This window comes from Mytilus trossulus, chromosome 5 (genome assembly GCF_036588685.1).
Source record: "Mytilus trossulus isolate FHL-02 chromosome 5, PNRI_Mtr1.1.1.hap1, whole genome shotgun sequence".
Classification (NCBI taxonomy): Eukaryota; Metazoa; Mollusca; class Bivalvia; order Mytilida; family Mytilidae; genus Mytilus; species Mytilus trossulus.
The window spans coordinates 63,735,250-63,807,338 of NC_086377.1; the positions used below are offsets into that span (position 1 = coordinate 63,735,250).

General features: G+C 33.1%; 2 protein-coding genes across 3 annotated transcripts; both read right to left on the bottom strand.

Moving 5' to 3' along the window:
• Window positions 1-34,087: 34,087 nt before the first annotated feature.
• On the bottom strand, window positions 34,088-47,287 carry LOC134719796 (uncharacterized). Its single transcript, XM_063582755.1, has 5 exons — window positions 47,118-47,287; window positions 46,313-46,579; window positions 38,568-38,633; window positions 35,342-35,584; window positions 34,088-34,390 (listed from the first exon to the last, which is right to left on the bottom strand). The coding sequence occupies exons 1-5, from the start codon at window positions 47,227-47,229 to the stop codon at window positions 34,149-34,151; spliced, it is 930 nt and encodes a 309-aa protein (XP_063438825.1). The 5' UTR covers window positions 47,230-47,287; the 3' UTR covers window positions 34,088-34,148.
• Window positions 47,288-50,906: 3,619 nt separating this feature from the next.
• On the bottom strand, window positions 50,907-55,378 carry LOC134719039 (short-chain collagen C4-like). 2 transcript variants are annotated; one of them, XM_063581969.1, is made up of 4 exons: window positions 55,275-55,378; window positions 53,986-54,051; window positions 53,131-53,373; window positions 50,907-52,420 (listed from the first exon to the last, which is right to left on the bottom strand). In XM_063581969.1, exons 1-4 carry the CDS (start codon window positions 55,354-55,356, stop codon window positions 52,179-52,181), a joined length of 633 nt encoding a protein of 210 aa, XP_063438039.1. In that variant the 5' UTR covers window positions 55,357-55,378; the 3' UTR covers window positions 50,907-52,178. The 2 variants fall into 2 exon arrangements, with proteins under 2 accessions (XP_063438039.1, XP_063438040.1); XM_063581970.1 differs by lacking the exon at window positions 55,275-55,378 and adding an exon at window positions 54,866-54,919.
• Between the last annotated feature and the right edge of the window lie 16,711 nt (window positions 55,379-72,089).

A 72,089-nucleotide genomic window follows, 5' to 3' on the forward strand; every position in this document is an offset into this window, starting at 1 on the left:
TCATAGGTTTGAACGTAGTTTTCAATTTAGACTCGTTTATATATATACATATAATATATATATACATGCAGTAATATATATATATATAATGTTCTGCAAACACTATCCCTAAGTCTTGTACATCCTGTACCATAACAATTGTACTCGAATATTCGAGGGTTAAGTGTGTATTCATATTTTACACACATTTATTCAGATTTTACATTCTAATAGTTCGATAACATAAAACGAGATATCAACACCAAATATATCTTTTGAATACTTTTTGCTACAAAATTGCAAAATTGACGTGTAAGTATTTAAACTTTACATTCACTTCGTATTACCAGCATCACGAATGTCATGATATAACCATGATAACCTTTTTAACAAGTGATTTGAATTAAATTAAAGTTTTGAGCTATCATTGGGCGTTGGAGGACATACACGACGCAGTGACATTGTCAATTTAAGTGAAAGTTAAACGAAATCAGGGATTTATCTTCGTTTCAGAATATAAAAAATCATGTCTACTTCATGGTTTTTACATCAACATTGTTTAATTTCAATTGTTTTGGACGTTTTCAGCCAATAACAACGTTTTGTGTTCATTCTTGAAAATTTCACAAAGAGTGCATTATATTCTAAATTCACATTAAAAGAGAGACGAAAGATACCAGAGGGACAGTCACACTCATACATCGAAAATAAACTGACAACGCCATGGCTAAAAATGAAAAAGACAAACAGACAAAAAATAGTACACATGGCACAACATAGAAAACTAAAGAATAAGCAACATAAACCCCACCAACAATTTTGGGCGGTCTCATGTGCTCGGGAAGGGTAGGCAGATTCTGCTTCACATGTAGCACCCGTCGTGTGGTTTATGAAATTATGCCTTCGATCATAATGTGAATTCAGAATCTAAGCATACATTCCGTTATTTATGTATACACAAAAGACAGTGTATCCTTTAAAATTAAAGTCTTATACAATTAAGTGACGTAATATATATCTTAAAAAGTCACAATCTATATGTGTCTATAACTATTCATTAATTAATATTTTTTGAATGAAAACTGAATTAGTTTGTCTATATATATTTTTTGTTAATACATAAATCACGGAATGTGTATTTAAAGAAGGCTTAGTGAGTGCTAAACGATAGGTACATTGTAGATTTACAATGTATATTTATTTTCGTTTGTATTACGTTTATGGTGCATCACAATACACCGATTACTCCCACATCGATATCTTCAACCTAACTTCCTTGTTTGAACTTCAAATACTCAGAACTTAATGAGATTCTTGTTCCTTGAAACCCCAAGGGTGACTGGGGAATAGAAATATGGTCACTTAGTCTTCTCACGACCGGCAGTAAAACGCTTGCCGAAGTGGGGCGTTCGTTTGGTTGTGCGGGATGTATCAAGATAACAATCACGTCCGGTCAGAAGGGGGACGTTAAATCCGATGCCTCGTGTAAAGAGAGTGCCACGCTCTTTACACGTTAAGAACCCTTGTAACAACTCTTTGAGGGGTCCGTAGGTGGCTTGTTGCAAGGAAAAATTTCTGTCCCTATCCAATATACCCTCATTTTCCAGTGGCAGTCCAAATTTCTCCGACCATCATCCCAAATGGCATCTATTGTATCAACCTACCTATTGTATTTATTGTGAACTTGTTCTTGTCCTGAATATGCATGAAATACTTGCCTCTGGACGTTAAGCAACCAACAATCAATCAATCATTGTTACTTGAATATCAAACCAATATCATTTTTTTTAAATTATGGAAAAGATGTCGGGAAAACAAAACATATCTCAGTTTTTACACCAATGTATGATCGTTTTAATCAATTAATTCATCATAGCTGCATAGTATGTATTTCTACTAATATGCAAATAACATCCCAAAGTCGTGTAGATCCTGTCATATAACAAATGTAAATTATGACAAAATTCAGTAAATCTAAAACATAAAACCCATTTCAAAAAAGAAGCATGTCAAGGAGGATACATTTAGGCGCAGCCTGATTCATGTATTCAACAAGTACATATACAAAGTCATGAACACTGGGGTTAAATGAAAGAAAAAAATCAATACAGTTGGAAACCTAAATTAACTTCTTTGGCTCCCGTTGGATCCTCGTGTCAGGAACTTTTGAAATGCGGAGGCAAAACATCCAGCTGTGTTGGTAACTGTACATGCTTACTTTCTGGCCTTCCTTGTACGGGTTTTTGTATTGGAATTATCAGATGATTATAATAATAGGAACCTGTCTTTTTTACCAAACTAGGCATTTGATAATATATGAAAATAAACCAAGAGAGTGATAGAGGTGTTACAAAAAAATTGGATATGACGCCATTTGCAAAATGAGCGGTGACCATCTTGCAAAAATGATTATTTTATGGCCAGCAGATGATTTTTTTAATTATTATATAGTCAACCTTTATATCAAATTTCATGCTTGAATCACGATTTACACATTTATTTCCATAATATCTCCCACTACAATGAGATTCACTTTTATTGTTTTAAATAACTGTCAAATTGATTAGAAATTGTCCTCATAGGTGTATATTAAATTTAATTTACAAAAAAAAACGTTCACTATAAAAACTAGAGGCACTAAAAACCCTATGTCGCTAGTCTTAATATATGGGCATATAAAGCAAAGGACACGGATGGATTCATGACAAAATTGTGTTTTAGAGACCATGATGTGTTTGTAGATCTAACATTACTTAACATTTTTGCTGCTTACAATTATCTCTATCTATAACAAACTTGGCCTAGTAGGTTACAGAGGAAAACATTTTGTTAAAAACTACAAAATTTACAAAATGTATGAAATTTTTTAAGGACAATTACTCCTTAATGGGTCAATTGACCATTTAACTTATGTGAAGGTCTTACTCAGTAATAATAATCTTCCATCATTACCGAACTGAACTAAGAAATAAACAAAGGGTGTCGTATACGGTGCAGGAAATGCTTACCCTTCCCGAGCACCTGATTTCAGTCCCGGTTTTTAGTGGAGTTCGTGTTGTTTCTTATCTATTATTCTATTATTATAACTACTGATGTAAATGTCCCTTGGTTTAGTGAGTCTTCGTTTACCCTTTTTTGATTGTTATTGTCTTTGCTGTACCCCCCCCCCCCCCTAAGGGTTACTAGGGAATAGAAATATGATCACTTGGTCTTCTACCGAACGGCAGTAAAACGCTTACCGAAGTGGAGCGTCCGTTTGGCTGTGCGGGATGTATTACGTTCGCAGTCACGTCAGGTCAGAATGGGGACGTTAAATCCGATGTTTCGTGTAAAGAGAGTTCCACGCTTTTTGCACGTTAAGAACCCTTGCAACAACTCTTTAAGGGCCCGTAGGTGGCCTGTTGCAAGGCAACATTTTTGTCCCTATCCAATATACCCCAAATTTTCCCGACTATCATCCTAAATGGCCTCTATTATGACAAAACCTAACTATTGTAGTTATTGTGAACTTGTTCTCGTCCTGAATATGCATGAAATATTTGCCACTGGGCATTAAGCAACCAACAATCAATCAGTCTTTGCTGTACATTTATGCTCTTTATAGTTTATCTCTATCTATAATAATATTAAAGATAATAACCAAAAGCTGCAATTTTTTTCTGAAAATTACTAATTCAGGGGTAACAATCCTACAACGGACTGCGTGATTGGTCTGAAAATTTCACGGCAGATACATCTTTCCTTTGTGAACAATTTAATTTCGTTTCAAATTTGCTCTAAATGCTTTGGTTTCAAAGATATGAGCCAAAACTGCATTTTACCCTATGTAAAATTTTAGTCATGTCAGTCATCTTGATTCACAGGCGGGGTCATCGGACACACTTTTAAACTAGATACCCTTATGAAGAGTGTGGACATGGTTTGGTTAAATTTGTCTAGGTAGTTTCAGAGGAGAAGATTTTTGTAAGATTACAAAAATTTACAGAAATATAAAAAAAATACTATAAAGGGCAATAACTCCTTAAGGGGTTAATTGGTCATTTTGAACATGAGACTTATTAGTAAATCTTACTTTGCTGTACATTATTACTGTCTACAGTTTATCTCTATCTATAATAATATTCCAGATAATAACCAAAAACGACAAAGTTTATGAGTTTTGAACAGCGGTATACCCCTGTTGCCTTTATGTCCTTAAGTTACCAATTATGTGGCAGCAACCTAACAAAGGGTTGTCCGATTCTTTTAAAAAAAATCAGGGCAGATAGATATTGACCTGAATTACAATTCTACCTCATGTCAGATTTGCTGTAAATGCTCTGGTTTTGGAGTTATAAGCCAAAATCTACAAGTTTACCCTATGTTCTATTTTTAGCCATGACTGCCATCTTGGTTGGTTGGCCGGATCGCTGGACACATTCTTTAAACTAGAAACCCTAATAATGATTGTGGCCAAGTTTGATCAAATTTTGCTTAGTAATTTTAGTGGAGAAGATTTTTGTAAAAGTTTACGGACGCTGGACGACGGACACTAATTGATGAGAAAAGTTCACTTGGTCCTGTTGGCCAGGTGAGCTAAAAATAGCAAATAGCTGCAAAGATGTTAGACCAGATTGTCACCATAATCATCGGTTGACAATTTCTCGGGTTGATAATCTGCGACTTCACTTGTTATATTTTGTGCATAAACAACCCTTCTGTATCCTCGTCTGAACTATGTGTTATATGTGAAATGACCACATGTTCATGTGATTTTGTGCAAGTCCTAGGTAAAACACACCCCTACTGAATATACATTTATATCTAAATTTAACAATTTGGTGTTGATTGCATTTCTTTGATAGACGTTTTTTAACTGGTAAAGGGCTAAATTACTAGTATGTACACACAGTTCATTCATAAATACCATGTAATGGATTCCAAATGACATTTTGATGTTTATCTGGATGATGTATGTCTCATTTATACATACCCACACCTGATCTTAATAAATAATTAAATAAGAGTCTTATTTATTTAGTACTATAAAGGAAACTACATGTTTCTGCTTAAAATAATTTTTGCATTGAAACATCCAATGTTTTACTGCACTGAAATAAAGGATTAATTTCATGCAAATTCAAGGAAATATTTTTTCCACCCTTTTTCATATGCTACCGGATGTATTGTACATTGATTTGGTGACATTATACCTGAACAGCACGTTCCTGACTTATGCATAAGATATTTGCTACTGGCAGTTAGGCAACCAACAATTGATCAATCATTCATGTGTAGGAAATAATTAAATGGGTTTATATTTAATCATAAACATGTAGTTCGATGCATAATTACAAATCATTTAAAGATCGAAAAAAATATTAAGGTATTTTAAAATAAAACACTTGTTATACATGTACATTTGTTTGATAGAATCTCAATATGCTTTAAATGATAAGAAAATCTTTAACAGTGTCAATATATAAAAGTTAGTACCTTCTTTTGAGATCTTTTCAAAGTGAATTCTTTTATCTACTGTGTCATATTTGTTATCGCAATATTAATGTTTTGATTTGCTTACACTTTGACCAAAATCATTGAACCAATACAATATTTTGCCATTGCTATTTTGAGCAAACAACACACAAAACTTCTGTGTCCGCTGCATATGGCGGACATTTTAGTGACCCGCACTGTGTTCTCACAGGATAAAATAATTTTCCATTTTCGTTCTGAGATCCACCTGCTATTGTTTCAGCATCTCTGTCTACACAAGCGAATTCTGATGCAGCAGCATGACTGTGGTATCCTGACATTAAAATTCCTTCGTATTCTTTTGTCCATCCATTGTAACAAGTTTTCCTTCCTGAAATATTATTTTCAACAAAGTGAATATATTTGGCCATTTGGTTGAAGTTTAAACATATAATATAAAATATGCGGATGTGCAACGATTGCCAATGACACGCTATCCATTAAAGGATTCCACTTATTACAGGTCGTCGTATGGTCGTCAACAATGATCAAAATCAATAGCGTATAGTCAGCTATAAAATGCTATGACATGAAAAAATGTGTAACACTTATTTTTTTTACACATACCTATCAGTTACACATTTCATAATACCATGTAATGGATTCCAAATGACATTTTGATCTTTATCTGGATGATGTATGCCTCATTTATACATACCCACACCTGATCTTAATAAATAATTAAATAAGAGTCTTATTTATTTAGTACTATAAAGGAAACTACATGTTTCTGCTTAAAAATAATTTTTGCATTGAAACATCCAATGTTTTACTGCACTGAAATAAAGGATTAATTTCATGCAAATTCAAGGAATTATTTTTTTCCACCCTTTTTCATATGCAACCGGATGTATTGTACATTGATTTGGTGACATTATACCTGAACAGCACGTTCCTGACTTATGCATAAGATATTTGCTACTGGCAGTTAGGCAACCAACAATTGATCAATCATTCATGTGTAGGAAATATTTAAATGGATTTATATTTAATGATAAACATGTAGTTTGATGCATAATTTAAAGATCGAAAAAAATAGTAAGGTATTTTAAAATAAAACACTTGTTATACATGTACAATTGTTTGATAGAATATCTATATGCATTTTAAAATGATAAGACAGTCTTTAACAGTGTCAATATATAAAACTTAGTGAATTCTTATGAGATCTTTTCAAAGTGAATTATTTGATCTACTGTGTCATAGTTGTTATCGCAATATTAATGTTTTGATTTGCTTACACTTTGACCAAAATCATTGAACCAATACAATATTTTGCCATTGCTATTTTGAGCAAACAACACACAAAACTTCTGTGTCCGCTGCATATGGCGGACATTTTAGTGACCCGCACTGTGTTCTCACAGGATAAAATAATTTTCCATTTTCGTTCTGAGATCCACCTGCTATTGTTTCAGCATCTCTGTCTACACAAGCGAATTCTGATGCAGCAGCATGACCATGGTATCCTGACATTAAAATTCCATCGTATTCTTTTGTCCATCCATTGTAACAAGTTTTCCTTCCTGAAATATTATTTTCAACAAAGTGAATATATTTGGCCATTTGGTTGAAGTTTAAACATATAATATAAAATATGCGGATGTGCAACGATTGCCAATGACACGCTATCCATTAAAGGATTCCACTTATTATAGGTCGTCGTATGGTCGTCAACAATGAGCAAAATCAATACCGTATAGTCAGCTATAAAATGCTATGACATGAAAAAATGTGTAACACTTATTTTTTTTACACATACCTATCAGTTACACATTTCATAAAAAAACTGTTTTTTATATATATATATATACAAACTAATAAAGTGCCTAGAAAATCCACCTAACGATATTAGAGTAGATTTGATTCGTAACTTCCTCCCCGGCGCCAGGGCTGGAACCTGTACTTTTTTTCTAACTTCTATGACAACACCGCCTAGCATTGCGCAGAGACCTTATCCCCCTTACTCTAGCTTATAAAAAATAAGATTTCGTTTCGGGAGGTGTTACCTGCTTGTAGTAATTAAACAAGGATCTCTGATACAATACACGAAGTATTTATTTTTAGTGTACAGAAATGTTGATCTACTCATCTCTTCAGTATAAGTGTAGGATGCTATTCTATATTTAGAAGCATACAATCACCGTAAATAAATATTTGTATATGTCTGCCTGTGTGTAGTGACAACTGCATAATACATCTTTTTTTTAATTTGACCTGTTGATACAATTTGTAATGCTGTTTTTGTATTTAACGTTTACTGAGTTAGTGTTATATCTCGTTTCTCTATTTTTATATATACCAGCTTTAAGTATTTGTATGACTATTAATTTTTTATTTTTTAAAAATATTTTTGTCTCCATTTATACCGAGCTGGCATGTCAGTTAACTGCTAGTAGTCTGTTGTTATCTATGTAGTATTGTCATTTTGTTTATTTTCTTTGATTACATCTTCTGACATCAGACTCGGACTTCTCTTGAACTGAATTTTAATGTGCGTATTGCTATGCGTTTACTTTTCTACGTTGGTAAGAGGTATAGGGGGAGGGTTGAGATCTCACAAACATTAAAGTTTGACACCGCCGCATTTTTGTCTGGCCTTTGTTAGTCTTGTATTATTTTAATTCTGGTTTCTTGTGTACATTTTGGAAATTAGTATGGGATCATTATCACTGAACTAGTATATAATTGTTTAGGGGCCAGATGAAGGACGCCTCCGGGTGCAGGAATTTCTCGCTACATTGAAGACCTGTTGGTGACCTGCTGCTGTTGTTTTTTTCTTTGGTCGGGTTGTTGTCTCTTTGACACATTCCCCATTTCCATTCTCAACTTTAAATTCATATTTACATTTATATAATGGGGAACATAATTATAAATATAAATGTATACAATGAAATAAAAGATTAATTGATTAGACAATGTTTTTTTCATTAACCTTAATCTTGTGTTTGTACAGAAATAAAACAAAATCAAAAATTGTCAATCAATGTCATTTTACATTCTAATGCGTCTGTAAAGCCAGCAAGCCGAAATCCAAGAATAACACAATTATTGTCATTTGATAAGACATCAAAGGCGTGTAAGAGACAGTTAGCATGTGTCGATTAATTGCACTAATCCGGATATCGACAGTTACTTTTATAACAGATACACCTTTTTCCAGCTGAGTAGACACTTGATCTGCATGATAATATACTTTCATTTTCCGTTAACGGTACGGTCACAGGGTTGAAGTTTTTCTGTTGTACTAGGGGGAACAAACACTGTACACATACGAGTTTTATGTTGCAGTGCAAGAAAGTCCTTGTCTTGATGTGCCTTGCTTCTCCCGGAACATTTATTTTCTTTACAAAAGTATAGTATCACTACGGATTTCGCGTATTCTTTCATCGTAACACTTGTTGAATAATGATTTTCATAATGCGTTACATTCCAGTCTTTAGGAAAAGGATGACATTTATCAGTTGTACCCTTGTAAATTATTTGAAACGGAAGAAATGCACCTGTCAGAGAAATTCCTACCACACCCGTCATTTCTCTTTTATCATCCAACGCAACGATACTACAATCTTTTAATCCCTTTTCTTTTAATGGCCATTCATTTGTAGGAATCATTTTAAGACCTGTCTGGTCAAAGTTTATAATCAGTGCATGTGGAATATCATACTCGTCAACACATTTTGTAATTTTTTTCAAATATTCCTACTTTTAGTTTCCAAATTTTACTTGCAACTTTCTTGTCGTTTTTGTCAATTTCCTTTCAACTAAATTCATTCTTTTCATAAGTAATCTTGCATAATTTCGACTTAAATCTAAATGTCTGCCGTTTTCGACAAGTAAAACACGGTTTTCAGCTCTAACTATGCCACGGGCGGCAGCAACAACTATAGTCGTTTTGACAAACCCACCAGCAGCACGTAAATTTTTCACAAACATTTTTACGCTGTCATCAAGTCTAACTCCCAACATCAGTGGCCTACCTCGAATTTGAGTAGGCAATTCCTTAATTTCAGATGCAATTCTCTGTTCAAGGTTTATCTTGATCTTCTTACGGTAATCGTCTCTCATACTCCTTATTGTTGTTTCCGACACGCGTTTTCCGAGATCACTTGATATTTTTCATGACGCTTTTGCAACACCAAAGTCATTTGAGATTTTTGAAAATTTAGTACGTTCTTCAGGGGTATATGATCCATATTCTCCTCGTTTCCTTTTACCCGGTCTAGAAGGTGAACCTTTTGGAGAATCACTTAAACTTTCGAACGCTTCATTTGCTGCCGTATTTGCTAATGCATTCTCCTCGGAGTTTGCACGGCTCGGGGAAGGTAATCCTGGGGAGGCTGGTTCACGTATTTTAGAAATTTTAATCAATTTTAAGATAGACTTGTTACAATTTATGAATGATAAAATTTAAGTTCACAAAACTTAATTACAGCTCACTATCACTATTAAATGCACTATTGATTTTTCCCAACGGCAAAAGTTAAGATTAGTTTTATCGAGTATTGTCAATCATAAAGTGACATTAACATATTTTTTCTCAAAACTTAAAAAAACACTTTTGGATACAAAATCACGAAATTTTAACATCACGAAAATACGTGCTTATACAGTATATATCAAATTTATTCGCTCAATATATGTTATTTTGTGTTAATATGACTTTTAATTGAGTTAAGACATTGCAATGAATATTTTATAGTGTGTCTTTCTATGTTTCTATGATATGCTATTGTGTCAGATAAGGCTAGTACCTATAAAAGCGTTTAAAGCCGCTACATTTGTATGGACCTGTTATAAGTCAGGAATATGATGTTCCGTAGTTGTCGTTTGTTGGTGTGGTTCAAAAGTGTTTCTCGTTTCTCGTTTTTTTTTATACAGATTAGATCGTTGTTTACTCCGTTTGACTGGAATTATACCAGTCATTTTGGGGGCCCTTTATAGCTTGCTGTTCGGTGTGAATCAAGGCTCTGTGTTGAAGACCGTACTTTGACCTATAATGGTTTACTTTTACAAATTGTGACTTGGATGGAAAGACGTCTCATTGGCAGTCATACCACATCTTCTTATATCTATATACTTTATAGTTACATAGTCAGCCCTGTCACAGTTTCAGATGATTACTCGCAACTATAATATAATATTTATGTTATATGAATGTAAGACACAATTAATATATAAGTAGTTTCGACTTTAATATGCAGAACGAATAACATCAAGAATTGGAACATATATGTCGTCTTCTGTAAAACATTCATTTCATGCCAACTTCACCGCTTGGAAATCTTAGTTTAATAGTGCCTTGTATGCAGCAACTCTCTATCAATGATATCATAATAGCAAATGTACCCCTGAAATATAGGACTAAGAAGTATATACTTATCCGTTAGACATACAATGCAATATAAAAATATGGACATGTGGTATGATTGCCAATGAGACAACTATTCACACCAAAGTTCAAATGAAAACATTCGACAATGAGAAAAACCCATACTGTATAGTCGGCTATAAAAGGCCCCGACATAACAAAAACAAATATTTTTGACATATTAGCTTACCTGGTATCATGATTGATGATATTTTTTCTTTTGCTAGGCATGCTACACAAGCGACATCATGTTGACCAATACCAGATCTTATTCCATCGGGTTTGTTATAGTCATACACTTCGTATTCAGCTCCATAAGATAAGCGTAATTATCATGTAATATGAGAGGTTGAGCCACGTCCGGGTTATTAGGTAAACATATGTAGTTCACACTTGCTCCTGAGTGCGTAAAGTGACCGCCACCTACCTGGCCTGTTGATAAAAACAGTTGTTTAATTAATGTATTGTTGGTTTTTTTTCATTTTTACTTGTTTAGACTAAATAGATCAATTTAGACTTCCTTCTTTTATGAATTATTTACCCCGATTGGCTCGAGATTACTCGTCATAAAGGCCATCATAGAACACAGTATTATATTTGTGACATACATTGCAATACCAGAAGTATCGTGAAATATTAAATGTACCTGAGAATGCATAAATGTGAAAATCGTCTGTACGAAAAATGACTTTGCACATTTTATTTAAGATCAGCAGCTTTAAGAAAAAAAAAGAGAAACTAAAATTTGAGGTATAAACAGCATACATATCTATAATATTATGTTGATTATTTGTCATGCCGTTGTTATACGTATTCGTTATTATTATTATGTATTTAGCCACCACTTTGGTGTTAATATATATATTTGGGCAATACTTATATGGTCATGACCATATGCGCATACTCATATGGTCCGACCATACGCTTACGGTCCGACGCGTATGGTCGAACCAAACGAGTATAATACATGTTTTGGTTATTTACGGTCCGGACCATATGAGTATTTGGATCATATATGTATATTATTTTTGAATTACATTATAACAGTTTCAATAATACAAAACCTTTATCTAAATTCAAAGCGCTGTAATCACTATAGGCAGTTAACCAAAAACCAAGGCAAACATAATTATGATAACTGTGGCAATGTTGCTTCAACTTTTTTTTTAAATTTAAAAGAACAAACATTAAACATTCATATATAATTGTGCAGTTATGTTCATTTAATGAATTAAACATTAAGGCAAATAATTCATATTTTATCAAGGTTTTCAATAGCAACGCACATGACCACGAATGGTCATGAGTCTTTCATGAGTCAGCAGTGGTAAACATTTGCAATGATTGCAGTTCTTCTAGTTGAGCGTAAGTGTTCGTATTAGTTGACTGTTAGTAGTTTAAGTTGACTTTAGTACGAGCTTGTAAAAGTATGAATGGACTTGCTTCCAAGGAAAGAAAACTGAGTTTGTGCTTTACAGTACAAAAGTTATGTGACACAAATCAGACAAATGTTTACAGCTACAGGGATCAATGGTGAGGTCTGACGGTCAGTAGTAAATGTCAATAGTAAATGTAAAATGACTCCCACCTTCACCCCAAGTCCATGATGTCTAAGTTTGGAATACAATGACAGGTGTTAGGGTCTAGCAAAGTGATATGCATATATGTCGCCTATGAGATTGACCTTGTATGTCATTCAATCTTTTTGAAATGAAAAACAGGAATGAATATGGTTTAGGCGTTGTTATCTAAATATTTTACAAGTTCTCAAAACACACACAAGAGGGTGTGGGTGACCCTAGGGACTATCCCCATTTTTCATTTGATTTTTTATATTGTCCCATACATGAATATATCGGTGCATTACGTTTGCGCGCATTACCATTTCATTTGCGCGCAAAAATCATTACGTTTGCGGGCAGCTTTGGATTACAATTGCGCGCATTTATTTAACAGGTAAACTCAGGTTAGCACAGGTGATACTACTTATTTATTTATAAATGTATTTATAAATACCTGAGAATGCATAAATGTGAAAATCGTCTGTACGAAAAATGACTTTGCACATTTTATTTAAGATCACCAGCTTTAAGAAAAAAAAAGAGAAACTAAAATTTGATGTATAAACAGCATACATATCTATAATATTATGTTGATTATTTGTCATGCCGTTGTTATACGTATTCGTTATTATTATTATGTATTTAGCCACCACTTTGGTGTTAATATATATATTTGGGCCATACTTATATGGTCATGACCATATGCGCATACTCATATGGTCCGACCATACGCTTACGGTCCGACGCGTATGGTCGAACCAAACGAGTATAATACATGTTTTGGTTATTTACGGTCCGGACCATATGAGTATTTGGATCATATATGTATATTATTTTTGAATTACATTATAACAGTTTCAATAATACAAAACCTTTATCTAAATTCAAAGCGCTATAATCACTATAGGCAGTTAACCAAAAACCAAGGCAAACATAATTATGATAACTGTGGCAATGTTGCTTCAACTTTTTTTTTTAAATTTAAAAGAACAAACATTAAACATTCATATATAATTGTGCAGTTATGTTCATTTAATGAATTAAACATTAAGGCAAATAATTCATATTTTATCAAGGTTTTCAATAGCAACGCACATGACCACGAATGGTCATGAGTCTTTCATGAGTCAGCAGTGGTAAAAATTTGCAATGATTGCAGTTCTTCTAGTTGAGCGTAATTGTTCGTATTAGTTGACTGTTAGTAGTTCAAGTTGACTTTAGTACGAGCTTGTAAAAGTATGAATGGACTTGCTTCCAAGGAAAGAAAACTGAGTTTGTGCTTTACAGTACAAAAGTTATGTGACACAAATCAGACAAATGTTTACAGCTACAGGGATCAATGGTGAGGTCTGACGGTCAGTAGTAAATGTCAATAGTAAATGTAAAATGACTCCCACCTTCACCCCAAGTCCATGATGTCTAAGTTTGGAATACAATGACAGGTGTTAGGGTCTAGCAAAGTGATATGCATATATGTCGCCTATGAGATTGACCTTGTATATGTCATTCAATCTTTTTGAAATGAAAAACAGGAATGAATATGTTTAGGCGTTGTTATCTAAATATTTTACAAGTTCTCAAAACACACACAAGAGGGTGTGGGTGACCCTAGGGACTATCCCCATTTTTCATTTGATTTTTTATATTGTCCCATACATGAATTTATCGGTGCATTACGTTTGCGCGCATTACCATTTCATTTGCGCGCAAAAATCATTACGTTTGCGGGCAGCTTTGGATTACAATTGCGCGCATTTATTTAACAGGTAAACTCAGGTTAGCACAGGTGATACTACTTATTTATTTATAAATGTATTCAATCATTATTCAGTTAAAGTATCCTTTCCGTTAGTCTAAGTCACCTACTCACCAACGAGTGGTATTCAAGGAGGATGAGTCGGTTATTCTATCAATACGAAAAGTTTAATATTCATCATATACTAATGATTTACCCCCGATTTGCTATAAAACAAACTTTGTTGTGCCTTGACAAAACTTACAAACTAACTTGAATTATTTACGAATTTAAAAGACATCGCTATTCGGGGTACTTGTTCACCTTACAAATTCGCAATGAAGTTACATATATGCTCTTAGTTATAACAGAATTTAATATCATGAACACTTTATATTTTGTCTTAGAACTCAATATATATAAACAATATATAATTAAAATATATTTTAAAGTTAATGCTTTTTAACCTCATATCTGATATGAAAACTATAGTCATTTAGATTTTGATGTTATTTACATTTAATTATAGTCCCTTTTTACCTGGGTTTACCTGTAAGATAAATGCGCGCAAACGTAAAACATTTTAATCCCCAAATGCGCGCAAACATAATGCGCCTGAATATATATGGTTTATGGGTAAGGATCTCGATCGTTATCAAGTTTTCAAACAGGAGGGGTGGGGGACCCCAGTGACTTCCCCTATATTTCATTTGATTTGTTATATTGTCCAATACATGAATATATATGGTTGATGGGTTGGGATCTCATCTGTTTCTAAGTATCAAACAAGAGTGGGTAGGGTGACCCTAAGGACTCTCCCTATATTTCATTTGATTAGTTCTCATACATGAATATATATGGTTTAATTTAAAGGTGGGGATCTCAACTGTTTCCAATTTCTCAATCAGATGATTACAGGGATTCCCCCTATATTTCATTTAATTTAGAGTTGGGGATCCCAACTGTTTCAAAGTTCTTAAACATGAGGGAGTAGGGTGACCACAGGGACTTTCCCTATATTTCATTCGATTTGTTATATAGTCTTATACATTTGTATATATGGTTAAGGAGTGATGATCTGGCATTGTTCATTTAATTTAGAGTTTGGGATCCCAACCGTTTCAAAGTTCTCAAACATGAAGGTCTACAGTGACCATAGGGACCCCCTTATAATTTATTTGATTTGTGATATCATCCCATACATAAATATATATTATTTAAGATTGTGGATCTCGACCGGTATAAATTCTCAAACATAAAGGGGTATAGTGGCCCAACGATCTCCATCTATATTTCATATGATTTGTTATATTGTCCCATACAGGAATAAGAAACTTCCAGCTATTTTAACTGACCTATCAAAATTGAGAAGAAAAAAATGCCCCTTGAAATTGCAGTAATATGTTTAACTTGAAAAGCATTTAACATGCATTACCAACATTTATCACTGATAAAAAAAATTCATACTGTTACCAGGAACATATATATTGTTAAATAAACTGTTCCTAGCTGTCACTTGTATTAGATTTTGACATTTAAATTTGTGTACAAAATATTTTCTACTTTTTCTTTTTTTTTTAACAATTTTAGTTTTCAATTCTAGTGTTTATATTTATTTAACATGCATAGCTGTATTTTGTCACCTGTCTGGATTTTTATAGTTGATAGCCTCAAAACCCGGGATTACCCTTATCCGCTTCCGGAATCGGATCCGATATTGTAATCTCGCGGCAGCCATTTTGTTTACAATGTTGTTTTTGACAGAAAGTGAGATACGATTTTATTCGGATTTACACATTATTTAAAGGCGATTTTCTGTTTAAAGCTGGCGGTTGAACAAATTGAACATCGCTGTCATGAATAGTAAATGATGAAAATTAGTTTGAGATCGTTTTTTAAGAAAAAATGGTAAAAATGTTTGCAAAGTAATTTTTTTATTTTCTTGCAAGGTTCGTCGGGCGTTTCTTTGTGTGATGCATTTTCATGTCGTGTTTTGTTGTGTTGTTGTTCTGTTATATTTGATGTGTTTCCCTCAGTTTTAGTTTGTAACCCGGATTTTTTTTAATCGATTTATGAATTTCGAACAGCGGTATATAACGGTTGCCTTCATTCATTGCCAAAAGACGCTCTTTGCACCATTTAGCTGTTAAGGTTGTTCAGAAGAGAAGTTGATAATATTTATTTTCTTTTTTCTTTTATTTATTTTCAAGTCAGTTTTGGTTTACGTATTCAACCTGAAGCTGGAAACAATACTCAGCGTCTCATGTAGAACATACACACATTGACATTTAAAACGGCTACAATGAAATTCATTTATGTAGAAAAACAAACAAAACTTCTCAATAAAATAAAAGACTATAACATTAAAAGGTGAGAAGACGACTGAATGCCACTTGATAAAAAGAAAACAAAATTATTTAACAGTACCACTTCCTCTATATTTATTATAATATTCTTAAATAATTTGATTTTGATTTCAGATTATTAATATGCTCTTTCAAACATTTTGAATGTTTACAAATATAAGGCCGTGTTCACATTGACCTAAATTCGGTATTGTGTTAGTGTAACTCACACGTAAACTAAACACAATTACGTTCCCATTGATAAAACTCAATGTTTACATGTAGTTTAAATCATGTTTTACCTACACACAGTCGATAGTCAATGTAAGCCTTGTGCAGGTTAAGTGTACACAAAACGAGGGATTTAGGACATTAGTTTTATCGTGTATATATTTAAGGAGGAAACTATTTTTGAGTAAAATTGATATTTTTGATAATTATTAGTTGTCTAAATTTTACAGATTTTTTTTTGTTAAAAAAAATTAACGTACTTTATTTACCCCTAATCAAGACTCAAAGCAGCATCATTTCCGAACCCATAAGGCAGCAACCAATTGATTCTCGGGGGGGGGGACTATTGTATTTGAGTATAAAACATAAAGGCATTGGGGTGGGGTTGGTGAGCTATGGATTTTGTTTTGGAAACAAAAAATGTTTCCAGTTTTTGGCCCTGAAAAAATTTTGTTTGTTTCACCCTCAGCTGCCACTATATATAATGCTAAAATTGATTTCTAACGCGTTATCGAGACATCTCTAGTATATTCAAACTACTGAAAATTATAAAAATGTTTTTCATAAAGTAGCAACCACTTAACTTAAAAAAAGGGGGAAGGTTTTTTTTTTTTTATCTGAGTCAGGTTTTTTTTCGCGTACGTTTTTTTTTTTATTTTTCGATGCTGTTGATCAAATACTTTATTTTTCAATATTTAACACTATAATGTATGGGGAAACTCTTGATTCGGAATAAAAAAAAATATCATCTGTATGACCATTTTTTATTTTTTTTTTATCAAATTTGGGATTGGAATATTTCCATTCCCATCCCCCACCCCCCTTTTGAAGTCAAATGGTTGTTCCCTTAACGCTAGAAAAATTTTCCAAAAATTTTGAAGTCAGTTCTACGTAATGAACATTTAAATGGCATATAGTTTACAAGTGGGAACAAATATTATGTACAGGTAGCTAAACAAGGTGTATAGATGTGAACAAATGTAATGTGAAACCAGTGTACACTACACTAAACTAATTGTAAACATGTTTACTCTACACGGCGTTTGGTGTGAACACGGCCTAAGTTATATAATCACAAAAAGGTAGAGTGATTTGTCGCTTTACACATTAGATAGACACTTGTTTATAATTGTTATATATCGCTTTACGTACATACAGCAAACAATAATTAATCAATCTTTCATAGAATCATCGCTTTGTGAATATTCTGAACTAAATAATGTACACGTTCGGTTTTAAACCTTGATAATCGTAGTTCCTATAGTGTTCAAAATAATGAGTTCATATGTACATGTGAGTGAAACCTATCGAAACACAATTAATATGTGACGCATGAAACTGTATTTCTAAATGCATTTTCATTGTTATAAAATAGAAGGAAAACCTTAAAAAGATACCGAGTTGACATTTGAGTGGACCACCTTATTCGTTTGCATAAGTGCCGTATAGATATGCAGTATGAAGAATGCGGTTTTTTTTTCTTTTTTTCCGCAGTAATTACGTAAAGAAAACAGTGTAGTCGATCCTCCTAAATTTCGAAAATGACGTATGGTTTAATGCGTGCGTCACATTTTTAACGTGAATTCCAATGTCTGTGTTTACACATTTCAAATAATAATTATTGCATATAAAGCAAAACAATATTTAAAACAATATTGTTTGAGCATTTGAACAACATATTTGTCGGGAAAAGAGGACAAAAGCATCATGGCTGCATCTACACTTTTGGACTTTTTTAAAGTGACAGAACCACGTGTTTTTATTATACGTCGTAGATTATTTATAATTTAGATAAACAAAATAATAATGAGTAAGAGAAAAAATCAAGGTTTTTGACCGCTGGACAACCAATAAACATTTATTAAATAAAGTAAAAGCAATTTGTTGAAAGCCTCATTTTTTTTATAATCATTGCTTAACGTACATTTGAAACTAACTTGTTTACACTTCAGTTCGTTCCTACACATGTATTAAGTTACCTGAATATATTGTTTCAGTGTTGGGTCCATCACATTGTGTCTTACCCCATCTGATGTATGTCACTCCTAAAAAAGTAAGAAATATGCAGCATGTGTATTTTACTCTTACGGTTGATGCCTGTTAACTATTTCTTGCATGAAGAGATATAGCTCGTATCACACTACAAGGAGTGTCGTACATAACAAGAGACTCTAAAGAGCCTGAATCGCTCACCTGTATGTTTTGTTTAAATCTTTCATCAATGATTATTTTGGTTTTGCAATATATATTAATAAATGACTTAAAACTCCTATTGAAATGTTCTTTGTAGCTGTCATATTTTCTTTAAAATCAAAGAAATGCATGTTACCCCTATGTTCCATTTTAGCCATGGTGGCTATGTTTCTTGACATACAAACAAATAAAATATAAATATTATACTTGATACTCTGACAATCATTCAGCTCAAAGTTGGCTAAAATTGATTTAGCACTTTCAGATCAAAAGATTTTTTTAGAATAAGCAAACTTAATAAACAAATTTAAGAAAAAAATATTTTAAAGTGCAATAACTCCTGAGGGGGACAATTTTTGTCATATCAACTTATTTGCAGTTCTTACTTTGCTGAACATTTTTGCTGTTTACAGTTTAACATAATCATTAATAATATTCAAGATAATAACCAAAATCTGCGAAATTTCCTTACAATGACCAATTAAGTGGCAGCAATCCACCAATGGGTTGTTCGATTCATCTAAAAATTTCAGTGCTGGCAGTGTTTGGCCTATTTAACATTTTTACCTCTCATTTGATTAGCTCTAAATGCAATGTTTTTTTGTAATCTAAGCCAAAACTTACATTTTACCCCTACGTTCTATTTTTACCATGGCGGCATGTTTTTTTTACGAAACAGAAAATAAAACACATACTATATTCTAGATACCATAAGAATCATTCGGCTTAAGTTTGGTTTGAATTGGTTCAGTAGTTTCAAAGAAATGATCGTGAAAGAATATCTAACGGTGGTCAAGTATACGAGACGGTCGTGAAAGCTCTGGTACCGGATCGTGAATGTAATTAAATGTTAATTCTTCTTCAGAATCTGTGAAAAAAATCGCTGAACTATCAAAATGCGTAACAAATCCGAACAAAAAACATGTCTGTCAAAATGATTTAACTTCCTCAACACAACTGTGCAATACGATAAAAAAAAATATGCAGTACTTTTTTGAAAAACACACAAGGCGCAATGCATGTCTATGAAATCAATTTAAAAAACGATTTTTTGTACCTGTAATGATCATATTTCAATATATCAATATTTATTTGAAATTTAGTATTTGGTGTGTCCGATATTACAGTAAAATAAAAGTATGCTCTTCCCTTAAAGCCGTTCATTTGTTTATGAATATCTTGAATTTTGTTGATTATTTTCATTAAACTTGATCGTGAAAAGTCAGGCAGCGCATTATTTGGATTATGAAAGATAATGCGTGACCAAACTTCAGAAATCAATATTTCTTTAAGCACTTCATATACCTGCCACGAAAGCTTACTTTTTTTTTAATTCAACACTTAACCTCGAAAGTTAAATAATTAACTAAAAACGTGTTAAATCAGTGTCAAAAATTCATCTATGGGCATTGGTATAGTACAATTAGGAAGACCACCACTGTTTAGTCAATAGTATGGGTATGCAAAGTTTAAACCAACAAGTTTACCACCAACCAAAAACTTATAGCAAAAACAGCATCTTTCATGAACAATTTGAGATGGAACGACAACCAAAATTTTGTGCAACAGTTCTTTCTTAAATTCTATGTATCTTTATATACAACGTAGCAGATGTGGATGGATTTCCAATGAGATTACTATATATTACAGACTAAAGAATACCAGAGCGCAAATGCTGAAATGTCTTGTCTGCTTTACTTATGATAGTATATAAGTTGAACGTCTGTAATATGAAGGGTTTCACTAGAAGCGTCACATACGCTTAAGATTGTCAATGAGTCATAAAAACAGGTCAAAGTCAGATGAACCATGCCATACAGATCTCTACAAACATTACGTTCACCAATATAGGTGTTCCAATGCTTACAGTACCTTAGAAACTGACAAGTTATGTTAATTAATTCGGAACATAAGGTCGGAAGTATATGAACCCTGACCAACAGCCAGACATAGACATCATAGTTTACTTTCATTCAATGTATCAAATACAATTTACGTCATATATGAAACATGCAGACAGACAATATAACATGCAACAAATACCGTGGCCCTATAGCATATGTCTTTTCTTATTGCCGTAGTTATTATTTCTTTTTCTATTTCCTTTTTCTGAAAATATTAATACTTTGAAATGCTTTGATATATTGAAGAACTTTACGTTATAAATATAATGGGTATAAAAAGGAGAATTCAAAGTTATAAATACAAAATAAAACAATATCAAATTTTTATAAGGAAACAAAACTTATGAAGGACGGATAAATAGACTTAATATATGGATATAATTTACCAAGTCTGTGTAGCATTGCACGATTATAGCCGTATTCACCAACACAGGAGACCCATGTGAGGCATGCTGATCTAGTTTTTTTTTCAAAACCAATAACAAATATTAATTATCATATATTTGAATAAAATTGAGAATGGAAATGGGGAATGTGTCAAAGAGACAACAACCCGACCAAAATAAAAAAACACAACAGCAGAAGGTCACCAACAGGTCTTCAATGTAGCGAGAAATTCCCGCACCCGGAGGCGTCCTTCAGCTGGCCCCTAAACAAATATATACTAGTTCAGTGATAATGAACGCCATACTAATTTCCAAATTGTACACAAGAAACTAGAATTTAAAAAATACAAGACTAACAAAGGCTAGAGGCTCCTGACTTGGGACAGGCGCAAAAATGCGGCGGGGTTAAACATGTTTGTGAGATCTCAACCCTCCCCCTATACCTCTAACCAGTGTAGAAAAGTAAAAGCATAACAATACGCACATTAAAATTCAGTTCAAGAGAAGTCCGAGTCTGATGTCAGAAGATGTAACCAAAGAAAATAAACAAAATGACAATAATACATAAATAACAACAGACTACTAGCAGTTAACTGACATGCCAGCTCCAGACTTCAATTAAACTGACTGAAAGATTATGATTTCATCATATGAACATCAGGCACAATCCTTCCCGTAAGGGGTTTAGTATCATACCATCATAACATATATGAGAAGAACATAACCCGTGTCATGCCAACAACTGTTTTTAGAATAAATGTGTTTAGTTCCGACGCAAAGACCTTATCAGTGACTCAATATTAACTCCAAAATATGCAATCTTTAATGACTTGACAACAGTATCGTAATTATATCCCTTCTTAATAAGTCTATTCAAAGGTTTTGTAAGTTTATGAGGTGAATACTGACACCTTTGTGCTTTATAAAGAATATTTCCATAAAAAATTGGATGTGAAATACCTGAACGTATAAAAAGTCTGCATGTTGAGCTATATTTACGAATGATGTCTTTATACCGATGATAAAATTTAGTAAATGTTTTGACTAGTTTGTGATATCGAAAACCCTGGTGTAATAATTTTTCAGTAATACATAAATTTCTCTCGTTAAAATCTAAAACATTGTTACATACACGAGCGAATCGTACAAGTTGAGATATATAAACACCGTAAGATGGTGACAAGGGAACGTCACCATCTAAAAACGGATAATTAACGATAGGAAATGAAAAATCATCCCTTTTATCATAAATTTTAGTATTCAGCTTTCCGTTAGTGATATAGATATCAAGATCGAAGAAAGGGCAGTGGTCATTGCTAGTATTAGCTTTATTTAAAGTAAGTTCACCAGGATAAATTTCATTAATATACATACTGAAGTCGTCATTATTGAGAGCCAAAATATCATCCAAATATCTAAAAGTATTATTAAATTTGTTTATCAGATGCTGTTTTGATGGGTCTTTGCTTATTTTTGTCATAAATTGTAACTCGTAACAATACAAAAAGAGGTCCGCAATAAGTGGTGCACAGTTAGTCCCCATTGGAATTCCGATAATCTGACGATATACGGAATCCCCAAAGCGAACAAAAATGTTATCTAGTAAAAATTCAAGGGCATATATAGTATCAAAGCATGTACAATTAACATAGTTTTTTTGTTTATTGCTACTAAAAAATGACCTAAAAGAGTTTGAACATATATATTCACATTCTGATTTTTTGAATGCCCATTTAATTAGATGTGTGAATTTTTTCTTAATGAGAATGTGAGGCAATGTGGTATACAGGGTAGAAAAATCAAAACTTTGAACAGATTCAAAATCACCAATATAAGCATGCAATTTATCAAGTACTTCCAACGAGTTCTTGACACTCCAAAAGTAATTTATTCCACTATTTTCGAAGGCCTTATTTGAACAATTTATTATAAGGTTTTTAATTGTACCAAGTGTGCTGGTAAGAATAATAGACAATTTAGTAGTTGAACAATGGCTTGAAGACGAAATAAATCTATATTTGTAAGGGGTTTTGTGTAGCTTCGGAAGCCAATACATAGTTGGGACTTTCATTGTATTTGGCTCTGCTTGTAAAGCGGTGGCTAAAAGTTTATGTTTGTTACAGATTTCGTTTTCTGAAAATGGAGTCAGTTGGAATGTTGGTGAATTGGTGATTTCCTTTTTCAGAACCTCGATGTAAAATTTACGTCAAACAATAATAATATTATTAGCAGCTTTATCGGCCGGGACAAAAACAAATTCCTTGGCTAGTTCTTTTAGTTTATGTTTGATACGAGAAATAGGTTTATTGTGGTTATTGTTAATAGTAAAATGTTCTTTAAAATGTTGAATACGTATATCAACTATCTTCATTACTGAATTAAAAAAAGAGTCCAAAGATTTTTTGTCAGCTTTTTCCCGTTTTATCCATTTCATACAGTAAGTATGGAGTGAGTCGTGGATGATATTACGACACTCATTCCAATTAATAATTGACGGGGGACGATATTTAGGTCCTTTACTGAGAAATGATTTTAACTCTCGGTCTTGAACGATGTTAAGATCTCCTGTTATAACATGGGAAATGGGTCCATAAATATATTCGGAATTACTGCAATTACATGAAGTAGGTGTATTTTCACTGATATTAACATCTTTACACAATTGACTATAATTAAACACAAATTTCAGGGTACTTTTTTTGTAAATATAACAAATATAAGGTAGCTCAGTATTGTCAAAATATCCAGGAATTTGTTCTTTAACAGAATGGTTTGAACGTCTTCGTAGTATCAGATCTTTCACGATCTTAAAAAAGCGGTGCTTGATATTTCACGATCCGAAATATCAATTTTGTGTAAATACTTCTTTTTTTATACCAAGTTTCAGATTATGTTATACAAAATAACTATGAGAACCATTTGATTCATTCAAGTATAATAACCGTTTTTGGAGAAATGTTGTTTATTCTAATTCGAATTTTTGAAAAGAATCATGATTGTTTACATTTTTGATGTCTTTGAAATGTCGAGGAGGAATCTGATCTGCCTTTTGTTGTTTTGTAAAATATATGCACTTTTAAAACTGGATTTTCTTACATACTGATCATAAAGTTAAACCATTTTGACAGACATTTCTATTTTGTTGTAAATTTGTCCTTGTAATTAGTTAAACTAAATTATTTATTGACCTTTCATATGTCTTCTCGGTTAAATTTATTTTAGATACCCTAAGAATCACTCAGTTTAAGTTTGGTTGAAATAGGTTCAGTAGTTTCAGAGGGGAAGATGTTTGAAATAGTTAACACCAGACGGAAGACGACAGACGACGGCGGACGCCAATTTATGGATAAAGTTCACCGTTCCGAAGATAGTGAGCCAAAAAATGAAACGAAAATTGAGTTCATTTGATTGGCTTATCTTTCATCTTTAGACGACATTGCTGTTAGCAATTCTGTAGATCATCGAATATACTGAGGTAAAGCGATGTATAGTGTATGCATCGGACATATGCGATTTATTCAACAATATACAAAACAATCGCACTCATCTGAAAATCTTATTTTTGACATAAAAATAAATAAAATATTTGAAGTTTAAGTGTGACGCCACAACAAGGACTATGACGTTATACTGGTTTGTAGTTTTTTTAGGAAAAGGTTACCATCGTTATCTAAGGACAATCACCCTTATTATGAGTAATTTGTATATCTTATCTTCAAGAAATATTTTGCTGCAGACATATATATCTTTCTCACCTATCAGTTTTCAAAATTAAATGAGAAACACAACATATCATATAAGAGCAATAACTCCTATAAGTGATAAATTCGATTTCATAGATTTGTTTGTAGAGCTTGATTTTCTGATCAGCTCGGTTGTCTTTTCAAGAAACATTCAATTGATCGACATTTAAGTAAATCAATTCATCTAATATTGTTTGTGAATATAAAAAGTTACTATCCTGACATTCTGATCATTTTTGCCTGTTTGAATTATTAATTATTTGACCTTATTAAGTTTGATTAGTGATTAGCAAAATACACATTTAAAATTATGTTAAACCAGTTTTATAGAGATTTGAAAATAATTGACATGAATTATCATATTTCCTAGATGTTGAGTAATTTTAGTCTGATATACTAGTTTATCTTACCTCCTTTACATCACTAGGAATATGATTGGTTACAAGCAATAGCTTGGAAACCGTGTATATTCCATATTAGGTTAGTCGGGTTCCATATAAGTTCAGTAGGTGGGGCTTATTTTAAATATACTGTTATGAGTGGTGTTACGTCTCTTTATAACATCAACAAGGTTTTGAGGAAAAACCAAAAAAAGGTTTCAACAGACGAACCCATTGATGATGAACGATTGAAATAAATTTATTTAACCCGTTAAAGCTAACAAGTTGTTATTGTTGGCATTTGTTTTTGTAAAGACTAATGGAAATATAGTTTATTAACACTAACGGTATTGAAGTCTTGATTACTTTTATATGCAACTAGTCTAATTACCACATGTTAAGATAGTCGGTAAGATAAATTCGTTACAAAGTGTGCTAGTGACCTCTTACCCCATATGGAATTTACTCACCCCATATGTATCGTATTAGGTCACTAACACACTATGTACTAGTAACTAATAATATAGTAAATAAATCGATCAAACAAATAAAAGTCAAGGTTAATACTAAAGAACATTGATTCCTTACATAGCATAGTCTATATATCTGATGTTCAGGTTAGAAGATTAATTTAATTTTAAATGCAGTCTAACCGTAAAATTGGTAAAATCATAAGTTTAAAGTGAAAAGTTCAGACTTGTTCGTGATAGACTTTTCGTAAGTCCCGCTTTGGTTACGAAACCATTTCAGGCAAGTCTAATATAAAAATGTAATTAGTGATATGTATATATATATCGCATCAAACCTTTGTCGTTGTTCTTGAGTTGTTGTTTTTCAATTTCAGCTAATTTTCTTGTCCCTGCGATTTGCTGATCTTCTATTTCAACCAGTTTTCTCATATCTGCTTTTTGATGATTTTGTACTTTATTAAGTTCCTCTTTTCCTGCTCTTGTTGACATTAATTTCTTCATGTCTTCAATTTGGTCATATATCATGTGTATCTTTTTTCTTTCTTTACTTTCAGCAAAAAGATCTATGTCAAGCTCTTTTTCTATTGTAAATTAAAAAAAAGGAATACCTTATAAATATATATTACAATGTATATTTTTAATCGTCTTTTGACCTAATTGCCTTCATGATCGTACGGTAGTTTACAAGTGTTCATCATTTTGAGTGGTCTCTCGCACAAATTTTTGTAGAAATAAATCGAAGTTTTGAGAACTGAATACATTTTTAAATATCTCTAAATAATAACATGATGTTCTGTAAAAGTGCGGCGTAAAAAAATGATATTGTTAGCAATTGTCGTACTCTATGCTTGATTCAATTTTACCGATATTCTTTTCGAAAAATATTCTTGGTAGAGAATTGTCCGCAAATATAAATGCACACCAAATTTTGTTAATTACCTGACTAGCGGGGCGAAGGAGAACGATCGACATCAACATTTGGAGGTACTAAGTGTAGCATTATTTTATCTAGTCTATTACAAAAAATCTTGTTTTTGCTTAAGTTTTTTTATACACAAAATACGCATTATGTATAAGCGTTAACCTTATCACAACGATATAAATGGTTTAAATAATAGAAATTGCTATATAGATATAGGAAGATGTGGTATGAGTGCCATTGAGACAACTCTCCGTCCAAAAAATAATTTTTAAAAGTAAATAATTATAGGTAAATGTACGGCCTTCAAAACGGAGCCTTGGCTCACACTGAACAACAAGCTATAATGGGCCAAAAATTACTAGACGTGTAAATAAACTCATCATAGATATCAGGACTTAATTTAGTATATAAGCCAGACGCGCGTTTCGTCTACAAAAGACGCATCAGTGACGCTCGAATCCAAAACAGTTAAAAAGGCCAAATAAAGTACGAAATTGAAGAGCATTGAGGACCAAAATTCTTAAAAGTTTTGCCAAATTCTGCTAAGGTAATATATGCCTGAGGTAGAAAATCCTAAGAATTTAAAAAAAATCAAAAATGTGTAAACAGTAAACCATTCAAACGGGAGTACCAACGGTCTTATATATATAAAAAAAACCGAGAAACGAGAAACACGTATAAATTACATAAACAAACGACAACTACATCAGATTCATGACTTAGGACAGGTGCAAACATTTGCAGCGGGATTAAACTTTTTAATGGTACCAAACCTCCATTTTTCTGAAACAATAGTATACCATCACAACATAGAAAAACACACGATAAATTATCTTTATTTTGAACCTCTTCTTTATCTCAGCTCCGTTGATACCCATTCCCAAGAGGCGATTATACACAGTCATAATGTATAATAATTAATATCCATGCATTTTCATTAAATGCAGCAAGATAGGCAGCGAAAGATTATAATTAAACAAAACATTTGAGGGAAAGATCATTGCCGTTAAATAACTATGGGGTCTAATATACGACTTTTAATTTCATATATTTGTTTTACTGTCAAGTGTATAAGTAGGGTGCCCAGTATCGAAAACACGTCTAGTTAACTAGTTTAAGTTAACGGATAACACACAGCTATATTTATATGCAAACTATTGTATTTTCCAATCATGAATGTCGTCGTAAGCTCCCGTGATCACGTTTTTTCAAAATTTTGTGGTTTCTGATGGTACCCAAAGATACCTCATCATACAGGCCATCTTCAACAAGAAAATTAAAATTATTGGTTTGTGTGTTAATTGTAACATTTTCTGATCTTATGCGTTCATTACTTCCCCTCCATGCAGCATACGCATGATCTATGGTTTTAAACAGGCACTATAACTTGCACACAATATTTGCGCCGCTATATAACTGTCCACGAAATATGTAAAATTCTGTAACATTCTACCAGCCGCACATGTTTTAACATGATACGATACAACGTAATCGGCCCTGTTTCTGTTCGGTAAGTGCACTGTTTTTTTAGTCTTGAAGGACAACCCAGATGATTTCACAGATTTTCAAACCTTTGTAATTGTGACATCGATGAATCTAAAGATGCAACTCGAGATCTTTTTGTTATTTGAATGATATCAAGTCAAAACTGAAAAGAGATCATTGTTACCTAAATAAACTGAGCGTATAATTGGCTACAATTTAAAATTTCTCCCTTGTCAAACTTCCTCCATGTGAATCTACTTTTAAACAATAGGTAATAAGAACTTCTCTCCAGACGTTAATTTGATGTCTACCCATATAGCAAAACTACCCTAACATTCTCCTTTTCAGTTCGAATGTGAAAAAAAGAATGACTTGTTCCTGTGTATCTCGAAGGTCGGATGTCATCCGAATTTCTGTAAGATTTAGTTTGTACTTGTAAGGGGAAATCTGTGTTTTCAAAGGGTTGCATTTGCTTCGCAAAAAATCTATCATGTACAGATTTATGCCCATGTCAGGCAAATGACATTTGTCAAAATGTATATACTCGTTTGGTTGTAGTTAGAAACATTGATGACAACGAAGATGAAGATGTATACGATTTTATTTTTCTGTGTGTACCTTATAAATCATAGTTAGCTATGGAATGAAAATTAGGCAGTCCATAATATTTTCGAATCAATAAATACAATATCTACTCAATTTTGAAATCGTCGGAAATATAGTAATAATCTATCTAGTAGGGATTCCGAAAGATATGAAAAAAGAATTAAAAAAAAAACCCTGCCATATGTTCTCTGACTTTGGTGTGGTTAGTTGCCTTCGAGAAGACCATAGAAGGTAATAGGTAATACTAGCCTCGATCATAATTTTGTTTTGCTTTTGTTATGTTTTTCCGTATTTTTGCAATACTGTTGTCTGCTTGTCTTCATTTTATAAGTTTTTAATGTTCCTTTGGTTTCTCATGCCTTTTTTTTTGCAATTGTTTGTAAAATACATCGGTGCTGTACATAACCCTCTCCCTTATTATATTTTTGGAATACATGTAAACATTAGGGCCAAGTGTTGCTCATTTAGTCATCTGTATATGTAGGATGGGGTGTTTTACCTGTTTCTAATAGACGTTTTGTTTTCATAACTTTTATCCCCCCCCCCCCTTTTCTCTGTTTGCAGTTAATTTTACTTCTGTAAAGCAAAGCTATAGACAGAACTTTGTATTCAACCAAGTTCGACGTTAATTTCGAAACAAATCGATTATATAAACTCTTTCACATCCAATAACAGAAATTTGATTTTTACAAAGAAATTGACGAACACCTTACTATCAAAAGACGTTTTCGACAAATAATTAAAGTTAAGATCTTGTAACAAATTGAATACAAAAAATTCAAATTTAGAAATTGAATTAGGGCAAGGTCACTGTTATTTAACAGCTGTTTGAAAATTTCAAATTTGCACCCTAAATGCAAAAAGGCAATCTAAAGTCATTTTTGAATGATAAAAATATAAAATAAGTTCTAAATGTAGATACAAAAGATTTTTTTCTATAAATAAGTTGTTTTTATTTTGCTCCAAACGCATATATGTAGGAAAAACAAGCATTATAAATGTGACTGTGCATTTTTCTTGAATTTTTACTTTGACCTTTGACCCTGATTTTAAAAACAACGTGACCACGACCGACAACGACGACAACGTTATTTCGATGAGGCTTGTCCTCCTCTTTCCAATGATATAAAATATAGCCATGAGTTATTCCGTTTAGGCAAATCGATCAAATTTGTTGATTGGGCACCCTACTATATAGTTGGTAAGTCAATACATTCACATTTTATTAATTTCGTCCGTCTGAGGCGCTTTGTTGATTCTAGAAAAAATTGGAACGCTTTAACTCATATACTTGCATTTTTATGAAAGCTGAACTTTTATCATATGTTGAACTTCAGATGTGTGTCTAAAGCACGTAGCAAAGACAGTATCTTTATGACCAAAAGTGCATAAAAGGTCAATGTTTATGTTGATAATTTCTGAGTAGACTATTATTGTTCCATGTATATGCAACAGTTCAATATGACACCCATCATACTACATGTAGCATATAACAGTTTATTTCGTAGTGGTGCAATAGGGAACTTATCCCGATATATGTTTTCCTTACCTATAGACAAGTCGTAGAACATAGTGTAGTACTGTTTCATTTGTCTTGTATTATTTGTCCTCTTATTGTTTTACTTTTCATACCTATTCGGTAAAGTCTGGCTGACAAATCCCCATTTCTTCTTTGATTTTCATACACGTAAATAGCCATCAACGCTACAACAATAGCATTAGTAAACATTTGTAAGTAGCCCATGTCCTTACCGTAATTTCTTCAATTAATTGCACACGTTGCATTAACTATGCGACTGTGTTTTGAAGTAACAATTATGAACAACAAAGGGGAATAATGCATGATCTTTCAAAAATCAGTCAGATAAGACGACAAATCAATCTACATTTAAACCTATTGTAAAATTGAGAATGGAAATGGGGAATGTGTCAAAGAGACAACAACCCGACCAAAATAAAAAAAAAAAAAACAACAACACAACAGCAGAAGGTCACCAACAGGTCTAGTGTGTATACACACACGCTTAAAGGTATCACGTTAATGATTGACAAAAATGATCGACACATCAAAAGGTTCAAATAATAGTGTGTATGCTATAAATTATAAACCAGTTTTATTACCACAAAGCCAAAGTTAAAAAATAGAATATGTCCACTCATCTAGCGACATTTACTCCACCTTTAAAAGATAAACACACATAAAAAATGCTCAAAACTATTTTGAAAGCTTTTTTTCTATTTTCTATTTATCGACAAAAACTATTATTAATTCAATGTTCATCAGTTATGATTTTCAGAAAAAACTAACCGTGCATGGTACAATGTATTACTAAGTCTATAATTCCAAGAGTCGTTTATTTGTTTATGCTCCGGACCATAGGAGTATCTAGCCCATACGCATATGACCATGACCGTATGAGTCTTACTTATATGGTCCGACCTACGCATATGATCATGAGACCGTATGAGTATATACTCATATGGTCCGACCATACGCGTATGGTCGGGATACTTAACAAGTAATAATGTGTTTTAAATTAATGATAATCAATGTTATACATTTTGCACAAGCTCCACTTTACTTCTATAGACTGCGTGAAAATTAACACCGACAGATTAATGTCTTATTTAAGGTCTGCTAATATCGTTTTGGATATATTTTTTTTAAGAAAGGTCAGCTTGCGCATCAGATTAACGAGACATGCTACTTGAGGACTGTTAATTTGTAAAGATAAGCGATTATATCTTCAACAGAACAGAGTTCCGTTCAATATCGTAGCGGCTACGAAGTTCTAAGTATATTTTTGTCAACTGAACGAGTAGCTACCCTAGCTGCTATCAATATCTAGGTAGTAGCTAGGCTAGACACACTTTCAATAGTCATAAATCTACATAGCCTTATTTAGCCGCTACGATATTTAATGCAACCCTTGTCTTTTTTCAATGATATTGTTTAAACCAATTAACAGTCATCGACGTTGTCCTCGTCGTTTTCACAAAAACAACCATCGATGATAGAAACCATGTGCTGTTCGGTGTTAGCCAATGCTATGTGTTGAAGACCGTACTTTGACCTATAATGTTTTACGTTTACTCATTGTTCCTTGGATGAAGAGTTGTCTCGTTGACACTCATACCACATCGTATATCTATGTGAACACATGCAGCTATTATACTGTGCATTCGAGTAAATAATAAAATAAAACTTTGGAATTGGAACTGGTGTAAACAAAACCAGGGTATCAGTACGAGGGGTAATCATATTGTTCGTACCACATAATTGATTAAATTTCAATTGTTTTAGACGTTTTCAAACAATTACATCGTTTTTATGTATATTCTTGAAAATTTTACCCAGAATCAATAGTTTCTGAACGGCGAATTTGCATTGTGCCTTTGATCCTTTGTTATGACAAACTTATTTAAATGTCATAGAAAATATTCATTAATGAATAGTTCCAGATACATACATTGCAGTACAAGAAAATATTCCTGAATTCCAATGTTAAAATCAGAATGTCAATAGTCTATATTGCAAATAGTTATAAATTTTTACATGTCAAGATAGATAGTAAATCCCCTATATCAATAAGGATTCGTTTTAAACAGGTTAACCCGTCTATAATTGTGTATAATTAGAATTTTATTATGACGTCCATTATTACTGTACAGGTATACATATTTGTTTAGGTGGTATGGGTGTCTTCCTCCATCTTGGTTGTAAAATAAACAGTGAACCGAAGGTCGAGATTTTCTATTTAAAAGAACCAATTTATAAGATTATAACTTATAAATATTAATAATTTTGCAAATTTGGATTATTTTTGTTTGTTGTTTTATTTTTTTTAAATTGTCATTTTAAGGGGAGGTAACTGTAGTATATTGCATTTTCTGAAGGATTCTACATGGAATTTTCCTATTTTGTATTTTAGCCGGAAAATACTCACGGTGATCCTACCTTTTCTTTTGAAATTCTCAAAGCATTGTCTGAAAGCTATCATTTCCTTAAGTATTTAACAATTCGATCATTTCGTTTAGTTTCTAACAACAAAGTGGTGTTTTTTTCCTGTATAATCCTTACAATATGAGTCATTTTGTCGCGTCCTGTATCTTGAGAAAATGCGCGGTGACCTTTCATTTTTCTAATATATTTCAACATCAATCAATAGAAACTACGTTTGAGCAAAGTTTAAACACATTCTATCATTTTTATTTTAGACTCCCATACCACCTTAAGGGGCCAGATGAAGGACACCTCCGGATGCGAGCGTTTCTCGATGCATTAAAAGCCTTCGGCTGCTGTCTGCACTACGTTCGGGTTAGTCGCTTTGACACATTTACCATTTCCTTTCTCAATTTTATCTTTAATAAATCACGAAATTCATGTCTGGGGTAGATTTCGAGCAAAACTATAGGTACATGATATAATTATAATGTATATCCATTCCTCGTTTGTGTTGGTGTTATGGTGCAATTTAATAGAACGATTATTCACACATCGGTATCTTTTATCCGACTTCCTTGTTTGAACTTCAATTACTTAGAATGTAATACGATTGCTATCTTGTGAATATCCAAACCATTTTTTTTCAATTATGAAAAAGATGCCGAGAGACATATCTTATTCCAAAATCAGTTCATTATTATGATTAAAGTATTCAGAGTGAACGTGGCATGTATATATATCTACTGTTCTGCAAACACTATTCCGATGTCTGGTACCATAACTATTGTCATGATTATGACAAAGTTAAATATTTATTTAATGAACAAAATACAAATACGTTAACTCCCGTGTTGCTATCCTCATGATCACATGAAGAAAAGAAAACGAGAAAAAGTAATGAAAATATTGCCGTTTTATACTTGTATGGTTTAATTTTGGATGTACCGTGTCTTTTGATTGGCTGAGGTTGTTTTCTGAATAAGCTTTGTCATGTAATAATTTGGTCATGTGACCGTGACGTCATCAAGGTTTTTTCATGGTTTACTTTGGTTTAAAATGAAATTCATAATAAAATCATAAGGAATGATTGTAATATTTTTTTCTGTCTATTCGAAATAACAGTGAAAAAAAATACTAGTAATTCAAAAGGTTTTGTATCAGATACACTAATATAAAATTGATCGGTAAAAGCTCTGTACCTTTAAATGAAAAACTTTTCAGTGTCTATATGTAAAAATAAATGCCTTATTTTGAGACAGTTTCCAAGTGAATTGTTTGATCATATTTGCCTAAGGTGGACCATTAATATGTAATGTTTATCTGATTTGCTACATCTTTGACATTCAAAATTGAACCAATACAATATCTTTCCATCGCTATTTTGAGCAAATAACACACAATACTTCTGTGTCATGTTTATATGGCGGACATTTTAGTGACCCGCACTGTGTTTTTACAGGATAAAATAATATTCCATCTTCGTTCTGAGATCCACCTGCTATTGCTTCAGCATCTCTGTCTACACAAGCGAATTCTGATGCAGCAGCATGACTGTGGTATCCTGCCATTAAAATTCCTTCGTATTCTTTTGTCCATCCATTGTAACAAGTTTTCCTTCCTGAAATATTTTGATCAATAAAGTGGATAATTTGACCATTTGGTTTTACTTTTAACATATTATATAACTAGTAGATGGTACGACATGAATGACCCAGTGATAGTTTAAATTGTATTAAATTGCGACTCACGTGGAACCCATTAATAACATATCAGATAATGCAAGTTTGATTTTAAAAATTAGTTGCTAGGCAACCAAATGTCACGGGAACAAATAAAAGTTGGTATTTTTTTAGTACCTGTACAAGGGCTATTGATTGTATAAATATGAACAGGTTCCGAGAGGGGACCAAAAGTACCCTTATCATACATCGTCCAAATTTAAGTGTCCCATCTGTCCATATCTGAGACTATAAACATTTTTTTCATTTAAAGAAGCTCTAAAAAAAGAGGGAGGGCGACACATATATTATTTAGTTCCTTCTAGTTAACAATTGAATTTGTAATTTGAAACATTCAAGGACTTCAACAACCATTTAAAATATCCTTGCTTCTTCCTGAAATCAATTTCCTTCCTTTCTTGGAAACCAGGAAATGCATGCTTTCTGTATTTGATGTGAATTCGTTTTGCTTTAAATTGTAGGAAAATGAACCAGGGTCTCAACATTCGTTTAACCAAAAGTATTGTAAATTGTATTTGAATATGAAAAATACCCTGTTTTATTCAATCAAGCAATCATTGACGATAATTTTGAAAAATGAAAAAAAAGGTTAAGATATTTCTGGAATATTGATGTGAGACATGGTGGAAAACAAACAAAAACAACCTTAAAATAAGTACTCTCTGTTTAATGACGTCCTTGTCAGCATATGTTTGATATGGAAATAATGATAAAAGCATGCAAGTAGTTATCAAAGGTACCAGTATTATAAAGCTATCAACTAGGTAAACATATAAAAAACAAAACATTAAGACATATTAAAAACAATAAGCTATGTCAAAGGAGCTAACCTGGAATCATGATTGATGCTATTTTTTCTTTAGCTAGGCATGCTGCACAAGCAACATCATGTTGACCAATCCCAGACCTGATTCCTTGTGGTGTGTTATAGTCAAATACTTCATATTCTGCTCCATACAGATTAGCGTAAGCATCATGTGATTTCAGAGGCTGTGCCACGTCTGGGTTATTAGGTAAACATATATAGTTCACACTTGCCCCTGAGTGCGTATAGTGTCCACCGCCAACTTGACCTTGATCAATTTATTATTTTTATTCAATTAGTGTATTACTTTTGTTTCCTTGTTCAGATAAATAGACCTCCTTTTTATTAATGAGGAACACCGATTGACCCAATATATTAATCGGCATAAAGGCCATCATTGAACACAGTATTATAGTTGTGACATACATTGCGATAACATTGCATTGTGGCATACTAAATACACGGGATAATGCATGAATATGAAACCTATCTGTACGAGCAATGATGTTGCAGAAGATCAGCATCTTAGGGAAAAAAAGAGAGAAACTAACACATTTGGTATGAACGGCATACCTATCTATAATATTGTGTTGGTTATTTGTCATGCCGGGAAAGGAACTTAAAATACAATTGTATTTCGTATCGTTAATTTCCTATTGCCGCTCCTTACAGCGTTCAACTGTTAATTATGTCCAGATGAAAATGGTGATAGTATTTTCTATTTTCTTTTATTAAGTGCAAGTAAGTTTACGTATTCATTTTGAAGCTCAAAACCATACTCCGCGTCACACTTAGAAAGTACAAAATCTGACATAAAACGGCTGCAATGCAATTCATTTATGTACAAACACAAACAAAACTTATCATAATGATTAAATATAGAATGACTGCATTCGTGGTGTCGTAATAACGTGATTGTCTCAAGTGTGTTCGTTTCGTTTGTTCAATCGAAAACCAGGTTAAGTCAAAGGAGATAAGATTAAAAGGTAAAATGAAAGGACGAATTAAGGTGGTACCTAACACTACAGGGAGATAACTCTGTAAAATCAGCTAAACGTTTTAATCACGTTCTATTGTTAGGGAGATATCAAGCTTCTCAATGATAAAAAATAGTGTTTGTCAAACTGCTATATGGGTCAAAATCTTTAATTTGTTTTACATAGGCGGTAATGGAAACGTTTTTTACTGTAGCTAAGTCCATATCGTAAACTTGGATATGTATAATAGCTCGTTTCGAAGCTGTGACATTTTCACATATGTGGTTAAATTTTCGGGGTACGAAGTGAGATAACTTTTTCCGTAAATTAGCAAACCCCGAACATCCTTTTGTGATGCGGCTCCGTGTGGTAAAATATCCCCTTTTTAACACAATAAGTTCTTTGAAAATTTAATACTTTGAACACATTCAATAGCTCCATAGTTTTTACACATTTATTCTATGTTCCTCAACTGTCATAATCACCATAACTCATTAAGTTTAGTCATTTGTTAAAAATAGAAACATATCCAATATCACTACACAGAGATTTTTTCTTTTCACGTGACTTTTGAGTTCCTCATTTCGAGGCGAATTAGTAATGTTGTCCTATATAACCAACGAAATCTTCTGTTAAAGTTGTTGGTTCAAATTTCTATTTCATTATTATTTTGTCAAAGGGTCATAGTAAACATTTTGTCAAAGTTTTATGAAAATTAAACGAGCCGAATTAGGGATGTTGTCCTATATAACCAACGAAATCTTCTGTTAAAGTTGTTGGTTCAAATTTCTATTTCATTATTATTTTGTCAAAGGGTCATAGTAAACATTTTGTCAAAGTTTTATGAAAATTAAACGAGCCAAATTCATTATTCTTAAAAACATAGTTATTGATTTTAGATATTTAACACGTTCAATGTTCACAAATAAGAGTTATTCTATCGCAATTAGTTAAAGTGGTTTGTCGCTAGACACATTTGATAGGCACTTGTAAATAAGGGACTGTGCAATATGTATCTGAGTGTGGGGCCGTCGTACAGCAGCAAATATTAAAAGAAAACTTAACGCCCCGCCAATATTTATTATAAAAAAATTCTTGCTCGCTTCAATTAATGAAAACAAGTCTTTGCCCAGCTGGAAAAAATAAACAAATATATGGAAACATGATATTTTTTTAACTAAAATGCACAACATTCAACGATACATGTATATCGAATTTAATATTCAACTCTAATGTATATTATTCAATATTATAAAGATTTTTATTTTTGTGAAGGTAGTCAACTCAGAAATAACAACTTAGGAGCGCTGTGATTGAATGTAAGTGTACAATATATTTTTGTGTATTTATCTACGAATAACTGCAGTGGGTATATTTGCAATATAGATTTTGAAACCTATTGAGATATTTTCTGGAGAATTATTTGAAAAGACATTTTTGTTTTTAACTGAGATATTTGCCTTCTTTGCTGTGAAATTCCCTAAATGTATCACATGGATATTTCTCTAGCTATAATCACTTAAAATGGAAAATGTTCTGGTTAAGCTTGTACTGTTTATGGAATAAGGCAATATTTTGTCATACTAGAAGCATTTTCAGTGTTTAATTGTCCATCTAAGAAAAAAAGAAGACCACTTGAGGCAAAATTTAGTTGGAATTTATATTCCCCTATCTAAACAATTGTTCACATTCTTTGCAATTCATGCCAAAAATATCCTCGAATCATCGCTTTGTGAATATTCTGAACCAAATAATGTACACTTTCGGTCTTAAACGTTCGTGCAGAATTCAACATAATGCGTACATGTAAAATAAAGGTTATATGAGACACATTTAACTTTTTTTCAGAATGCATTTTCATTGTTAAAAACTGATAGAAAAAAAATTAAAAAAAAATATTATTTGGGTGAACAATCTATAATCCGTTACTGACGTAAAGATATCCAGTATGAAAGCTGTTCGTTTTTCTCTTTTGGTAGTCCAAATGAATACAGTATCGGATTTGAACAAGTACATATTTGTCGGGAAAAGAGGACAAACGCATCACATCACCATCCACTTTCTTTGACTGCTCGAAAGTGAAAAGAAACCACGTATTTTCATTAACCTGTCGTAGATTATTGGTAAGTTAGTTAATCGAGACAACCAATAAACATTAATGAAAAAAATGGAAGCTATTTGTTGAAAACCTCAAGTCTTTCTTAGAATCATTGCTCAACGTATATTTGAAACTAACTAGTTTACACTTCTGTTCCTTCAAATACATAAATTTACCTGAATAAATTGTTTCAGTGCTGGGTCCAGCGCATTTTGTCTTACCCCATCTGATGTATGTCACCCCTGAAAAAAACCAATAAACTTGGAGCCAATGTATTTATAGTAACTTTGAATGTTATATGTGTTTTCAGCCTGTATCACCTTCACTGGTTATGGAGTATATTGTAGAGTTGTCACTAGTTTAGATGATTATTCCTGTGACTGTATCTTACGATAGATATTTAGCTAATGTGCCAGAAATTCTTCGTCAAGTGTTATATATCATGTACTGTGTTTCAACTTTATATTCTTCCGACGAGGAAAAGTATCACTAGGCTTCCCAACGTTGAATTATAGTTCAGTCTAGGTGGTCGATTGGTCTTAAGCGCTGGCACAGTGCAGGCAGTGGTGTCTCGATATCCAAATAGCATGAGTTTAAATTCGGCTACGGACGAACAATAAGTGCATATATAAATAAGTACACAAACAGGAAAAATTGTATAGATGTATACGATTAAACTGAAAGAAGATAGTTAAATTCAAATGATATAATCTAATGACACTAAAGACATATAGATGTCAAAATAGAGTTACCTGAATATCGTAACGTATAACACAAAAATATCTTCAAGACTTGAAAATCTGTAATTCAGTTGTTGTCGTTTGTTAATGTGTTACATATTTGTTTTTCGTTCATTTTTTTACTTTAATAAGGCCGTAAGTTTTCTCGTTTGAGTTGATTTACATTGTATTATCGGGGCCTTTTAAAGCTGACTATACGGTATGGGTTTTGCTCTATTGAAGGCCGTACGGTTACCTAAAGTTTTTAATGTTTGTGTCAGTTTGGTCTTTTGTGGATAGTTGTCTCATTGGCAATCATACCACATCTTCTTTTTTATATTGAGTCAATTGGTTCAACTTGTATGGCTTTATTCCGCTAGATAAGAGATAACCATCGATTTTAAATTTAGAGTATCAATTTTCTGCGTTCCGCCATTTTGTCATCTTCTCCGATTAAAAAAATCACGATATGTCTATAAACCAGAAAGGACCAAAACTACAGTAACCGATGTAGTCGTAATTGCGTGTCGATATCTTGTCAATCGTACAGTTGTTTATCCGACTAGTTAACTAACTTGATACGGAAAGTGTTCTTATTTTTTAAATAATCATAGTCTGTTATTTTTAAACTTTTAATATTGAAATTAGTTAAAAAGTCAAACTTAAATCATAAAAAAGTGTTCCGTGAAAATTGTTTTCGAAAATCTAATTCGTTTGTAATTCTTTAAAGTGATAAAAATTATTCAAATAAATTCGAATCTTCCTTCATCTGCTTACCAGCATGGCTAAAGGTATTACTCCAAAATGTATTATGAGGGGTGCGAAGTGACATGTTCAGGTATTCAAGCGATTTCCTGTCGTGCTTTCAAGTTTATGCATCGTTTCACTTCTGTAGGTATTGATCAGTGTACACGGCCGATAACCTATAACTCTCCATTTTGAACTATCAGGTGTATAATATACATCTCTGTCTTGCGTGTCCGAAAGTGATATAATATAATAGTCATTTCTAAACTCATACGCTTGTTTATAAATAAAATTACTGGTGTAACGAATATTATTTATAAAAATAGAAATAATACAAAAAAATTAAATTTGATGAAATAAAAATCTATTTACATTTTTTTCCAAGGTTTAATTTGAGAAAAAATTGTATATACTCGTTGTCAATAGTAAATGACAGATTGGAACATACCAGAAATATTGATTTAAAAAAATGTACGCACTTGTCGACGATTCGTTTCTACGCCTGGATAGAAAGTTACGGAGCTATAAAGCAATTTACAAAATATACATGTATCCATTGAACATAAGAAAGAAACATACATTTTGTGTAAATTGGGGTAACAGTTTTGTAAATAGACTAGTCCACGTATGCCAACAGTATGTAATCATCAAATTCGATAGACTATTGTACAGTATACCAAAAGAAGAAGAAGAAGAGGACCAATTTGATTTAAATACAGGTCGTTATATACCTTGCTTTGGTTCATCGAAATTATGAACATAGTAAAATCACAAATTTATATATCAATTAAATAATTCTCGAATAAAGGAAGAAATGCGACATAATCACAATTGTTCCGACATCTAGGAAAACTATTGAGAATTAAAGTTTCAAATTAATTTCGGGATTTATTTTCTTTCTTGATATTCAATGACAGCAGTTTAAAGAATAAACTGCTTGTCTGCTTTAGGGGTATTTTTGCCAGTTAAACAGACTTATAATTACATTCAAAAATAGGGAAATTAAGATGACATTAAATACCTTGTCTTTTTTTCAAAACATCGTTGGTCAAAAAGCTAAAGTATAGTATGTTGTGAGAAGAAGAATATTTTAATAAGAACGCTCTCGAGTATGAATAAATTAGGTTGACGTTGACGTTTTTCACACTTGAAAATAATACCTATTCGTAATTTTTCGATTCCATTCCAAGAGGATCCTTAACTTTCCCTCTCAATTTTAAAAAAACATTTTTTTTCAAATAGCTGAAGTATTCATGCGTTGTGAGATTTTAAAAAAATTGATTAGAACATTAATTCCTAAAGAGGTAAATAAAGATCGACTAAATTATATCGGTTTGAAATATTAAAGGTTGCCGATTCTGATTTAGAAGAGTACTATAATTTTTAATTCATACACTCGTGTTCAGAAGGCCATTTTTAATTATAAATTTATTCAATTAGAATAATTCAGTATTTTATCGTTACAAAAGTAATCAGAAGTCATAATTCATTTAAAAGTCAGCTTATGCAACTTATATAAAAATATACAACAGCTATCCAGTAATTGTGAGACCTTGTTTCTCCCGTAAATTAATTTTAATTCTTTTTCTGACATTTCTGTGTCTAAAACTATAACTGACTCCCGTATATCATTGATACCTGAAATGGTGAACCGTGACGCCTAGATGTCACTGAATGAAGATCAAACGATTAGAATTACATAATGCTAATCTTTTAATTACCTTGAGTTTAACTACGCATTCAACATTCACTAATAGTTATCAAAGGTACCAGGATTATAATTTAGTACGCCAGGCGCGCGTTTCGTCTATATAATACTCATCAGGGACGGTCATATCAAAATACTTATAAACCAAACAAATACAAAGTTGAAGAGCATTGAAGATCCAAAAATTCCAAAAAGTTGTGCCAAATACGGCTAAGGAATCTATGCCTAGGATAAGAAAATCCTTAGTTTTTTTCTAAAAAAAATCAAAGTTTTGTAGAAGGAAATTTATAAAAATGACCCCATAATTGGTATTCATGTCAACACCGAAGTGCTGACTACTGGGCTGGTGATACCCTCGGGGACGAAACGTCCAACAGCAGAGGCATCGACCCAGAGGTGTAAATAGCTATCAAAGGTACCAGGATTATAATTTAGTACGTCAGATGCGCGTTTCGTCTACATAGGACTCATCAGTGACGCTCATATCAAAATAGTTATAAACCAAACAAATACAAAGTTAAAGAACATTGAGGATCCAAAATTCCAAAAAGTTCTGCCAAATACGGCTAAGGAATCTATGCCTGAGATAAGAAAATCCTTAGTTTTTCTAAACAAAAACAAAATTTGTAAACAGGAAATTTCTCAAAATGACCATATAATTAATATTCATGTCAACACCGAAGTGCTGACTACTGGGCTGGTGATACCATCGGAGACGAAACGTCCACCAGCAGAGGCATCGATCCAGAGGTGCAAATAGTCATAAAAGGTACCAAGATTAGTGAACAGTGGTATACTACTGTTGCCTTTATTTATAATTTAGTGTCACAAATTAATACACATTTTATTTCCACAGTACAAGCAAGTGAAAATGTTTTCTTGAATGACGCAAAAGTTCAGAATACAACATGTATTTTTTAATACACTATCAATCGTGTCAGTTTCAAATGATTGTTTAAAGTGTTTAAAGAAAGAAATCATAAAAATGTTCTATTGTATTATTTACTTTAATTATAGAATTCGCATAAAAAATCCACACAGAAATCCTACAATCTAATTTAAAAGTTGCATGGGTATCACTTACTTTTTAGTTTGTTAATAGCTACACCAAATGTCGTCGATGCGCTTTAAATAGCGTTATTATATGGTTAACGAACAAGACTTACATGAGATTAATTTCACTCCCAGCATGCTCAAAGACTTAAACTACGTCACAAAAGTCAGGAAGTTTGAAAAAATAAAATCAATTATTCCCAATTTTCTTCTTTATTTCTTTTCACATCGAAATAAAACTTGGTCAATATGTTTTTATGGTATTATGAACATAATAAAATGAAAAGTGAAAAATCGCGAATTATCCCTTTAATTTCTTATGCCTATACCAAACCTATTGCAACTAAAATTTTCAATAACAAACGCGTTTTGCAGGATCTCGATATTGACGACTTCAAGTCTAAACCTCCTGATTTGCACTTGTGCTAGTTCCCAATTCACATATAATCCTACTGGCCACGTTATTACCGGTGACCTTAACATGTATAATAACACCTCTCTACGAAATGTGTTATCGAAAAGTCCGAAATATCGTGAGCCTAAATCCATCAATTGGAAATACAACTTTCAAATTTTGATGGATTCAGTCGAGGATTATGCCAGGCAATAGGATAAGCGCGAGAGGGAAGACGTAGAAACTCTATCCGAATGGATTAAGGCATTGAGGTTGTTAATACAAATCAGAATTAAGAAACTGAATGGGTCCATCAATGCCCATTCTACGTCAATCTTTAAAGACCCTAATGTTGCTAAACACCTATCCGACCTCCATGATAAATATGTTGTTGTCCCCGCAGACAAAGCCTCAAATAACCTCGTTTTTGTCTGTAAAAGTCTTTACATCAATTGCTTGATAAACGAATTAGGTATAGACAATTCCCTCGGAAACTCATCATATACCCTCACGACACTTACCAAAGAGGAAATCCTGGATAATCATAGGTCTGTTCTATGTTCCTTTGGTATTTCAACTGAAGAACTGGATCTTCCATCACTGTATTGAATACCTAAACTACATAAATGTCCTTACAAACAACGGTATATTTGTTGTTTTTATAGTGATATTAAGATGATAACACAATATTGACTGCTGTACCCCTATTTTTGACATTTTTACTCTTTGAGTATGTTTGTTTTGTTCATACATCGTTGAAAATGTAATGGAATTTGATGCGAATGTCATACAAGTGAGAGGTTAAGCTAGCTATAAAACCAGGTTCAATCCACCAATTTCTACATTAGAAAATGCCTGTACCAAGTCAGGAATATGACAGTTGTTATCCATTCGTTTGATGTGTTTGGACTTTTGATTTTGCCTTTTGATTTTTGATTTTCCTTTTTAAATTTTCCTCGAAGTTCGGTATTTTTGTGTTTTTACTTTTTTTTTTTTTTGATGGGTCTGCCAAGTGCTCCACGAAACCTCTTTCAAAATCATTAACGTCTATTTTATCAGCAATCAAAGACGGACTTCAAAAGTTATTGTGAAGCTGTCTATTCTAGAGGTGGTGTAAATCAGATATGGATACTTAAAAATTCCAAAGATCTTTTAGAGTACATACAATCTAACTCTTTCATCTTGTAACAGTATTAAAACATTTGACTTTTCTACTCTTTACACAAGTATTCCACATTCCAAACTAAAAGACAAATTGAAAGAGTTGGTTTTACTTTGCTTCATAAAAAAGATTGGCCAACGTAGATACAAGTATCTTGTCTTAGGGAGGGATAAATCCTACTTTGTAAAGAATCACTCTGATTCAAACAAAAAATTCTTTGAAACCGATATTATCAAGATGCTTGATTTCTTGATTGCAACATATTTGTTACGTTCGGAGGACATGTTTTTCAACAGACTGTCAGCATCCCAATGGGAACAAACTGTGCCCCTCTACTTGCCGACTTGTTTCTTTATCATTATGAAGCTGACTTCATGCAGGAACTTCTTAGGAAGAAAGATAAGAAGTAAGCAATATCCTTTAACTTTACTTTCCGCTATAAAGATGACGATCTTTCACTAAACAATTCAAAATTTTGTGACTATGTGGAACGCATCTATCCCATCGAATTGGAGATAAAGGATACTAAAGATACAGTTAAGTCGGCTTCATATCTTGACTTACATCTAGACAATGAGGGTCGGTTGAAAACAAAATTTTACGACAAAAGAGATGATTTCAGCTGTCCAATTGTGAATTTTCCATTTCTAAGTGGCAACATTTCAGCAGCACCTGCATACGGGGTATATATCTCCCAATTGATACGATATTCCCGTGCTTGCATTTCCTATCATGATTTTCTTGATAGAGGGTTACTGCTCACAAGGAAGCTATTAAACCAAGAGTTCCAAATGGTGAAGTTGAAATCATCCCTTCGTAAATTTTACGGACGTCATCACGAGTCGGTTGACCGTTATGGAATAACCGTTTCACAAATGATATCGGATATGTTCCTTACGTCGTAACTACATCCCCTTCCTTTTCATGAATGTGACCTACCGAATTAGACTATTTACCGGATTTGTAATCACATAAGCAACACGACGGGTGCCACATGTGGAGCAGGATCTGCCTACCCTTCCGGAGCACCTGAGATCACCCCTAGTTTTTGGTGGAGTTCGTGTTGTTTATTCTTTAGTTTTCTATGTTGTGTCGTGTGTACTATTGTTTTTCTGTTTTTCTTTTTCATTTTTAGCCTTGGCGTTGTCAGTTTGTTTTAGATTTATGAGTTTGACTGTCCCTTTGGTATCTTTCGTCCCTCTTTTAAGGTACTTTCCATTTTAAATTCTCTATTGACTTTGGTACATTGATTATTTGATATTTTTTTTATCAAATTTGAAAGTATTTGGTTAGCAATATGCATGTGTTCTTCAAATTTATCTCATGGAAGTCGTCAAATGTATTGCTTTTCCTCGAATTGTCGTAAGAATAGGAAATGGTGGAGATTTAGCAGAGAAGAATGATATTAAATTCTTAAACAGACGGACGGCAAATGTAAACTTGTTGGTCCTTTGAATTATATCAATGTAGGGGTAGTATTTTTCATGAATAGTATACTGGTCCTGAAAACTTTTTAAAAACCCATATCAAACAAATTGATTTTCTTAATTTAGGATGATTTGTTTTAATGTCATTATCCAAATTCGAAAAATCATTTGAACACTAATTGTTTGACCTTTGGTATGTTTTCTAAATAAAAATGCTTATTGGGAAACTAGCTCTGACTTCCCCCATTTCCCCCCCCCCCCCCCCCCCCGCCTTATTGCCTGTTGGGTAAAAAAAAATACAACACTTATAACATTAACGGTACCAATTTTCTTGCACCAGATGCGCATTTCTACAATACATGTCTCTTCAGTGATGCTCGTGGCCAAAATATTTGAAACCCAGGTTTTATAAAAAAAGAAAACAGACCTTATTCATCTCCATCTTCTGCAAGTAGTTAAAGTGTCATATATGGTAATTAAAACTAATTCCAAAATAATATTATCACATGCATTTCGATTTTTAAGTGAAAGCCATAGTTTGTGCAAAAGAATATCAACAACTTGCATGGCCTTTGAAAAGATAATTTGAGATTTTTTCGACACATACTAAAGTGTAGTCAATAGAACACAAGTTGGTTACATTAGCGTGTTGATTAAGTCAAACATATGCAAAATATATTAGATATTATTACTTAAAATATAGCGTCGAACCTTTTGCATTTGACTTGAGTAGTTGATTTTCCACTTTAGCCATTTTTTCGGTTTCTGTGTTTTGTTGACTTTCTAGTTCAGCTTGTTTTCTTGTTCCCGCATTTAGTTGATTTTCTACTTCAGTAAGTTTTCTTATTCCTGAAATTTGTTGATTTTCTATTTGGGCTAGTTTCTCTGTCTCTGCTTTTGTAGATACTAATTGCTTTAACTCGTTAATTTGGTCCTCTTTACTTTTAGATACTATCTTTAATACACCGAGCTCCTTTTCTATCAAAACAATATTTCATTTTATTTTACATATTTAAGAAATCAATATGGACGGGGTAAACAATAAAAGAATAGAGAAAAAAAGGGCAGAAATAATAAGAAATACTTCCGAAGACCAACATATTTTATCATATTTGATGTTTTCTCTCAACTTTAAACAGGTATATAGCTAGTTAATTAGTGAAAATATCACTTTATAAATAAATTTGTCGATCCTATTCGCTTGTCTAAAAATACATCGATTGATTGATTGTTGGTTGCTTAACGTCCGGTGGCAAATATTTCATGCATATTCAGGACGAGAACAAGTTAACAATAGATACAATAGGTATCTAAAAATACATATAACATGTATAACGTGAATGCTCAAACCAAAAATCAGTTAGATATGTAAAAAGACCTTAACATAAAAGCCATATTTTTTTATGTTTGCAACTTTTACACAAGCTTCTATCGTGTTACGTATGCTTTCTTTACTTTTAAAGAAGTCGTTAAATTAGTGTATTACAAAGTCCGAATTTGTTTTACTTCTCATTACCTGTTAGATCATGTCTAGTCGACATTTTCTCCATTTTTCTTTGATTTTCATACACGTACATAGCCATCAAAGCTACAACAACAGCATTTATGAATACTTCTAAATACCCCATGTCCTTAAAATGGTTTCCTATGCATAAAACGAAAAACCGTGTTTTGAGGTCAATAACTATGAATAAGAACGAAGGGGAATAATTTAAATTTAATCGATAAGCAGTCAGGTAAGACGAGGAACGTACAGTGGACATTTAACATGTTTAAACCCAATGTGTATACACAAATAATTAAAGGTATTCAACAATGTATTACTTCAATGATTCATTAAACGACTTCATTCATCAAAAAGTTAAAATAACCCTGTATTGGTATTCACATTTGTATGAATTTCAGCCACAGAACAGGTGTGGTGAATGGAAGTGGAAAATATTTAAATGTATATGTATTCGTAATTGTAATAACAGCACACATATTTTTAAATAATTTCTATACTCACAAAGTATAAATCCAAAACAAAAATGTTTCACGGATATACCCTAGGAGAAGATACTTTCGTTTTAAAAAATACATACTTCCGACATATTTTCTGTTCATTGTCAAATTGTCTACCAAGTATCAACTTGTTAAAACATCATAGCTTTTTGAAATATGTTACTTCGTCAGTGATTGCATTGTTGTAATGTATTTCGTTTTGTGTCCTATGCAAAATTTGTGAGTTGACAAATCTTCGATAGTATATGAATAACTATTAAATTTTACCATATTTCAACATTTCTATGATTTAGAGCTTGATTCTATGTGGAGATGTTAGATTATTGATAGCACCGATATTGCCCTATTCACATCTTTTGTAGTGTTATATTTTTATAAGTATTATCTCTTCCTTTATCGTATTTTTTATTTATCTATTTTGTTATCAGAAATACCCACACGTGATACTTTAGCTGAAGAAGACTCAAAACAAGTCTCCAAAATATCGAGATGAACAGCGGAAAATTTGGAATGGCACTAGAAAATAATAGAATGTGGGATAAAAGAAGAAATTTTGTCTTGATACGTATAGATTATGGGTTTTCTACACATTGATATAGTAAAATATCAGCCGTGAGCCACAACGTGAACCTTTTTGAATAGTGAGCGCAGCGAACGAGCTAAAAAGTTTCCCATTATGTCGAGCGGCTGATATTTTACAATATCTTTACGAAGAAAAACCGATTATCTGTTTATCGTTCTTATACTGGTCTTTTCCCTCTCCCAATGACAGTTTTACGCTTGAAGAAAGCAAGCTTGATAACATCTCCTATCACATTGTGACGTCGCTGATAACTTCTCCTCTCACATTGAGACGTCGCTCATAATGCCTGGTCTCATTTTGAAACCTTGATATGAGAATTACGGAGCTACAGAGCAGGATGACATAGGCTTAGGGAAGGACGATAAAAACCCTTATTGACTCTTCAATGAGTTGATACAAGTGTTATTTATTAAGAAATGATGAGACTTTCACTAAACAATATGGCAAAATTATAACGGTGCCATTAGATTTAACGTCCCTAGCTAGACATGGCTTCGAATTGATATATATCATGCACAGCCAACCGGATGCCCAACATTTAACAAGTGCCAGAAAAGATCAAGGTGGGCATATTTCCATATCTCAGTCACGTTCCAGGTGTCTCATATAATGGAGGCACGCAGCGCTGTCGTAATAAGTTTCTGTCAACTTCAGTGTCCCTTCAGAATATGACAGATTACTTTAAAAAAAATTAATACGGAGTTTTTGATAAAGGAATCATCTAGTTCATTTTTTCCGCTTTATCCAACCTTGTGGTTCTCTATTTAAAAACTGTCAATACTTCCTTATATGTTAATAGATTTAACGACATTATTTCGGGGTTTATTCTTTAATATCCCGCGCAACGCGATGCGGACAACAGTGAAATTAAAATAGGAGCTTTATGTCCATGTGTCCGTCCATTCAGTACTAAAGCGCATCAATTGTTATTTTCATAAAAACAATATTCAAGACATACTGCAATATCTCAAGAGGAGTTGAGTTCGAAATTGGTGTCAATTATATCTTTCCTCCTATGGAAAACAAACTAGATGCACAATTGAATGCGAAGCGCTCTCATATGGAATGCCAACACTGTCTTGTTATGACCATTTTCATTATATGATGTGCATTTATCTTTATATGAGGTGAACTTGTCATTATATGATGTGCACTTGTCATTATATGATGTGCAAATATCCTTATATTATGTGTAAGTATCCTTATATGATGTCCACACATCCTTATATGATGTGTATATTTACTTAATATATGATGTGCAAAGTTCCTTATACGATGTGCAAAGTTCCTTATATGATGTGCGAATATACTTAATTGATGTGCAAATATACCTATATGATGTGAAAATATACTTATATGATGTGCAAATGTACCTATATGATGTGAAAATATACGCCAGACGAGCGTTTCGTCTACACCAGACTCATCAGTGACGCTCAGATCAAAATAGTTACAAAGCTTAAGAGCAATGACAACCCAAAATTTCAAAAAGTTGTGCCAAAAACGGCTGAGGTAGTCTTTGCTTAGGATAAGAAAATCCTTAGTGTTTCGACAAATTCATACTTTAGTATACAGTAAATTTATACAAATGACCATATACATCTTCTTATATCTATATACAATCAATATTCATGTCAACACCGAAGAGCTGACTACAGGGCTGGTGAAACCCTTGGGGACGAAACGTCCAACAGCAGTGGCACTGGCTCAGTGGTGTAAATGGTTATCATAGGTACCAGGCTTATAATTTAATACGACAGACGCGTGTTTCGTTTACACAATCTCATCAGTGACGATCAGATAAAAAAAAGTTATTAAGCCAAACAAGTACAAAGAGAAAGAGCATTGAGGAACCAAAATTCCAAAAAGATGTGCTAAATACGACCAAGGTAATATATGCCTTGGATAAGAAAATCATTAGTATTTCGAAAAATTCATACTTTTGTAAAAAGGAAATTTATAAAAATGACAATATAATTCATATTCATGTCATACCGAAGTGCTGACTACTGGACTGGTGATATCATCGGGGACGAAACTTATATGATGTGCAAATATGCTGTAGAAGGCCGTACATATGTTAGAAGACCTATAGCTGTTAATGTCTGTGTCACTTTTGTCTCCTGTGGAGAGTCGGCTCATTGGCAATCATCCCACATGTACATCTACTTTTTTTTTATTTTATATGATGTGCAAATATACATATATGATGTACAAATATCCTTAGATCATATGGTTGTGTCATTATGTTATGCGCTTCTATATGATGTGGTTCGGTTAACTTATATGATGTCGAAACGTCATTTTATGATGTGCTTTCATCGTCGTTATGGTCAATGAATATGATTACGATTATAATGATTACTGTCTACGTCATTACTGATTCTGATCTGCTTCTGTGGAGTAATAATAAACCCGGCTCAAATCTCTAGCTAAAACTTGTTTAAACTAATTGTGGGGCTCTTTTAATACAGCTTGCGATTGGGTTTGAGCAAATGCTCGGTGTACAAGGTCATACTTTGACCTATAATTATTTACTTTTTACTAACTGACTTGAATGGAGAATTGTCTCATTGGCATTGATACCACATCTTCTTATTTCTAATCATTGCAAAAGACACAAATGAACTCACAATCAGTTTTAAAAATATTTCATAACAATATATACTCATGCATAGTAAAGCGAGGTGATTTGTTTTATAAAATGTAATTGCATAATATAAATGGTAAGATGTATAATGTAATATTTATTATGTACCGTGATATTTAATCTAGTATATCATATACTAATTGTAATTCGAAATACTTGTTTGCTTAAGATAAGGAGAAAATCGAAGGCCTTAACAGCCATATACGAAGTAGTTCTGAGAATGGGACGGGTGTTTCTTCTTTCTGTTAAACACCAGCTTGATCTTCTAGACTGAAGTTTAGTAATATTGATATATATGAAAATCTGTAAATTAGTTTTAAATCTAAAATTCTTAACACAAAATTATATAGTTTACGGGGAACTAGGTCACCAACCGGTCGACAGAGATATAAAAATCGAGCAGTATTATTTTGGGCAAATTCTAATATCCGGAAAAACAAGCTCAGTTTTCGTTTATATTAACTTAATCGCCATGTGAACGTTTATCATAACATGCAGACTACATGGATACTGGTTGTCAAAAATATATTTCAAAATTATGGCTTTTCGTGTATATGGAACACACAAAATTACATTAACACAAATTGGGTAAAAACTATTATAAAGAAATGAAAGATTGTTAGACTAGTTTCTTCAGAATTATATTTACGTCAATTGTTGAGGGAGATTAAATTATTCTATTTTAACCTGAGAAAAACGCTGCCAAATAAAAGAAAACCCTATTCAAATACACAAAATATCATTATTGCAATACTTGTTTTTGACAAATTTTTAGCTATTTTGTCTGTCTTCTAAAGACTACAAGATACAAATGGTAATTTATTCAGACATCAGATGTATGCACTTTAGGATTTACACAGATTTTAATATAACTGATATGCATATGAAAAAATTTACTCGCAACATTTCTTCGAAAAAAAGAGGGGTGTACCATATACAGAGACAAACATTTTCATTCTGTACCAACATATTTATCAATCAAAACGTAAAGTTAAAGTTATACATATATAAAGTCTGCGTCAAACTGAAATGGTGATTGTAAGAAACTCTTTCAATACAAGTATAAAGTCGCTGATAAATATTTCTTTGAGGGCTCAAAACCTCCCGCCCCCACTCCCATTTTTATAGTCTGTGGTGTGAGGCGCTACATAAGAATTGTAATAACTTCGGAAGCTGCATATAAAACAATAGACACACATAACCGATATAGCAGTATATGCAGTAGCTGAAGCTAATTTCAGTTGACTACAAGTGTATTTTACAAAATCGACAGATTTCTTTACTTGATTTGAATGCAGCTAACACAGAAAGCTCACAACATAAGACTCATTTTCAAATTGCTATTTTGAACACACAACACACAACACTGCTGTGTCTTGTTTATATGGCGGACATTTCAATGATCCGCAGACTGTTTTTACGGGATAAAATAAAATTCCATTGTCATCCTTTGAATCCTCACTTATAGCTTCAGCATCATTATCTACGCATGCGTATTCTGATGAAGCGGAGTGGTCATACTTTCCTGCCATTAAAATTCCACTGTATTCTTTTGTCCATCCTTTGTAACAGGTTTCTCTTCCTGAAATATATATTTAACACAAAGAGGTTTATTGTCTTAGTTCAAATTAGCACATATAGTATTGTCCCTTGCTCAATATGCGGTGCGATGCACAGCCGTTTATTCGAACGTCCGTTCTTACACATACAATTATTGCCAGGTTTTATGGAATAAATATCGACAGTTTATGAAATTAATGTTTTAGATAAATTCAAAACTAGCGGCTGTCAAGTAGTTTTGCCTCTCGGAATTGAGATAGAATTACATTGCAGTGCAAGCGCTCCAAAGCCAACATTAAAAGAAAACTTATCAGACAATAGTTTGAAGTCGAAAAGGTATCAATTTTAAGTGATACCTAATAGCGAATATATATATTTGTCATATAAAATACAGCTGTCAAACAAGGATCGTAATGGTTATACATGTATGTGAATAAATGTATTGGTCCAAGAGCTTAATGGACAACGCGTCACCTCTACACTGTCTTTCAAATGTACTATTGAAAAAAATGGCGTAATGGGAAGATAATTTTGACGAAGAAGAATTATGACTGTATAAAGAGTTTTAAAGTTTAAATTATTGATCATAAAAAAAATCAGTTATGATTCGTACAAAAGCCTTTCAGGGACCCATTAAGTTATATCCTGTAAATATAGGAATAAATTTCCTTCTTGACCATTCCTTCATAACTGAAATGAAAATCCTATATTTCTGACTATTAAATATTTTACCTGGTATTATTATTGATGCCATTTTGCCTTTTGCTAAACATACTGCACATGCAGCGTCTCGATTTTCTATCCCAGATCTCATTCCTTGAGGCTGGTTATAGGCACCAATTTGGTATTCTGCTCCATATATTAAATCGTAATCACAGTGCGGTTTCAGCGGCTGTGCAACATCCGGGTCGTTAGGTAAGCATACGTAGTTCACGCTTGCCCCTGTATGTGCGTAGTGACCTCCACCTACTTGACCTGTTGACAAAATAATTATTATTACATAAGGGTGGATTGGGTTATATATGTTGTCTGCACTTTTTGCTCGTTATTCTCTGGTCTGTAAATGCATACAGACCATCTAATGTAGTTTGTTCTTTTGTTGCCACCTAATATTACAAACATATTTAGAAATGTATTATCATGAATAAAAGAGGGACGAAAGATACCAGAGGGACATTCAAACTCATAAATCGAAAAAAAACTGACAACGCCATGGCTAAAAATGAAAAAGACAAACAATAGTACACATGACACAACATAGAAAACTAACGAATAATTAACACGAACCCCACCAAAAACTAAGGATGAACACTAAAAGCTGCGAGTTATATATCAATAATACAGTAAATCAATGTAAAATTTAACCCAATATCGATTGATTTAACCCCTATATCTGTTAATTAATACAATACGAATTGATTTGTAAGGATTTCTGTCTAAATAAAGTTTTAAGGTTATTTGCATTGAGGTCAATGTATTGTTATGCGACTAATTTTGTTTTAATATGATTTACATTTCTAGGATTACAATTTTTATAAAGATTACCTGTAGTGAATAAAATAATAAAAATAAAAAAAAAAGATTTACCTGAATAAATTGTTTCTGTATTAGATCCGTCGCATAGTTTCTTACCCCATCTAATGTATGTCACACCTGTAAACATATATGACGTGCATCACATGTATTTTGTTTAACAGATATTCATTTTAAACAAGTAGTTTGTGTAATAAACAAAGTATACCACTGTTCGAAATTCATAAATCGATTGCGAAAAACAAATCCGGGTTACAAACTAAAACTGTGGGAAATACATCAAATATAAGAGGAGAACTACGACACAACAGAAACAAAACATCAAAATGTAACACACGCAGAAACGAACTATAATATAACAATGGCCATTTTCCTGACTTGGTAAGGACATTTTAATAAAAAATAAAATGGTGGGTTGAATCTTGTTTTGTGGCCTGCCAAACCTCCCGCTTTTATTGCAATGCTAAATATAACATTAAAATGACAATATTACAATGATAGGACTATAATACAAATAAATGGGAGAACATATAGGACAGAGAAACACACGAATATTAGCTAGCAAAAGGTGCCAGGTTTAAAATTTAATACGCCAGACGCGCGTTTCATCCACACAAGACTTACCAGTGACGCTCTGACGAAAAAAGTTCGAAAGTTATAAAAAAAATGTACAAAGTTGAAGAGCATTGAGGACCAACAGTTCCAAAAAGTTGTGCTAGGGTTTTTCTGCTAGGGATAAGAAATAATTCTTTTAATTCTTTAAAAGCAGTACAATATTTTTATAAAAAAAAAGATCAAATGACAAAAAGTGAAATCTGCCGTTTAAGCTTCTTGTTCAACCTGTACAAATTATCAATATTTGTTTAAAAACAAAATATTTCATAATAACACTTTTCATTTACAATATTGAGTAAAAGCTATTTTTTTCCATTACCTGTCACATCGTGCATCGTCGAAATGTCGACCATTTTTCTTTCATTTTTGTATACGTATATAGCCGTTAGTACTATGCCCAAAGCATATGTATTAATAAATACTGGTGTGTAGTCCATATCTATAATGTGTATGTTTCCTTAAAATTCCAAGCTTTTATCAAATATAATTCAAGCAAAGTTGTTAACGTAACATAAAGAGTGACGGACAAATTTGGCTTACAACATCGGACCAATGATATATAGAAATATTTTGATAAAAATACTGTAATGTACAATGCATCTCAATCGGCAATCCTCGGGTGATTCCGCTATTGTACGGAATCGGCCGAGTTGTGACGAATGCATTCATATTTGCATTATCTGTATTGATGCCGTTAACATTTATTTGAGTTTTTCGTGTTTAATTACCTGTTCCATCATGCGTGGTCGAGATGTCCGCTATTGTTCGTTCATTTTTATATACGTATACACCAACAAGTAAAACGAACATAGCATTAATAAATACTGGTGTGTACTCCATGTCTAAAGGATATACATTTGTTCATGAATAATCCAGGTATTTGACTACGTGATATCAAACTAAGAATAAGGTAGCAAAATGAAAAGTTCATGCGACATTAATATGTAGTCGGGTATGACGGTAAACATATTCTATATTTAAATAGTATAGCGTATGTAGACGACATTGTTTAATGATATTGTGTATCCCGCTAACTTATCTTAATGAAAAAAATCGACTCATTAAAACAAACTTGTGATATGCACTGTATAAAAATCGTATTCTGGAATTAAGCAGTTTTGATTTGTAATAACATTTTCTATTATCAGACATCTTTTCATAAACTGTCGATTTGCAGGGATTCACTTTTATGGATTTATTGGGTAAAATAAACCACAAATCGTCTGAGCAGTCCTAGATTTAGCAAGTAAATAACATTGGCTGAATGATTAAACTATTTACGTTTTCAGTGTTTTAACAGCTGTTCAGATCAAAATGGCCTTTACAGTTTACTTATGTTCCTATCATGACTTCCTTGATAGAGGGTTGCTGCTAAGAAAGAAGCTATTAAACCAAGAGTTCCAAATGGTTTATTTGAAATCATCACTTCGTAAATTTTACGGACACCATCACGAATTGGTTGACCGTTATGGAATATTCGTTTCACAGATGATAGCGGATATGTTCATTATGTCGTAACTTCAATCCTCTCGTCAAAAAAGGGGGTGAGGATTGGTAACAGAAATTCAAATATTTGCCTCTGAAATTGCAATCCCTTCAATTATATTTGAATTTTGTTGACTTATCTGTCTTTACAACGTAGAAAAAAGTGAATTCTACTCATCCTTGGCTAATTTTCATCAGACAAAAAAATTGTTTTACATTTAGTTAATAAGTGATTTTTGTCCATTTAAATAACAGATCATACTTTCCTAAGGAAACGTAAAATTTATCATCATGAATAGTTTGTCATGCATTTGCTTGCGATTAGATTGAAAGGATATTCGTGTACTTTAAAATATCTATACAAGCAAACAGGATTTAAGTCAATAATGCTACAGTGAATTTTTATTTGATAACATAAAACGACTTTCTATGTTAAGAAGAGTCAGAACGTGTCATCGTGTTAGAAATTATTTGGCGTTCTTTAGTTCATAAACATCCGTGAAGTTTAAATGATACATTATAAACGAAACTGGTTCTGTCTTAATTTTGCATTATTAAAATAACAATATGTGCTATAAATGCCCATGAGACAACTCTCCACCCGGTACCATATGAAATTGAAGTTAACACATATAGGTCACCGTACGGCCTTCAACAATGAGTAAACCCCACACCGCATAGTCAGCTGTAAAAGGGCTCGAACTGACAAATATAAAACAATTCAAAAAGAAAACTAGTGGCCGGATTTATGTTAAAAAAATTGAAATACAAATATGATATACAGCAACAAATGACATCCACTGAATTACAGGCTCCTGACATGCACATACAGAATATGGCGGGGTTAAACATGTAAGCGAGCGCCCCTCTCCCATACCTCGGACGACAATGGCGTAACTGAAGGACACATTTACAAACTATACGAATAAGTCGAAAGGTTTAAGAAAAAAAACCCAAAGATTTCAAATTTTATATATGTATGATTCAGCTTAATTTACATTAATTTAAAAGAAGGCGGGAATTATACAAAGGCGACAACAACAATAAACACGAATTTCGACGAAAAAGACATTGCCATGGTCAAAATTTTAACGACAAAAAGACAAACCGAGAAGAAAGGTTACGCAAATTTACCAAACCAAAAGCTACCCATGTGGTCATAACGTGGTCTTCCGACCCTTTTTTAAACCTTAAGTAGAACATTCGTTTTGTTATGCAGGGTGTTTGAAATCACAACAGCCCTGTCAAAATAGAGACGTTGCATCCGATACCCAGAGGTGCCACGATCTTTGCACGTTACGAACCCTTCTAACAATTATTTGAGTGTCCGAAGGTATCCTGTTGCTAGACAGTCTAAAACGCATGGCTACACTGTCTTAGATACTCTAGTTTTATGGCCTCCGTCTTACAAAATATAAATAAATAGTTATCAAAGGTACCAGGATTATAATTTAATATGCCAGACGCGCATTTCATCTGCATAAGACTCATCAGTGACGCTTAGATCAAAGTAATTATAAAGCCAAACAAGTACAAAGTTGAAAAGCATTGATGATCCAAAATCACAAAAAGTTGTGCCAAATAGGGCTATGGTAATCTTTTCCTGGGATAAGAAAATCCTTAGTTTTTTAGCTCACCTGGCCAAAAGGGCCAAGTGAGCTTTTCCCATTACTTGGCGTCCGGCGTCGTCGTTAACTTTTACAAAAATGTTCTCCTCTGAAACTACTTGGCCAAATTTAACCAAACTTGGCCACAATCGACATTGGGGTATATAGTTTAAAAAATGTGTCCGGTGACCCGGCCAACTAACCAAAATGGCCGCCATGGCTAAAAATAGAACATAGGGGTAAAATGCAGTTTTTGGCTTATAACTCAAAACCAAAGAATTTAGAGCAATTCTGACATGGATAAAATTATAAATCAGGTCAAGATCTATCTGCCCTGAAATTTTCAAATGAATCGGACAACCCGTTGTTGGGTTGCTGCCCCTGAATTGGTAAGTTTAAGGAAACTTTGCTGTTTTTGGTCATTATCTTGAATATAATAATAGATAGAGATAAACTATAAACAGCAATAATGTTCAGCAAAGTAAGATTTACAAATAAGTCAACCTAATCGAAATGGTCAGTTGACCCCTTTGGGAGTTATTGCTCTTTATAGTCAAATTTTAACCATTTTTCGTAAACCTTAGTTATCTTTTACAAAAATCTTCTCCTCTGAAACTATTAGGCCAAATTATTCCAAACTTGGCCACAATCATCTTTGGGGTATCTTGTTAAAAAAATGTGTCCGGTGACCTGGCCATCCAACCAAGATGGCCTCTTCGGCTTAAAATAGAACATAGGGGTAAAATGCAGTATTGGCTTATAACTCAAAAACCTAAGCATTTAGAGACAATCTGTTTATCAGGTCAAGATCTATCTGCCCTAAAATTTTCAGATAAATCGGAAAACCCGATATTGGGTTGCTGCAACTGAATTGGTAATTTTAAGAAAATTTTGCTGTTTTTGGTTATTATCTTGAATAGTATTATAGATAGAGATAAATTGTAAATAGCAATAATGTTCAGCAAAGTAAGATTTACAAATAAGTCAACATGACCAAATGGTCAATTGAACCCCTAAGAAGTTATTGTCCTTAACAGTAAATTTTTAACAATTTTCCACTGAAACTATTGGGCAAAGTTCATTATAGATAGAGACAATTGTAACCTTCAGGAAACTCGGATCGCTTTATTTTGATCGCTTAATTCGATCTGTCCAGCATGGTTGACCCTGCCAGGAGACAATGCTTCACCTAGCATAGCTCTAATGGTAACTTAGACATGCAACCGCTTTGACCACGGCAATCCATCTAGGGGGAGGGGTGCTGTTGATAAATTGTCAAACAAATTTGAGTATTTCAGGAGATAGTTTCCACTTGAATTTGTTTAATACATATTGCGTGTGCTATAACTTAAATACAGTATGAGGACGTACAGGTAAGATCTACAGTCAATTTGTATCAATGTTCAATCTTGTGCAACAATGTTTAAGAACACAGTGCAACTCGATATAACACGTAAATGAATATTAGTCTGAAAATTGTTCACGATAACGATGAGTTTTCGAAGAAGTCAATAAGGTTTGGTATCCTTATTTGCGGGCCGGAATAAAAACCAAGTGACTACATTTTTATATCCCAGTCACTCTTGTACGTCACCGGCCTTGTAAAAGGAAAACACATTTAATTGGGAAGCCTTATCATAACACTGATAAGCTGTGTCTTTATCGCCTGATGTCTCATAGCAGGTCCAAGGATGTTCAATGAATAAGATAATGAACGATCTGGAATAAAATACTTATATTTCACAGCTAAATTTAAATCACGTAATGCCTGCCCTCTATTGGACGTATCTCCGAGATGATGATAACACAGAAATCTTATACAATGAGACATAACAACAGGCGATATTCGGACTTCGTCGTCGTCTTTGAACATCAACTGTAATTCTTTTGGGATTAATGATGAATTCTGTAAGTACTCGACCATGTCTATTGTGGCATTTTTCATCTTTTCACACAATGTCATTGTAGAATGTACATTTCGTCTGTATTTATCCATTTCATCGGGATAATTCAAATAGGCTGCATACACGATATCAGTTGTGCATCTTGATAAAACATAATCTGCTAGGCTAAGTGTTACGTTGTAATTTCCTGTTACATAGTAAAACGACGCGTATAACAACCAACCCGACACAGCATCTGTTTTTATACCGTCTTGTAAATATCTATGAAAATGTTTGTGAATGAGATAATCTTTGTTTATTGTGTTTGGTGGTGGTAGTAGCTGCGCTATATATTGACTGATTTTGGCATTATAAAAATTATACACATCAATAGCAATTGCAGACGATTTATCGATTAGTAAAGATTCAATGCATGCCAGTATTTTATAACAACTTGAAATGTTTTTTGGAGACCTCAACCCTCCACGAATCCTGTAAAATAAGAAGTCTAACTTAATGAACGGAGCTTCATTCTTTGTATTTAAAAACGATGATAACCAGGCGAAACTATGTTTTTGATCAATCCATCAATTCCTCTACTCTTAATTTTATATAGCACATTGAGCAGAATTTTATTATTATTCTGATCGATCTTTCCTAGGAACATGTTGTGTTCAGGTATAAAGAAGTTCGGACAGTAACAGTTGTGTATCCATGATATTAGTTTATCAAGGCAGAGAGAAAAGCAAACAAATATTTTAGGTAATTGAAATGTTTCAATATCCACTTCCTCCGAAACCCAGAATAAAGCCGTTTTCATAAAGTAAGAACACAATAAATCTTTGATATCCTCGTTTGTGTTGATCCAGCACTTTAATGTTAATTTTAGAAGACCGTAGCATAATAATTGACAGAAATTAAACGAATGTACAAGTTGTTTTTCTGCTACGGAGAAAGATAATCTCCATAATAAATTACAATCTGATATGATCTTAGGTTCTATAGGTACTAATAAACATCCATATGTTTGAATCTTGTCAATTACGGCATTAGGGGGCCACTGCTGTCGATAACGACATGCCCATCGAAGTGCGGTGCCAGGTAAATATTTACTTCGTAGGCAGAATGCAAAATCAAAAGTTTAACTTTTGGTTGATAGACAAGGGCCATGTAAACAAAAATTGAAATGATAACTGCGTCGCTTTATAGCTTTAACAAAGGCATTCGCTGATAAATATATACCTGTGCTAGTACTTTTAAATTGTTCAAATACAATATAGCCCGTGTCATCCTCACCACCTGCTACCACTTGTCATAGATAGTTCTATCCCCGATATTTATTCCAGCCGATCTCATATTTTAAGCCAGGTATCGTTATTGACATTTTACATACAATGGAACCTTACTTATAATGTTGGTTAGCTATATATAGTATGTCATGGAAATTACAAAATCGATCGTCCGGTCACTTTTAGTAAATTCACTTGTATTAAAATTGAAAAAGTTGATACTACTTATATAAATCGTTGACCTATTCAAATCATTTAGTTTTTTTAGCCGCATTGATATATTGCTCTGGTCCATTTGGTTGTTTAAACTTTTCTTAGGAGGGCGTAGGCGATTACGGCGCAACTAGTTTGTTGTTATTTTATGACTTTAAATGTAGATTTAACTTCTATCTTAAAGTTAATACTAAAATTAAATTGTATTCAATGTTACTGTTGCGAATCGATGTATATATTTTCATATACGACAGAATTTCAAAAATCGTAGAAAGTACTCAATCATTAGTTAACTGGAAGTAACAAGAAATATCCAGGTGTAATACGGATTTTACTTTACAGACAGTACTTACCTTGTCAATTTAGTACACCTTATTCTAGTGTGCGTTATGAATTACGGAACGCGAACAATTATCAAATTGTTCATGTCATGAGAAGTCGAACAAAATAGCTGAACACAAACTATTACACCCGGAGCACCTGGGATCCGTAATTCACAGTCATTAGTTACCTGTGTAGTATTTTGTGATCTTCTTTGTATTACTATCGCTTCTATGTTAAGCCATGGTATCGTCTGTTTGTCTTTGGAATATGGTGTTCGATTTCAATATCGATATATTTTCTCCTTCCATGCATTTTTATTTGTCAAGATCTAGTACTAGTACATACATGTCATTTTCTAGAGGTTATAAGGGCAAAACAATGTAATTACCTTTATTACTGTATGTGCAGTTCTGCAAGTATTCCAAATATTCATTTGAGGATTTGTCAGGATATCTTAGGTTTATTATCCACTGTTCGTTTGTTTTCCTTCTTTCTAAACAAGCTTTATACATTCGTTCAAACTGCGTGATTGTCAGTCCGAAAACATCATTTGAAATAATCATCCCTCCATCTGTAGATTGGTAGAGTAATGGTGTAAATCTACGCTTTCCACGGTACGGGAAACGTTTTACCCCGTATATTTTCCACATTCGATACAAGTTTACATCGAAGTTGTTGTTTTGGGTCCTGGAGTTTAAGTCCATGATGCCTGTATAGAAGATATGAAAGTGTACATTAGATATGGGTTTTTCGTATGCAATGAATTCAAAGCTTCATACTACTATTCAATATGTAAAATAATTTACTGAATCTCAGTGAATATATAATCAGTCCAGGTGTCAAACTTATTTTTTAAACTTAATGTTCATGCTATTATAACTAAGTTTTAACAGTTTGTTGTAGGATACAAATATAAAATTGGTACTTGGAAGAAAAAAATATTGTTTAGTCCAACTTTAAACACAAGAAGAAAAGCGACGAAAAAATACTGTTTTAATTAAACAGTTACGCTTAAATTTTAGTTTGTTTTGCTTCAAACCGTTGAAAAGCTGAAAAAAACAAAAAACTGTTTTTCAGAGAAATTGTCAAGACTTAAACGCGGAGGGCGAAGAAAACATTGTTAATGAAAGCATTCGCTTGCAATAAAAGCAGTAATCCAGAAGAGTAAACATGTAGTATGTGTGTTATCTGTACACCTGTATTTGCACATACATTGATTGATTGATTGTTGGTTGCTTTACGCCGCATTAGCACAAAAAGGCTATATCGCGACGAGAGCTAATTCGAATATTTTTACAATTTAAAGCATATTTTTAAAATAAGACAAAAAGTCCTTCAATATACTAAAATTCTTGACTAAAGCAAATTGAGTATATACAAATAAAAATCAACAGTAAAATAACGTGATTAAAATTAAAATCGATTTAAATATAATAACATTTTCATATTCTATAATAAATTCCAATTTCTTTTAAAAAAGCAACAATATTTGTAAATGGAACATTATTAAATAAATCATACATATTATTGACATTGAAATGCTTCTTACGAATATCAGCAAAGTCAATACAATTAATTAAAACATGTTTAATAGTATACTTGCAGTTGCAAGGAACACATTGTGGTTCATCTTCGTTCTTCAAAAGATACTCGTGTAAAAAGTAAAAACACAAAAATACCGAACTCCGAGGAAAATTCAAAAAGGAAAATCAAAAATCAAAAGGCAAAATCAAAAGTCCAAACACATCAAACGAATGGGTAACAACTGTCATATTCCTGACTTGGTACAGGCATTTTCTAATGTAGAAAATGGTGGATTGAACCTGGTTTTATAGCTAGCTAAACCTCTCACTTATATGACAGTCGCATCAAATTCGTGTGTTATTCTAGTATGACCAATACGACATCTAGTAATAACACACTGATCTTTTCTGCACATAATATTATTAAAAGGTTTGCCTAAATTAGGTTAAATTTCATGCATTTTATTATCATATTTTTTACTCCATTTATTTTTCAATAAATTAAAAACATATTCTCTAATATTTGATTTAAAATCAGTATATGGTATATCACAGTTAGATAGAGGATCACCCAGGGCATTCTTTGCCTCAAGGTCTACAGCTATGTTTCCAAGGATTCCAACATGACTCGGAACCCATAGAAATATTATTTCTTTCAGAAGAATTTTTAAATTCCTCATTACATACAAAATTTTCAGGATTGTTGGGTTTTTAATTTTAGTATTTCGTATAGCTTGTAGTCATGAAAGTGAATCCGAACATATAATAAATTTGGATTTATCTGAAGAAGCAATAAATTTCAAAGCCAAAATTATTGCTTCTGCTTAGGCAGTAAAGATGGATGCATCAGATGGCAAACGGAGGGTTGCAGCTCTGTTCCTGAAGACAGCAGCAGAAGCAACTCTATCACCATCTTTTGATCCATCAGTATAGACAGTTGAAAAATCTAGATAATCGGCTTTAATTTCAGCATAGTGTTGCTGAATTAAAAGAGGATTTGTTTTATTTTTATTGTGTTCACGAAGATCAAATATAATTTTTGGTTTGGGAAGTTCCCATGGAGGACATTTGCAAGTTTTAACTTGAGCAACAGATTTTAAATCAAAAGAAGCTAAATGTGGTTTTAAACGTATACCTAACGGAATAATTTTATTTTCATGTTTTGCAAAAATATCTTCATAAATCGGATTAAAAACACAGCTGTAGGCAGGATTATCTGAATGGGCTTTTAGTTTGACACTCACAGCATATTGAAGTCCAATCTTCAAACGTCTGTCAGAGAGTGAGTGCTCATCAGCCTCTACATACAGACTCTCAACTGGTGAGGTTTTAAATGCGCCAAGACAGAGACGCAAACCTTGGTGATGCACAGCATCGAGAATCTGTACGTAGGACTTCCTTGCAGAGCCATACACTATAGAGCCATAATCTAGTTTAGATCTAACTAGAGATCTATATAAATTGAGTAAAATGTTGCGATCAGCACCCCAGTCAGTGCTGCCGACAACTTTTAAAATATCTAAAGCTTTTAAACATCTCGCTTTTAACATTTTGATATGGGGTAGATAGGTTAACTTTTTATCGAAAAGTAAACAAAGAAATTTGGTTTCATCAACCATTTTAATTGGGTTGCCGTACAAAGTTAGTTCTGGATCAAGATGCAATTTTCTTTTGTTACAAAAATGCATCCCGACCGTTTTTGACGTGGAAAATTTAAAACCATTTTCCGTGGCCCATTTTTCAATTCTTCCAAGACATAGTTGTAATTGTCTTTCTATGTTATTCATATTTTTGCCTCTGTAACATATTAAAAAATCATCAACGTACAATGAACCTTCAATATTACTTTTTAAAACTTCAACAAGGCTGTTGATTTTAAGACTAAATAATGTTACAGATAAAATACTGCCCTGAGGGACACCCATCTCTTGATCATACAGATCAGACATGGTCGAATTAACTCTAACATTAAATTGTCTGTTAGAGAGAAAATTAGAAATAAAATTAGGCATATTGCCTTTCAACCCCATATCAAATAAATCTTTTAAAATACCATATTTCCATGCAGTATCATAGGCCTTCTCAAGGTCGAAAAAGACCGACACCACATGTTCATTTTTCGCAAAACCATTACGGACAAATGATTCGAATCGAACAAGATGATCAAAAGTACTGCGGCCCTGTCGGAATCCACACTGGATATTGGCTAATAGCCCATTGGATTCCAGGAACCAAACAAGGCGATCATTGACCATCCGTTCGAGTGTTTTACAGACACAACTGGTAAGAGCAATTGGTCGATAATTAATAGGATCCGTATGATCTTTACTTGGTTTTGGAATAGGCACGACGGTTGCAAGCTTCCAGATTGATGGTAAATCACCAGATTCCCAGATGTTATTCATGAGCTGCAAGAGAGCTTCTAGCGAGGAATCTGGGAAGTGTTTTAAGAGTTGGTAGTGAATATTATCAGGCCCACAAGCTGTATCATGGGCTTTTGACAGAGATGTTTTAAGTTCTTCAAGAGAAAATAGTTTATTATAATTTTCACCATTTTTTGATTTGAAGTTTAATTTAATTTTTTCTTTTTGTTTTTTAACTTTTTTAAAGTCTTCCCTGTAGTTGTTACAAGAAAAAGACTTCGCAAAAGTTTCACCAAGTTGGTTGGCAATGTCCTTTTCAGATGTTAATAAATCATTGCCGTCTTTCAAATGTTTTACAGTGGCTTTAGAATTTTTACCTTTTATTTTATTTACCATATTCCAAACTTTTGTCATCGGAGTGCGAGATGTAATCCCCGAGACAAATTTTTTCCAGGATGTTCGTCGGGCTTGCCTACAAGTCCGCCGTGCCTTAGCGCGAAAAATACGGAAAGTACTCAAGTTTTCCGTCGTTGGTTGTTGATTGAACCGTCTTTCAGATTTTTTACGGTCACCTATGGCTTGATCACAAGCGTCATCAAACCATGGTTTACTGGGATGTTTTGGATTTGCCGAGGTCTTAGGAATAGTTCTGTCAGCAATTGACGTTAGAACTGTATTAAAAGTTAAAATTGGATCTTGCACAGTCTCAAACATCTTTGACTGAAGTTCCGCTCGACAGAGATTCTCAAACAAGGACCAGTCCGCCTTGTCAAGTTTCCAACGTGGTACTCTCTGTTGGGCAGAAGTAAAAAGATGTCCAAGTACTATTGGAAAATGATCACTTCCACATAGATCATCATGAACACGCCATGAATAATCCAGAAGCAGAGAGGGATCGCATATAGTGATATCAATAGAAGAATATTGATTGATTGATTGTTGGTTGCTTTACGCCGCATTAGCACAAAAAGGCTATATCGCGGCGAGAGCTAATTCGAATATTTTTACAATTTAAAGCATATTTTAAAATAAGACAAAAAGTCATTCAGTATACTAAAATTATTGACTAAAGCAAATTGAGTATATACAAATAAAAATCAACAGTAAAATAACGTGATAAAAATTAAAATCGATTTAAATATAATAACATTTTTATATTTTATAATAAATTCCAATTTCTTTTAAAAAAGCAACAATATTTATAAATGGAACATCATTAAATAAATCATACATATTATTGACATTGAAATGCTTCTTACGAATATCAGCAAAGTCAATACAACTAATTAAAACATGTTTAATAGTATACTTGCAGTTGCAAGGAACACATTGTGGTTCATCTTCATTTTTTAAAAGATACTCGTGTGTTACTCTAGTATGACCAATACGACATCTAGTAATAACACACTGATCTTTTCTGCACATAATATTATCAAAAGGTTTGCCTAAACTAGGTTTAATTTCATGCAATTTATTATCATCTTTTTTACTCCATTTATTTTTCAATATATTAAAAACATATTCTCTAATATTAGATTTAAAATCAGTATATGGTATATCACAGTTAGATAGAGGGTCACCCAGGGCATTCTTTGCCTCAAGGTCTACAGCTGTGTTTCCAAGGATTCCAACATGACTCGGAACCCATAAAAATACTATTTCTTTCAGAAGAATTTTTAAATTCCTCATTACATATAAAATTTTCAGGATTGTTGGGTTTTTAATTTTAGTATTTCGTATAGCTTGTAAACATGAAAGTGAATCCGAACATATAATAAATTTAGATTTATCTGAAGAAGCAATAAATTTCAAAGCCAAAATTATTGCTTCTGCTTCAGCAGTAAAGATGGATGCATCAGATGGTAAACGGAGGGTTGCAGCTCTGTCCCTGAAGACAGCAGCAGATGCAACTCTATCACCATCTTTTGATCCATCAGTATAGACAGTTGAAAAATCTAGATAATCGGCTTTAATTTCAGCATAGTGTTGCTGAATTAAAAGAGGATTTGTTTTATTTTTATTGTGTTGACGGAGATCAAATATCATTTTTGGTTTGGGAAGTTCCCATGGAGGACATTTGCAAGTTTGAACTTGAGCAACATATTTTAAATCAAAAGAAGCTAAATGTGGTTTTAAACGTAAACCTAACGGAGGAATTTTATTTTCATGTTTTGCAAAAATATCTTCATAAATCGGATTAAAAACACAGCTGTAGGCAGGATTATCTGAATGGGCTTTTAGTTTGACAGCATATTGAAGTCCAAGCTTCAAACGTCTGTCAGTGAGTGAGTGCTCATCAGCCTCTACATACAGACTCTCAACTGGTGAGGTTTTAAATGCGCCAAGACAGAGACGCAAACCTTAGATCCGTTGTGAGTTGGACTGTGCTATGAATGACGTTGTCCTTCACAAAAATGAATGATCCGCCTGCAGCACGTTCATCTACCTTAGAAAATGTGCTATACATGTATTCTTTTAAAGATACGTTGTCACTTTCTTTTAGATGAGTTTCTTGAAGACAAAATACAATAGGTAAAAAAGACTGAACTAGAAGTGTTAACTCGAGAAGATTTATTTTAAGACCTCGGCAATTCCATTGGATTATATTTGTCATTATTTAATAAAAGAAGGGCGAATGCTGTCGAGTTTGCCAGCATTCTTATTTCGCTCACCCTGAGATCGTGATCTTTCGGGTGGCGGAACACTTTCGGTTTCCATTTCAGTTTCGTCGACAAGTGTTGAAAATCTGTTGTGCGAGGAGAGTCGTAGATCTCCAGGACTACGCGCAGCTGGTGTTACTCCGCCTCGACCCCTACCCCGCGACCTCAAATCAGAAGACTTCTGAGAGGATGTATTTCCTGGCTTCTTTTGGACATCCTTCTTTTCTTGAAAACGAAGAGGAGATGGGGCTCTGGTAGACTGTGTAGTGGACGAAGAAGATACCTTCTTGGATGCAGATGAAGGAAGACTTTTGGAGGTGGAAGAATCATCTATGTCACTGGGAAGATCCCAAACAGATTCACCGCACCAGTTGTGTATTTCTACTGTTTCTTTTTTATTTGATTTCTTTTTCTCATTTTTTTTTGGTGATGATAGTGAGCTCTGTAAGGAAGATTGAGTTGACTGAGTACTGGTTTTGGAAGATTGTGGTTTTCTTGGAGTTATTATTTTATCGGTAGGTTCTGTTTCAACAGGCAGCATTTTTAAATTGTCCGCATCAATTGGCCAAGTCATGCGAGTTTGTGTATTCTCGTGACTGAATGAGCGGAGAACTTTGCTGGCGTACGATGGTCTGTTTGAAACAAGGAGATCATTCGAAACAGAAGCTATCTGTTTAGCTTCTGGGTAACTAATGTTTCTTTCTGTTTTAATTTTAATAATATTTAATATATCCCTTGACGATGAAAAATGGGATTCACTACAGTTTACGCATTTAGAAGATTCAGAGCTACAGTTTGTTCCCTCGTGTCCTTCGTCAGAACACTTGAAGCATCTCTGCTTACCACGACATTGTTTGCTTCCATGACCAAACTTTTGACAAGTAAAGCATCGAATTGGGTTTGGGATAAACATTTCAACTCTGATTCCGAAGCAACCTAAAGTAATAGATGGAGGAGGAGTTGGAGTTCTAAAGGTCAAAAGATAAGTATTTAATTTGATTATATTTCCATTCTTTTTAATTTGAAATATAATAACATTAGTTACACCTTGGCTTGAAAGTTCCTCACCGATTTCTTCCACGGTAAGGTCACCAAGATATTGACTGCTGTCTCGAATGATCCCCTTACAGCTGTTCAAACTGTTATGAGGAGAGGCAGAAACAGGAAAGTCTGATATTGTAGACATTGTAAGTAAGTTTGTTGATTGACCTTTGTTTGAACATTCAACCAACAAATTGCCAGATCTCATTTTTGAAACTTTTTTAACAGTACCAGCAACGCTTTGAATTTTTTTGTGAATTACAAAGGGCGATATTTTTGAAATTGGTTTTTCTTCTGTTCCTTTTATTACAATAAATCTGGGCCAACTGTCATCTTCCCGACAGGGCTCTGAATCATCACATTTTCTTTTCTTATGTATTTAAGCTGATTTAGAGGGTATGTTTTGATGTGCCATATGAAAGGAGAAAGATTCACCATTCTTGCCATCCACCCACCTCGGAGTGCCTACAAGGGCGATGCTGTGTTTCCGTGGCGAACCGGGATCGAGTGGTAATGCTGAAAACGAGCTCCAAATATAATGTAGCTGGTCCTCAAAATCAGCACCCAAGATCCACTGCGGAAAGCACCAGATGTTCCAAGAATAGTATACTCAAGCAGAGCGTATCCATCAAGCGAAAAAGAAAGCGTACCACTTGATTGACCCATGAGCCATCGCCTTCTTCAGTTATCCAAAATATAAATAGCTTAATATTAAATACATGTGTATATTATGAAAATTGTTACAAGAAAGCTTATTGTTGAGGATTAACTGAAGGGCTCGACATGACCAGCCGATTGATCGAACCGGGTCCATCCGACATCCCGTTTAGATGATTTCGAAGCCAAAGCAGCTTATTGAACTATAGTCTCGTCCGTCCGGGTATTTTCTGACCGTAAGGAGTCTGGCTATAGCCCTCATCCACAAGGATCTCGTCACCCACCGACACGGGTAGCAACCCACGGCAAACGGGTTGGAGAGCCTATTTTATTTAAAACATCGGGCATCTCACGATGTTCGGATCACTTTAGTCTGGTCTCTACCCTTCGACCTGTCCAGCATGGGTAACCCTACCAGGAGACGAAGCTCCAGCTGGCATAGCTCTTGGGGTCACTGAGACACGCAAGCCCTCCGACCACGGCAATGATAGCGATCCACCGGAGGGATTTGCAAATACAAAAAGGCCGATTGCAGCAAAATATGTAATAACGTTAAATAGTTTTATTTACAGTATTGTATCGACTTGTTAGAATTCCGAGGTTTTATGTATATTTATGTGTCTTATTTTAATATGCTGTTGTACAGGCATATTTAAGATAACCGGTTGAGTTACTTTGTACAGAAGAATCAGTTATTTAGTGTTCAAATCCAGTACACAGTAATGATGTATCCTGGTATCTATGACGAGTTTATTTATTAAATACAAGATTCACGAAACCAAAACCGTTTACAGCAAAAAAACTGAACTAAAAAAAATTAAAGGGAAAAGACAACAAAAACTGAAAACAAATCTAATGGTATTTACCACCGGAAAAATTGAAAAAACGACGGTTATTCTGACATGGAACAGAACAGAACTTTTCCAAAGAAAATGGTGGGTTAAACCTGAATTTATAGCAAGCTAAACCTCCCTCTTGTATGACAAATGTTTATTGAACATGCATGTTATTTGGGGTAAAACTAATGTATACTACACGTAATAACAATTATGAATGCGTCTGCATCAGTAAAACACCATGTAGGTTATGCTGTGTAAAACTGGAAGTAAGTACAGACTTCACGGTACAACACTTATATTTGAGCACCAGACAAGACATCACGTATCTCGTTTGGAATTGTGTATTAATTAAATTATTTTAATCTTTTATTATTTTTATTGATCATTTATTTATATTTTCATAAAATCTGATAACACCGTCATCCTTGATATTAATCAGCACTTCCCGAGTTGTATTTGTTCGAAATAGATACTGTAATGTTTAGAACAAATTCCTTTTACACACTAAAGTTGAGCCTAATTTGCCATCCTTTCTGAACATGCATGCAATATTTGCTACTGGACATTAAGCAAACAACAATCAACTATTCTGAATTGTCATTAAAAATCCAATAAATACACAGCCTACATGTACAACACTTTTTTAAAATGTAGAATTTATAGTTTGGCGTTACATTTCCTTACAATTGCATATTAAACTTGTGTTACTTTACTGTTATCATTTAAAATAACCAAGGTAAACATAATATTTAAGAGGTTTGACCAGTGCAAAAGAATATCGTCGAATACAAAAGGTTATATTAACAAGAGCATACGTTATGAGCAGACGGGCATTTCCAATATAGCCACCCTTTTTTAAAACTTATAATTGCGGTTTGGTCAGAATCCCCCCATAAATCCAAAACAAACCTTAAAAAATACCCAAGAAGACCAATTGAACGAACACAAAAAGTGGTTGCATTCAATCCAAAAACATAAATGAAAACTGTTCACTCATTTTATCATAAAAGAACACAATGATATAACCGTTGGCCCAAAAAAAAAGAAACAAACTTTATCTTTACGTTTATTTATTCAAATGTGCTAAGTTTAACAAAATGATAGCGTAATATTGACAAATACAGCTTATTGTTATGTCCGTCATTTTTATTATCAACCTCTAAATACCAGATACTTTCAAAAGTATATAAACATTTACGCTAATTCCAAGAACTCATTAAAATGATTTGACTCTGCACAACTAAACAAATTGGAGGTTAAGGAAGCAACGACATCAAAACTGCTGACAATATGTATATGTACGTCTTTGGACCACTACTAAAACTAGGAATTTAAGGACGTGAAGAAAGAAAATCTAAAAAAAAACTATGTACTCCAAATATGCTATTTTTGATATGATACCATAAGCGATTAATACACTTATATTGGTGTAACTAATAAATCTTTTCTGATATGATATTAATAACATGTCGTGTCTATTAAATTAATGCGACTGTAGTTTTCTGATGTTCAAATCTCGTAAATCAATTTAGAATGGTTGACCGTTATGGAATAACCGTTTCACAAATGATATCGGATATGTTCCTTACGTCGTAACTACAATCCCCTTCCCTTTCATGAATTTGACCCACCGAATTAGACTATTTACCGGATTTGTAA

Bases quoted from the DNA above. Each gene is read 5' to 3' on its own strand.
- LOC134719796 (XM_063582755.1), bottom strand. From the start codon at position 47,229: ATGGGGTATTTAGAAGTATTCATAAATGCTGTTGTTGTAGCTTTGATG. The intron at 38,634-46,312 runs GTTCGACGCTAT...GGTTTTTTTCAG, and splicing joins ACTCAAGTCAAATGCAAAAG to GGGTGACATACATCAGATGG. The intron at 34,391-35,341 runs GTTAGCTCCTTT...AAAATATTTCAG, and splicing joins AGCATCAATCATGATTCCAG to GAAGGAAAACTTGTTACAAT.
- LOC134719039 (XM_063581969.1), bottom strand. From the start codon at position 55,356: ATGTTCGTTTTACTTGTTGGTGTATACGTATATAAAAATGAACGAACA. The intron at 54,052-55,274 runs GTAATTAAACAC...ATATGTTTACAG, and splicing joins GACCACGCATGATGGAACAG to GTGTGACATACATTAGATGG. The intron at 53,374-53,985 runs GTAAATCTTTTT...TTTTGTCAACAG, and splicing joins TACAGAAACAATTTATTCAG to GTCAAGTAGGTGGAGGTCAC.